Source organism: Hibiscus syriacus, unplaced genomic scaffold (assembly GCF_006381635.1).
Source record: "Hibiscus syriacus cultivar Baekdansim isolate YM2019G1 unplaced genomic scaffold, ASM638163v2 tig00000764_pilon, whole genome shotgun sequence".
NCBI classification, from domain to species: Eukaryota; Viridiplantae; Streptophyta; class Magnoliopsida; order Malvales; family Malvaceae; genus Hibiscus; species Hibiscus syriacus.
Window position 1 is genome coordinate 1,585,722 of NW_024061820.1, and position 72,089 is coordinate 1,657,810.

The 72,089-nt window shown below is 34.5% G+C and overlaps 2 protein-coding genes and 7 pseudogenes across 2 annotated transcripts; 6 read left to right on the forward strand and 3 right to left on the reverse strand.

Annotated features, from left to right (window-relative positions):
• The first annotated feature begins 10,426 nt into the window (after positions 1-10,426).
• Positions 10,427-14,616, forward strand: LOC120216252 (annotated as a pseudogene).
• A 6,698-nt stretch (positions 14,617-21,314) lies between these two features.
• On the forward strand, positions 21,315-25,274 carry LOC120216260 (annotated as a pseudogene).
• Positions 25,275-26,295: 1,021 nt separating this feature from the next.
• LOC120216285 lies at positions 26,296-29,279 on the reverse strand (annotated as a pseudogene).
• Positions 29,280-37,451: 8,172 nt separating this feature from the next.
• Positions 37,452-38,810, forward strand: LOC120216268 (TLC domain-containing protein 4-like). The gene is made up of 4 exons (XM_039213755.1): positions 37,452-37,914; positions 38,038-38,159; positions 38,251-38,326; positions 38,448-38,810. The coding sequence occupies exons 1-4, from the start codon at positions 37,873-37,875 to the stop codon at positions 38,634-38,636; spliced, it is 429 nt and encodes a 142-aa protein (XP_039069686.1). The 5' UTR covers positions 37,452-37,872; the 3' UTR covers positions 38,637-38,810.
• An 806-nt stretch (positions 38,811-39,616) lies between these two features.
• LOC120216277 lies at positions 39,617-42,912 on the reverse strand (annotated as a pseudogene).
• An 8,458-nt stretch (positions 42,913-51,370) lies between these two features.
• Positions 51,371-53,597, forward strand: LOC120215002 (annotated as a pseudogene).
• A 1,262-nt stretch (positions 53,598-54,859) lies between these two features.
• LOC120216241 lies at positions 54,860-56,584 on the forward strand (annotated as a pseudogene).
• A 164-nt stretch (positions 56,585-56,748) lies between these two features.
• Positions 56,749-57,192, reverse strand: LOC120215009 (AT-hook motif nuclear-localized protein 16-like). The gene is made up of 2 exons (XM_039212820.1): positions 57,187-57,192; positions 56,749-57,084 (listed from the first exon to the last, which is right to left on the reverse strand). Exons 1-2 carry the CDS (start codon positions 57,190-57,192, stop codon positions 56,749-56,751), a joined length of 342 nt encoding a protein of 113 aa, XP_039068751.1.
• A 43-nt stretch (positions 57,193-57,235) lies between these two features.
• Positions 57,236-62,181, forward strand: LOC120215019 (annotated as a pseudogene).
• The last annotated feature ends 9,908 nt before the right edge of the window (positions 62,182-72,089 follow it).

Sequence of the window (72,089 nt, forward strand, 5' to 3'; positions counted from 1 at the left end):
TAAGTATCAACATGACTCCTATTGTATGTACATATAAATTTTGAATGAAGGAAGAAAACCGCGTTACTTAAAATTACCGACACTTTTTTAAATGGTATCGACACATTTTTCTTCCAATCTGGACATAAAGTACCGACACAATATTATAAAGTGTCGATATAGGTTGTAGACCTATTCGCTCATAAAACCGGTATATTTATACCGGTTATATTACAAAATTATCTATTACATTATAAATCTGGGTTCCGATGTGTAAATGTCGATATTTTTTTAAATCGTATCGACACATTTTTCTTCCAATATGGACATAAAGTACCGACACAATATTAAAAAGTGTCGATATAGGTTGTAGACCTATTCGCGCATAAAACCGGTATATTTATACCGGTTATATTACAAAATTATCTATTACATTATAATTATGGGTTCCGATGTTAAATGTCGACACTTTTTAACAATGTATCGACACATTTTTCTTCCAATCTGGACATAAAGTACCGACACAAGATTAAAAAGTGTCGATATAGGTTGTAGACCTATTCGCGCAAAAAACCGTATATTTATAATATGTTGAAAGTGTCCATACTTTTTATAAAAAGGATCGATACTTTTTTTTAAAGATATGTAATTTATGTTTCAATTTTTTTTAAGTATGTTTCATGTTTTCCACCTACAATATTAATTTAATAATTTCATTTGCACAAAAAATTAGTTGATTGTTTTGATATTTTATAAAATAATATTAAGAATTTTTAATTTAATAATAATATATACTGTAACGTAAAAAAAAATCATTAGACGCCTATAATTACTAAATTAATATCTTAAAACTCACTCAAAAGATAACCTTAAATTAATGTTTTCCACAGTAGAAAAAGTATAGACACTTTTATAAAAAGGATAGATACTTTACAATATATTAAAAAAGTATAGACACTCAAATGTATATGTACACATAGAAGCAAATATGGAATAATTAATGAAAATATACACACAATATTTAGACCAAAATATAAATACACAAGAATGTTCAAATAATGTACCGACAAACAAAATTAATCCGATGAAAAAGGGTTGTTTCTAACGAAGTCCGGAACATTAGAGGCCTTCAACAAATTTTCCAAATACTCTCGTATGTTTCCGCCTTTTTCTGAGGACATACATAAATAATTTCAATTATCAAACTAATGAGGTGCAATTTTACTAACAATAAATTAAATTCGCATAAGCATGAATAAATTTGTGTCATACCTAGAGCTTTGTCGTTCGAATGGGAAGCAGCGTCAAAGGTATGTGGACATATGTAATTGTATTTCTATATAAACACATAAGTTGTTAAAATAATCAATGTCTGAACACCTGTTCAACTGGAAAAACATATTGCATAAATGCAACTTACCGGATTATAAATCATTTTTTCCGCTGAATCATCGACCAAAAGTGTATTTAGCTCGTTAAAATCTGGACACGCGTTCCAAACATCATTGAGATCTTTACAGTAGGTAACAGAATCGTATGTTTTGCATTTTTTTTGATCCTGTTCACAAACATCGACATAAATATGTATGAATCATAGACAACGAAAAGTCAGCAAACTGTAATGACATTCATCTTACCCACACGAATAGAAAATGCTCGGAAAATACAGGTAGTTTCTCAAGTACACGGTCGACATTATGCCTGAGATTGTAATCAAGTTTGAATGTTAACATTCAAATGTATATTAACGATTTTGACTACAGTAATTCAATTGCCTCAAACATGTTCTAACCTCATCTTTGAAGACCAAAGGGCAACAACAAAATTGTCGACACAAAATTGCATAAATTCAAATAATCCTCTTCTGAGGACAACATCTACAACATGAAGAAAAATTGCATAAAGTTCTATATGTTAAAATAATGGATACAAAAGAATAGAATTAAAACCTGCCGGCAGTCTTGGGATGTAGGCAAGGACACCATTGAGATCAAAAATTAAGAAGGCGGCGTTGCAGACACGATATACTTGTTTGGATCATCATCTTCATCATCATCATCATCGTCATCATCTTCATCGCCAGCTTCATCGTCATCATCATCGTCAGCTTTATCTTCTGCGACCGCTTGGTTGTCCACATCTGTTAAAAGAAAATAAAATAAAGTTCAGAACGTGTAAATGTTAAGAAACATAGATAATGAATTACCTAACTCGTTTGATGTCGTTGACGTAATTCGTTACGCAACATGGAGACTTCACGTTGCAATGATGAAATATCGGATCGCATTCCACTCACAAGGGAATCAATATGCTCCCGAAAATTGACCATGTATTCCATCACGGTCTTAATTGTGACATCCTGTGCAACTGGAGCTTCTTCCATCATTGCGTCTCCACTTGGTTGCTCTTCTTCATGGCCAACGGGGTCCATTTCCTCCCTCTCTTGATCTAATCCGACCTCCTTGACACGCTTCCAACCAAGTTTTTCAACAAAATCATATCCCGCTTTTTTAATAAATACCATGTCAATCTTACGGGTTAATCGAACAGGGGCGTCATGCGAAAAATCAACTTCCTTCTTCTTCAACAGATGGGTGATGACACATCCATATAGTAGTGTAGTTGAAATTGTTGCTCCCTTTGTGACCATATATACAATTGTATTAAATATGAGTTTTGCAATGTTTTGGAGCCGTTTTGGATTTATACTTTGCTATCCACCAATAATCGCTGTCTCGAAGCGTTGAATGTTTTCCCCCACTAGGCCGGATATACCATGTGAGCATTTTGTGAAACACTCTCGACTCTACATCGAGGTGAATTGGGCTATTTCTAGTAACCCGTTTAATTGTAGACCAATCTACACCATTTTCATCTGAATCCCCTGTATTCGCTACACCTAAACCCTCCGCAATAGTTTCTGGAGATATATATATTCCTTCCCCATGACATGTGTATTAATTCCTATTATATTAGTCTTATTAGGCTCGTGCTGTAAGGAAGCATTGTTGTAGAAGACTCTAACTAGGTTGGGATAATATCTTGGTTCTACACCAAGGAATTCAAGCCAACCCCAAGATGTAAATGTGGATTTAAAACTAAATGCATATTTATCATCAAACAAGAAACCCAGGTCAATGACACGTTCGGGACGAATCTTCCTTACTTTAAAACTCGTCTGCCATCTTTGTTTCTCCATGTCGGATCTAAAGTTCAGAGTTTCGAAGGACCTGATTTCCTCAGAAGAATCGTTTGTTACAGAAGGAGGTGGTTGAGAAGAACTGGGTTGAGAAGAGCTTTGAGAAAGATCTCGCTTCTGACGCTGCTTTTGGAGCCATTTTGGTTGGATGCTACCCCTATTACAATGGAACACAAACACATTCAGGATAAAAACTCCAATATAGAAATCAATCAAACCCATAAAATATCGATAAATTTACCTGAATATCTGATCGTCACTTATGATAACGGTAGAAGAAAGAGGAAGATCTGCCTGCTTGCCTTTATGTTTAGGGTTTCTCGATTAAGAGTACTATATATCGTAAACGGTGGAAAACACTTGATATTTAAATTAGTATCGTCACAAACTATATTAGTGTCGACACATTATTAGACATATTCTCTCATAAAACCGGTATACTTGTACCGGTTAGATTGAAAATTACATATTACATTATACTTTTGGGTTTGATAATTTTGGGATCGACACTTTTTATATATGGATCGACACTTTATGGGTGCACCCTGTTTCCATTCATTCTGGAAAAAAAATATCGACACAAACTATATTAGTGTCGACACATTATTTATACATATTATCTCATAAAACCGGTATAATTGTACCGGTTAGATTGAAAAATTACATATACATTATACTTTTGGGTTCGATGATTTTGGATCGACACTTTTTATATATGGATCGACACTTTATGGGTGCACCCTGTTTCCATTCATTCTGGAAAAAAAATATCGACACAAACTATATTAGTGTCGACACATTATTTATACATATTATCTCATAAAACCGGTATAATTGTACCGGTTAGATTGAAAAATTACATATTACATTATACTTTTGGGTTCGATAATTTTGGGATCGACACTTTTTATATATGGATCAACACTTTATGGGTGCACCCTGTTTTCCATTCATTCTGGAAAAAAAATATCGACACAAACTATATTAGTGTCGACACATTATTTATACATATTATCTCATAAAACCGGTATAATTGTACCGGTTAGATTGAAAAATTACATATTACATTATACTTTGGGTCGATGATTTTGGGATCGACACTTTTTATATATGGATCGACACTTTATGGGTGCACCCTGTTTCCATTCATTCTGGAAAAAAAATATCGACACAAACTATATTAGTGCGACACATTATTTAGACATATATCTCATAAAACCGGTATAATTGTACCGGTTAGATTGAAAAATTACATATTACATTATACTTTTGGGTTCGATGATTTTTGGATCGACACTTTTTATATATGGATCGACACTTTATGGGTGCACCCTGTTTTCCATTCATTCTGGAAAAAAAATATCGACACAAACTATATTAGTGTCGACACATTATTTAGACATATTCTCTCATAAAACCGGTAGACTTGTACCGGTTAGATTGAAAAATTACATATTACATTATACTTTTGGTTTTCGATGTTTTTGGGATTGACACTTTTTATATATGGATCAACACTTTATGGTAAATTTGCCTTTTACTTCAAAGTATCAACATGACCCTTAATGTGTATAAGAAACATGTACAACAACATACTGCTAACTTTTCTCATCTCATTCATAATTATATTCACATACAAAAATATAAATCTTATACAAAATTAACCCTACATTTACATCATTGCATCCTTTTGTTATTCTTATGTAATATTGCAGCTTTTGTTATCTCCTGTCTTCGTTCATTTTGATTGTGGCTTACGAGATCGTTTAATATTCGCGATCGATCCCAGTCTCCAACAACCTATATTCAAATTGTCATAACGTTAAGTATTGTCAACTACAGCATTCAATCTACGACTTTTAACAATTTTACCACAAACGATTTTTTCTATCCACTTACAAAATCACCAGTTGCCCCTGTAGAACCGATTGATTCCATCCACATCATCACATACATGCCGCAATCATATTTGTTACAAAATTTGAAAACCACACATGTCAATTATGATGGATACTGCATAAATTAAGCTTTCTATTTGTGATAACATCTCATACCCATTCAATTGCTTATTCTTCTTATGCTCCACAAATTTGAAATTTTTCAAGGGATACTTTCCTAGAGATCCACAGGACTCAACCCAAATGCGTTTCTTATTATAAGAATCTAATATTTTAATCTGCATTAAAATAGAAGAAGTTATGCACCAAAAAAATTATGCATTATAATTTACATAATGTCCTTTCATACATACATACATACCAATCTCTTAGCATCCTTCACTCTCTGTTTAGCTGCTTCAGTTGTAAACATACTATCATATATTGTTACAACACGATCTACCATATCCAACACCAACAGATACCAATGTGAATTATGGTAGTTTATTGTGATCATGATCTGCAACAAATTTCACACCCAATTTGACAAAATTCAACATTCTATATCCGAAAACATCATTTGCAATTGGTATGGTGTCTTACCTTCTCACAGTCGGTGAATTTCACATAGTTATCCAATATGACACCCCATAAGGTAGAAATACCCTCAACACTTTCTTTGTTGTTGGCATCCAACGCCTGTTGCTGTAATTACGCAACAAACATTATTAATTTACCGTCTATAACACTACTTTCAATATTTATTAATTTAACTCACCACTAAGAGGTATGGAAGGTAGCCAATCCTTCGGAGTGACTTTTGAGAATCGTAGCATATGGTCCAGGCGAGCAAATCGATAACCTAACAAAATTAATTACACAATCATAACATATTCAATAAGTTTTAACATTTTCTACTTTCTACTTACCACACCGCCAACCCATTCCGTAGGCTTCAACGTTGCAACGTCGTATACAGTAGCGAATTGATTTCCCATTGAGATTACAGAATATCTGTATGAATCATTAGGATTAATATGTTGTCATGAAATATTTAAATATCACTCACAAAACAATATATTTCACTTACCCCGATTCTAACTCGCTATTCCATAAATAATCACAAATTGCAGCTTCGATGTCATCAATTCCGCTTGGAATATCCGCTTTTTCAACCTACAATTTTGCATACAAATTTTGTCACACCAACATAATAAAAATCAAATTAAGTATTCTTTTATTAAACTTACCTTCTGCTTCTTCTTCTGGGGTGCAGGACATTCCGAATCCAAAACTGCTGCTATAACACTCTTCGGTGTAAATGACATCGACTTCCTTCCTCCTCATTTCTTCCATCTCTTTTCTTCCTCCTCCCTCTTTTTCTTCTCATATTTTTTCAGTTCATCGTACTTTTTTTCTACATAGCTCTTCATCTCTTTTATTTCACCCTTCAATTGAGCTCCTTCATCCGAGTATTTATCAACCACCCCCTTCACCCCCGTAAGTTCACTTCTCAAATCCACAACCTCCTTCACCACTCCCTCAAATTTTTCTCCCGTCACCATCTTAATATCACCCCTTAACACCCCAACTTCTTTCACCACTTCACCCCTCAACACCTCTACTTCTTTCACCACTCCATCTATTTTTCCTTCCACTACCCCCTTATGCCTCTCAAGTGTATCTTCGACTCTCTCGAGTTTCTCTACGACTCGATCAAGTTCTCTTCGACTCTTGATTGTCTTTGCATGATTTCAAATTGGATTTTTTTTGATATCAGCCAATTCAGACATCAAATGTCGAAGTTACTATGTTTTCCCTCACCGTCGTCCCACTCACCGTCATCCCCAATACAACCATCCCTCCTTTCTTCTCCTCTGCCTCCTCTACATCCTTGCCAATAACCTTCAAAATTAAATTACAATATTAAGACATTGATTATATTCTTAATATTATTTAATTACATTTATTACCATTTCTTGCTTCTTCCCTCTATCCAACTTCAACTTCACCATCACTCTAACCACCTCTTCCTTCCCCCATGCACGGATGCGTGCCACTCCGGTTCTTTCATAAGCCGGCACTGCCTCACAGCCCGACCAAAAATCGAACAGTGCAACCTGCATTTATAATAAAATTTATTTTTTATATAAAAAACAAAAAAGTGATTCAACTCATTTACCTCTAAGATTGCTATGCACCCTTTGAGGTATCTCTGGCTGCCCTTTTTAAAGGTGATTATTGATTCAATCAATCTCGAATGGATATATTCAGCCCAATTGAATTCACCCTTCAAGCCTTCATCGCAAATGAGCTTCATATATTCCTTGTTCGTTGACGTATCACCCGTTGGACAAAGAAATATCCCGACAAGGTACAATAGAACTCGGGCCTTCAGCTCATCCCCCAGTAAGATCCACTTTTGATATCCTCTTCAACTTCAGCATATGTCACCTTATGATTCAAACCATATTTGGAGGCAAGTGCTTTCCAGTTCTTACTTCTACAGACTTCTATAACACTTTTGCCTTTGTTTTGTACCCCCAAGACGGCTGCAGCAGTCGATACCCCCAGAGGGAATGAATAATCACCATACTTAGCCATACATTGACTGACGTCAAATTGTGCCATCAAGATCGACACAATTCCCTCCGAATAGGTCGATCCCTTACTCCGATCAACGATCCAAAACCTATTTCTCCCAGCACATTCAACTGACCCTTCTCCTTAAGGTGTTTAATTAATAAATTCACCCTTTTAATGCTGCATCTTGTCGACACTTCCTACATTTTTTAACAATATATAATGTTATAGTTCTTATATATTTTGTATCAACGTATTTACAAGTTTAATGAATACCTTATTTTCATGTGCTTTCATCCGTTCTTTGTATTCTTTACTATCATTCCTTGACTGTGTGATGTAAGGTTCCTTTTCAGCATCACTCATTGAATTCCATTTGGACCTCACATCTTTTTTCACCTAATATTAAACATAAACATTTCTTAATCAATACATTAACACTAAATACTAATACTACTCAATGTCAATTTCATTTTACATATCGAACCGCTCTGTGTGCCATCTCCCTTCATCCTTTTGCATTCGGCCATACTGTTAACATTTAAAATTTGTAATCAATTTAAAGTTTATCGATACTTTAATCCAATTACCATTTCAACAATAATAACAAAAGGACATTGATACTTACTAGAAGTACATATATCCACCCTTTGGTTGCTTTCGAGTCTCGGCCTCAATTTCAAAGTCATCTGCTCCACCAACAATTTTCCAACCCATTGACTCCATTTTTCCTTCATATATCAGTTTACGCAAATCAAATTATTTTGTTACATACACTTTATTCAATATACAAATATAGATAACTACTCTTGTGGTAAAACGGTTTTTCTTCAAAGAATTTGAATGGCCACACCAAAATGTGTCGGCACATTTATACAACCTATAATATCATTTTCTACCTATAATATTTAATAAAAGTATCGACATTTATATTTTTCCTTGAATATCTATTTCTACCTGCAATCGGTCCCAAATGCTTCCTTACTCCAAAACCCCAAACAACACATAAAAAACCCTATCACGATTACTGTAATAATAAAAATTAGGGTTTCGACAACATACTTTTCGATTCGACTGCAGCAACAAACAAACAAACTTCGCTTTAGAAACGCCTTCTGAAATGCAACAACAATTACGCTTCGATTTCAAAAACTCGTCCGTTCTATCTTTTTTCAGAGGATATTTAGCTATGGCCTTTATATTTCATCGGATATGTTATTTATATTTAATCGATACAAATACAAAAGTGTCGATACTTTTATGTCAGGTGTCGATACTTTCGAAAGGATAATTACCTATTTCTTTGAAAGTGTCGATAATTTATTACACGTACTTACGAAAGTATCGACACTTTCAATATATCCGGTATCATTTTACCGGTTTTATCATTTTGATATCGGTTTTATCATATTTTACCTGTTATATCGTTGTGGATCGATATATTTTTTAAAGTATCGACACATTATAGGCGCTATAACTGCTTCTCTTTTAAATTCACAAAGTGTCGATCCTTATATAAGTATCGACACTTTTAATATATCCGGTAACGTTTTACCGGTTTTATCATTTTGTTACCGGTTTTATCATATTTTTACCTGGTATATCGTTTGGATCGATACATTTTTAAAAGTATCGACACTTTATAGGATTTAAAACTGCTTCTCTTTTAAATTCACGAAGTGTCGATCCTTATATTAAAGTACCGACACTTTAAATGTATCTGGTAGCGCTTGACCGGTTTATCATTTCTATACCGGTTTTGTCATAGTTTTACCTGTTATATCGTTTTGGATCGACACATTTTTAATTTGGATCGACACGAACCGGTAGCACAATTTTTTAATATTTCTTCATGACTTAGACCTACTTTTATAAGTATGGACACTTTTATAAAAATGATATATACTTCTTTGAAAGTTATGTAATTTATGTTTCAATTTATTTAATAGTGTTTCATGTTTTCCACCTACAATATTAATTTAATAATTTAATTTACACAAATATTATTTGATTGTTTTGATTTTTATAAAATATTATTTAGAATTTAAATTTAACAATATTAACCAAATATAATAATAAATATGTTTCAACAGTGAAATAAGTATGGACACTTTTATAAAAATGATATATATTTTTTGAAAGTTATGTAATTTATGTTTCAATTTTTTTAATAGTGTTTCATGTTTTCCACCTACAATATTAATTTAATAATTTCATTTACACAAAAATTATTTGATTGTTTTGATATTTTATAAAATATTATTTAGATTTTAAATTTAACAATTAACTAAAGATAATAATAATATATTTTCACAGTGAAATAAGTATGGACACTTTTATAAAAGGATAGATAATTTACAATATAACAGGTAAAATATGACAAAACCAGATTCATTATGACAAACCGGTAAAATTTACTTGATATGTTAAAAGTATGGACACTTTTATAAAAAGGATAGATACTTACCGATAACCAAAGTTTACCCGTTACCAAATTTTTTAATAGTTTTTCATATTTTCTATCTAAAACATTATTAGTTGTCAACATAATAGGTACCGTTAAACCGAATTTATTAAATACATTTTAATGTATCCGATAATGCTGTATATTAACCGTATATTAACCCGCCTTTCCTGAGACATCCCCTCCCTAGACTCTCATGGATTTTCACACAAAATTATAAACAAAAATCACTTCTTTTTTTATTTTATTTTTCTTTCTTAATTTTAAAGGGAAAAGAAAGCTTTCGATTCTTCGATTTTAGATCCACTGCCCCTCCAGAAACAACTGCAATTGCAATTGTTCATCTGGTTCTCATTCTCTGTTAGGTAAAGTTGTTTTTTGTTTCGGTGTTACGTTTTATCAACAAACAACAACAAGATTGCCGCCCACCATTGAATCCGTCGCTTGTAGATTCTGGAACCGATTGAACTTCGATTAGATCGGATCAGATCTTGTGTTCATAGGCTTGATCCCGCGCTTCGTTTCTCTTTATCTACGCTGATGCTAGTGTATGATTCTTTTTTCCACCTTTTATGTTTCTTCTTTTTCGTATGGGTTGAACAATTGATGCTGCATTTATTGTCAATGTCTATCTACTGTAGCTCTGCTAAAGTTCTCTGCTGGATGTTGGCTTTTTCAGTTTTTCTTAGAGGGGAATCGAATTTCTAAACCATGGGAGATTGGGTCATTGGAGCATTCATCAACCTGTTTGGCAGTATTGCCATAAACTTTGGGACAAACCTTCTTAAATTAGGTCATAATGAGGTAACGGTAGTTGCTAAATTTATATTCCTGTTCAGTATCCCCAACTGATGTACTCCTAGACATGATTGTGTTGCTGCGTTAGCATTCAGCAACACTAGATTATTTCTGAGCATTGTAAAACTCTTGCTTTCATTTTTAGATTACGTCTGAATTCCATTGATCTGGTGGATTAGTCAATCTTTAGTCTTTACATCCAAATTAATAATTTTCTGCTTCTTTTTCCTAGCATACGGTGAAAGTTGAAACATCATCAAATTTGGAAATAAATGTCCTTTGGTTTCCATACCTCATTGTTGATTAATTTGTCCATTCCAAGTATAATGTAACAGCTTTGAGTTTCTATCTTAGTATTAATTTGCTTCTTCAATTGGGTCTTACTTAAATTTACAGAGAGAAAGATATTCCACAATGGATGGGGAAGGAATGGCCGGAAAGGTCCCATTGAAACCTATCATATACTTCTAAACATGGAGAGTTGGTACTGAATTTAATAAATGGGTTTTTATTTATGCTATGTGGAGTGAACTAATGTTAAAATGTAAATCTTCATTTTTAGGCATTCTAATTTTCATTCTTGGAAATTGCCTAAACTTCATTTCCTTTGGTTATGCTGCTCAGGTTAGTACCCCCAACCTTCTGGTCTGAATAGGCTCAATTTCAACTAAATTACATAGAAAGTTTCCTCCATAAGGAAGTTTTGAATATCTTTACCTTAAATATTGTGGGCTTGATGTAAAGTTTTATCCTTAACCGTTTGTTAGTTGTAAGTAGCTTTAGAAAGCTGGACAATCATTAATTGTTTACTTACTATTGTGAATAATTGATTGTTTGGGACACTGCAAAATAACATGGTCATTTGTTTGTTGGTAAAAGAGGCTTGGGTTTGACTTTTTTTTGTTATTACCATTGTACAAGGCTTTGTGTTGTTGTAATTCTGCTTGTTTCATTTTCTTTCTCACATTTTCCTTATTTCTTCCTCTGCAGTCACTTCTTGCAGCCTTGGGATCTGTTCAGTTTGTATCCAACATTGCATTTGCTTACTTCGTGCTAAACAAAATGGTTACTGTAAAGTATGTTTTACTCTGAGACAAGAGTTAAAGTTTGATAACTAGAAATGAGTCAATTTTATTTCCTGGAATATTGTTTCTAACTCTGTCCCATTGACATTGTTGTTACTTCCAGGGTACTAGCAGGCACAACATTTATAGTTCTTGGAAATTTTTTTCTTGTCGCCTTCGGCAACCATCAGTCTCCTGGTATCTGATCTCACTTGATTTTTAGACATGATTGGATTAGTTTTCGAATCCTGGTTGCATCCCTTTCTCCTGACCATCAGTCAGTTGATGACAAGGGGAAAAGGAAGGCATACAACAATACATGAATATAAATGTGTTGGGTCCCTCTATCTATCTACCTACCTACCTATATTACTTGTATGTTTATTTATAACCATTAAGAGAGAGAGAGAGAGAGAGAAAGAAGCTTGTCTACATGCAGGCATGGAGACTAAGCTTTGATTTCACTGGTTCTAAAACAAAATGCATGGACGGTTTCTGTTTCCTTTTCAGTTTATACTCCGGAACAATTGGCAGAGAAATACAGCAATATGACATTCCTTCTATACTGTCTGATTCTGATCTTAGTTGTTGCATTTCATCACTATATCTACAGGTGAGATTTGTGAGTCAGCTGTTTTAGTGATGTTAATGTTTTTATTGACATTTTTTTAAGTGATTAACATGCCTCAATATGCAAACATTCAGGAGGGGAGAAATTCTCCTTGCATTTTCTGGACACGAGCTTAGACCTTTTTGGAACATGCTGCTTCCTTTTTCATATGCTGTAGTTTCAGGAGCTGTAGGATCATGCTCAGTGTTATTTGCAAAATCTCTGTAAGTTGGCTGTTTAGACGTCATTTATCTTTTAAGTAAAAATTTGCATTGTGATATCTAATTCTGAATTTCATATTATCCAGCTCTAACCTTCTAAGGCTGGCAATGTCCGATGGTTATCAGTTGCACGGCTGGTTCACATACTCCATGATTCTTTTATTTCTGAGTACAGCTGGATTTTGGGTAAGAATCGTGGCAGAATTTATATTTTATGCTTCTGCCATGAAGAGTGGTTTTAGGAGATTTATACTAAGCTTTCTTACTATAGATGACAAGGCTGAACGAAGGGTTGTCTCTCTTTGATGCAATCCTTATAGTTCCCATGTTTCAAATTGCTTGGACTTTCTTCTCCATTTGTACAGGATTTATATATTTCCAGGAATACCAGGTTCTTCTTCTCTTCTCTCTCTCTCACTCACACCTTAAAATGTATATTAGGTCTAGATTCTTACTTCTTAGTTCAAATCACCTCCCTTCCTGTATTAATTAGTTTTCAGTGTAATATACATCCAGTGAGGTAACATCATTTTGCTGGACTTATTTATTTATTTTTAATGCAGTTTCTTTTTGCAGCTATTGTTTGCAGAACAACCTTATGTGATATTTGCTTTCAAATAAGTACTTGTCATTCAGTAAAAAGAGCTAAAGTGAAAATTGATGGCCTTTTCCATTTTTCATGTAGCTAGTCTGAACAAGCCAGTATTCTTCAACTCTACTTAGCCCGTACCTTCTGGATAATGAAATTAGATTACCTCAAATGTTTAGTTTTTCATGGAACAGGTGTTCGACACACTTAGAACAACTATGTTCATACTAGGAATGATCTCTGTGTTCATAGGCATTTCTTTATTGGCACCTGATGAGCCCTCTTTATATAGATTTAAAAGGTGTGAGCTTATTCTGACTTCTATTTTCCCCCTCTTAGGTGGTGAAGTAAAGGATAATTCACATCTGAATTCTGTTATGTCTTCCAGCGCTGAAACAGATAGGTAAAAGACATTTCTTGGTGTCAATAACTTATGTCGGTCATGGGTTGTAATAAACAAGAGCTGATGAAATGTTCGGCACAAATAAATTTTTTTTTTTGTTCACCATCATTGAAACTATAAGTGCCTTCCTGTACTTGCATGGTTGTTTAACTATACTTGACCGGCTGTTCTCATTTTTCCTCGCAGGTTTATCTTGGCATCCGAAGATTGGGAAAATAAAGAGATGAAATCACTTTCGCAAAGAACGATGATGAAGGTCACAGATATTCTTGCCAAGGCAAAGGTACAGCAAATCGGATTCGGAGAATTGTAATTCAACGAAACCATTGTAACACTAAATTACTGCGGACATTGATATCGGTAAATCCATTTTTGCAGACATGTGCACTCTCACTAGGCTTCGGAGAAGATTCCATCAATGCATCTGCGGTTCTTGTAATGCCTATGATGTCATCAAAGATAACAGGGTTTAGGGGAAGCGGGATCGATCAAAGTAGGATATTCTCCATGAGAAATTCAAGTTGGAGTCGGGATGTGGTGGACGAATAAAGATGTTAAATGTAGACGGGGTGCTCCCTCAAAGCCCCTGAGAGGGGATAGCAATGAGCATTGATCATTGATTCTTTGTTCTTTACATCATCGGTTGTTTAGTAACACTTTAGCCTAAGATTGATTTGTATAGCCTTGCGTACGTTATTGAAAGGAAAGGAAAGGAGATAGGAGTATGTAATGTAAATTAAGAAAAGAAAATGCATACTGCTGGCTGGACTGGACTGGACTACTCTCCCTAAACAATTGTATTCAAGTGTATGGAAAATAATTTTTGCCACCAGGTTAGATTTTCAGGTCAATTATTCTTTTTCTCCATTACAATAAATAAAGGTCAAAGGTTTTGATCCCTATACTTTACTGAAATTCAGAACTTAGTTCATGTACTCTAATTTAGTACAATATCAAAGGTCCTTGTCAGTTGTCACCAAAAAGAATAAAGATGGAGAAAAAATATCAAATTTAAAATTGACCATGGACAGAGGAAATAAAAAATCAAGTTGAAAAAAATGATCAAATTTATAAACTAAAGTTACTCTTTTCTATATCAAAATATTTGTTATCATTTCGAGTTCTTGTAGGATGGAATTCGGCTTAATTCTAGGACGGACCTTGTTGGAAAATAAATTTGTGAGATAAACAACAGAGAACAGAAGTTTGAAGGGGCTAAAGACGGTAACAAGCAAACAGCCTTCATCAAAAGCAGCATGCAGTAGTTCAAGCTGAAGACTTCAAGCAAATTGGAACACACATTCGTCTCCTTGATCAAGAAATGCAGCACCCTGAAGTCTCTGAAAACCCTTCATGCCTCCGTCCTCAGAACCGTCATCCACCTCGATCTCCACCGCTTCACGCTTCACTCGGCTCAATCTCCTTCGCCTACACGTTCTTTTCCCACCGCGACGCCGCCTTCTTTAGCGACGCCTTCCTTTGGAATATCATGCTGCGCGGCCTCGTCGACAATGCCTACAACCATCGCTCGTTACTTCTTTATACCCGTATGCAATATCTTCCCATCGCGCCTGATAACTTCACCTTCCCTTTTCTTCTCAAAGCCTGCACTTCCCTCCGCAATCTCGATTCGGGTTCTCAGCTTCACGCGCATGCGTTTGTTTACGGCTATTCCTCTGAGGTCTTCGTTGCTAATTCTCTTTTTTCCTTTATGCTAAATGCTGCCTTTTTGGTTTTTCCAAATGTGTGTTAGATAAAATGCCTCAGAGAAGTATGGTGTCGTGGAGCGCGATGATTGGTGCGTGCTCGCAATGCGGATTTCATGACCAAGGGTTGTTGCTGTTTACCAGGATGCTGGATTTGGGAATCAAACTCAACAGAGCTTCCGTTTTAAATGCTACGGCATGTTTTCGGAGCGAGGAAGTGGCTCGTCGTATGATTGAGTCATTGTGGATAATGAACTTGATAACGATCACTCCGTGCGAAATGCCTCCATGCTCATGTTTGGTAGATGTGGAAGAATTGACCTTGCTAGAACCTTGTTTGATGGGTTTGCATACAAGGATTTGGTTTGCTGGGCATTGATGATCGATGCATACGCTCGGCTGACTGCCTCTTGATGCTTTGCATCTCTTCAATGAAATGAGATTGCAGTGTATCTTTCCCAATTCTGTCGTCGTTCTTGCAGTGATTCAATCTTGTTTGATACTAGCTTCTTCGCACCGTGCACGAGCCCTTCGTGTTGTTATTATTCGTTGTCTCCCGGAAAGTCGGTTAGCGCTAGATACTACGGTCCTTGACCTTTACATGAATCACTTGGATATCAGGGTATGGTGTGCACGTCTACGGTCCTTGACCTTCGTGCACTAGCTTAGCGTATGCTAGAAAAGCTTTTGATAAGATGAAAGAAAGAAATATCATCTCTTGGAGCACTATGATATCAGGGTATGGTGTGCACGTCTACGGTAGGGAAGCACTTCGTCTCTTTGATCAGATGATGGCCTTAGTGAACCAGACCATATTGCATTCGTATCGATATTGTTGGCGTGTAGCCATGCCGGTTTAATCACAGAAAGATGGGAGTGCTTTAATTCAATGGAAAGAGATTTTGGGGTAAAACCAAAATCCGAACACTATGCATGTATGATTGATCTTTTGGGCAGAGCTGGGCAGTTGAACCAAGCCTTGGAGTTCATCGAAAGGATGCCTGTGAAACCAGATGCCGGTGTCTGGGGTGCACTGCTTGGAGCTTGTAGAATTCATTCAAATGTAGAACTGGCGGAAGTCGCAGCCGGATAATTACTCGATTTGGATGCTGAAAAATCCAGGAAGATATGTTCTCTTGTCCAACATATATGCATCATTGGGAAAAAGAAAAGAAGCTTATAAGATTAGAAACTTAATGAAAAGCAGAGGTGTGAAGAAAATAGTTGGTCGGACTAGTATAGAGATTAAGGGCTATATCTATACGTTCGTGTCTGAGGATCGATTGAACCCCGAAACGGAACTAATGTATTTGGAGTTGGGCAAACTTATGGAGAGGATTAGACAAGGGTATGTACCGGATTTAAGCTTTGCATTGCATGATGTGAAGGAGACAAGGGAGATGATGTTGTATGCACACAGTGAGAAGCTGGCCATCGTTTTCGGGTTGATAAAGTCGGGGCACGAGAGCTCAATTCGAAAAACAAAGAACTTGAGAGTGTGGGGATTGTCACACTGCTACAAAGTTCATTTCCAAGGTTACAGGAAGGGAAATTGTGGTGAGAGATTCCATCATTTTGTGAATGGAACTTATTCTTGTGCTGATTATTGGTGACTTGTGTTCTGCCTTAGTTATGAGCATTGCTAATGCAGATCGAGTTATAAACCCAGCTCTTTCAAAACTCAGGTCCTTCACTACTATGGTACGTTTGGTTCACGGAATGTAAGATTACCAGTGGAAATGTAAGATTACCAGGGAATAAGATTACTGAGAATGTTGTATTTTGTATTTAGTTGGTTTAACAGAAATGTAAGATTACCGTATTTGGTTAAAAGAATAAAAGATTATTGGAATGTATATTTGACCAAATTGTCTTTATTATATATTTGTTTTTTTTAACAAGTTGGAAAATATTTATATATTTTCTTTAAAAAATTTAAATTCATAAAATATTTATATATATATTTTTTAAAAATTAAAAATATAAAAAGATTTAATGAAAGAGTAAAATTTTATTTTAACTCCTGAACTTCATATAAAATTTTAATTATAAATTTTTTTTGTAAATCTAAAATAGTTTAAGGATAAATTTATAATTTAACCTTCATAGAATTTTTATTATTCAATGACAAAAGAAATATATATATTTTTTTTTTAAAAATTAAGGGCATTTTAGTCCAAAACGCCAATAATCCAACAATACCTAAGGAAATAGAGGTAATGACATTCCCGGTAATATACCCAAAAAAATATACTATTGGTAATAAAACATTATCGGGAATGAGATTCTCGGCCAACCAAACATGGGAATGTGAATTTCATTCTTATGGGAATCCCACATTCCTTGATCCAAACACCCCTAAGAGTATTTTTTTTGGCCTAATTACATGAAAGAAAGGAAGAGTTATAAATATGAGTTTTGTAGGTTAGGAGTAGGGATGGCAATTTAACTCGAAATCGATTGATTTCGATCTAACTCGATTCGATAAGGTCATATTTAAAAAAAAAAATGGAGTTCGGGTATTATTGGATCGGATTTTTTAAGAGAGTGAGGTGAGGTCGGGTTGGGTTGGGTATGGGTGGAGGGCAAAAAACTCCAAATGGACCTGATTAAGGATAATAATATAATTTACTTAAAAAATATTATTTTCTTTAATTAAGTATTTTTTTTATATCGGATTGGTTAGGATCGGGTCAGATTAGATTTATACTTCAAAAATACTTTAACAATTTAAGCCGATCAGAGTCGGGTAGAAAATATATATTTTCGAGTTGGGTTGAGTTCAGAGGAAGGATATATATTTTTCGAATTAAGTTGATTGATCAAAAATCCAATCCAATCCAAACCATTCCATTACCATCTCCTATTAAGGGAGTGATGTGAGCTAATATAGATATAAAAAATTTAAGATAAAAGAAATATTATATTTATACTTTTCAATATTTTTATTTTATAATAAATTATTAATTTTCTTATTCGTAACGACAGATAAAATTAAATCATATTAAAATTGGTTGCCTATGTGTGATATTCTCTTCATTAATTTTGTTTTTATTAATTCTATACTTATAAATTCATAGCACACATCTATAATAAATTCATCACATATTTATTCCACAAATTTAACAATTTTTTAACTCACCTAATTAGTTAAGGGTAAAGTACACAAATGGTTCATCGATTATGAGATATTATTTATTAAGTCCTCGACCATTAAAAGTTACATATGATTTTATAACCATATAGTGTTATTTTGTTGAGTATTTGACTATTAAAAGCTATAAAATAGTCACATGACCATTAATTATATTCCAAATTCTTTTTTTTCGTTAAAAAATTGACGATATTATGAGCTGAATGATAATATGTTGATTGTGATATGATAAAATCTAATCTTGAAATCTTAAACGACTATTATATCTCAGTCATCATGTAACGTCCGGTATAAACAACCGTCAATTTTTAATGAAAAATGACGACTTTAGAACATAATGAATAATCGAATAATCATTTTATAACTTTTAATAGTCGAATACTTAATAAAATAACATTTTATATTTAAAATATCATTTTATAACTTTTTAATAATTAAAATACTTAATAAAACAATATCAATAATTTCTATATTAGTTAAAAGTCAACCATTGTTTTGAAAACTGGGCTGGACCGGCCGGTTCAACCGGGAACCGTTGCCTAGTCCGGTTCAAACTAAACCGGTTGAACCGCTATTAGTGAACCGACCAGAACCGTTTGAACCGGACCGGTTGAAAACCGGAAAAAAACTGGGAAAAACCGTCAATTTTGTTTTTTTTTTTTTAATTAAACCAAACGACGTCGTTTGTTAAACGAGCCAAGTCGAACTCAAGTATTGCTGAGCTCGACTCAAACTTTAAAAGTAAGCTCAACTCGACTCAAACTCACGAATTAAAAATTATCAAGTTCAACTCGAACTCGAAATATAATATTGAAACTTGAACTCGAAAAGGCTTGAACTCAAAAAAAAAAATTAGAAGCTCGATTGAAGCCTAAAATTTGAGCTTGATTGAAGTGAAAGGATAGTTCACTCTATGCTCACCAAAAGGCTCCATGATTTTGAATGTCAAATTACCTCAATTATTTATAGAAGTTAGTTGGGATGTTCTTCTATGTTTGTTAGCCATGTGAGATTGTTTTGTTTTCATATTTTTAATCTTTAGACTTTTGAGATTTTCTTCTATGTTTCTTAGCCATGTGAGATTGTTTTTTTTTTAAATTAAATTAAACAATATCATTTTGTTATGATTTTTTAGCCCCAAATTTATTGTTTAATTATAGTTATATAATTATATTTATTATTTAATATATTTTATCTTAAATATTATATTGTAGTTAATTTGAATCATTTTGTTTCACTTGATTTTATGGTTTTTAACACATATATGTTATGACTAGCTTTGAATATTGACATGTGATATACAAAATTATTTTTTAATAATATTTTTAGTATTTTTATTTAATTTTTTAAATAATTATGATGTCTTCTGGTTCTTTCGACCGATTCAATCGGTTGAACCAATAAACTAATAGCATGACCGGTTCACTATCGATCCGGTTCTGAAAACCATGAGTCAACCAAACGGATAAAAGAAATCTTAGACTGGGTTTGGGCTGAGTATGATGAAAGTGAAACCTTGCGTCGTTTATGAGGATTTGTCATATAACGAAAAGAACAGAAATTTATCCCAACAGTGGCCGAGACAAATGTCTAAGGAAGCAGAAGAGAAAATAAGGAAGAAGCAATTGATAATAGCAATGAAAGGGCATCCAGGCACCGGCAAATCCACTTTAGCCCATGCCTTAGCCTCCGCCCCTCAAATTCCCCCTCATCGACAAAGACGACATCCGCGACTCCACTTTCCCTCTCCACCAACACCAGAAACCGGCGGCGGGACTCAACGACCTCTCCTACGAAGCTATCTGGCGAGTCGCCACGACTCAGCTCCGCCTCGGCCTCAGCGTCATCATCGACTCTCCTCTCTCTCGCAGAGCCCATCTCGACCGTCTGCTTGACTTGACTGCGACGGTCGGTGCTCGACTCGTGATCGTGGAGTGCCGGCCATCGGACGAGGCCATGTGGAGGGAGAGGCTTGAAGGGAGGGAAAAGAACTGGCACAAGCCTGCCTCTTGGGGGGAGCTTCAGGAGCTGATTAAAGCGTACGACGGATGCTCGGAATACGACGTCGTAAATGTGCCAAGGATGGTGGTTGACACGACGGCGCCGAATATTGGGGTGGAGGAGTTGGTTTCCAGTGTGGTGCAGTTCATTGCTTCTGCTTGGTGTCCGATCCCACCTACGATGTAATTATGACATCACGGTAATACCGTGCTAACAAAAGAAAATGCTGCTATAATTTAATATATTTTAAAATTTATTTATTATTAATTTTATAATTTTATTTGTTAAAAAATGTATAATTTTACACGTGTATATAAATAAATTATTAAAATTTAATTGTATTCTAGTTTGACACTTATAAGGGACCTAAATATAATATAAACCAATAATTAGACTTAATTTCTTAAATTGAAAATAAAAGACTAAATCATTAAAATAAAATTGAATAAACATCCAATAATTTATTTATAGTCCTCATAAAATCCTTAAAAATATAAGAAAAATGAAAAATAATTGGGAAATAGACCCCAGGCCTTATCTTCGAAGGAAAAGTTTGTCTTCACGAAACCAAAGGTGATTGCCCCAAAATGACAAAAACGAACAGACCAAGCCACAAATCATTTTAATATTATGATAAAGGAAGGAAATCAAGCAAGGAATCTAGCAGTCTATTTCGTACTCTTTCTCGGGTAACTAAATCCCGATATTTCCCGCAATTCCCGCTGATTTGTTGTGTTTGATTCCGGTACTCCTCTCCTTCGTTTTGATTGTTAAATTGTTTGGTTTGGAAACTCTTTTTTTGGCTTTTAATTTGTTTTTAGTTGTTCATTTGATGTTATAATTTGCTATCTCTCTGCTTTGATGTTCATGTTGAATGCATTTCTCTTGTTTCCTCTTTTCTGGCTTGCTGGATGATTGAATCAGCTGCCTTAGATCAGTGGTAATGTTTTGTTTGCTTGTTTACTTTTTAAGTAGCTTAAAAGATTATTTGATGGAGGAGGATGACGGTTGGCACGGAGGTGCTGAGAGGAAAAAGGCCGATGGTGGAGGTTTAAGCGTTTGAAAGGTGTTTTTTTTTTCCTTTTCTCGCAGAGTTTTAGTATCGAGAAGGTGTCTTGACTAAGTTTGACTGCTGGCTTGCACAGCCGGCCGTCATCCATAATCGGCTCTTATTACCTCCGTGCGAATCACCATCTTCCTCCGTCACCTCAATCTCGTATCAGCTTGTAGAATAAATTAAAAATTCTTCAGTTTGCTGATGCTTTAGTGGAGTAATCGTATCTTACGGCTGCAAAAAGATCAATGGGAAAGTTTGGTCCTTTGGCTCTGTTTTTTTCCGCTCTTCTGAATCATATATATAAACTAGCATTGCTGGGGATGAAACATGCATTCTTTGTTGATATGAATTAATTGTATATGGTACTTGAATTTGATGTCTTGGTGCTTAATACTTTAATATGCCCTGGGCTTTGAAGTAATTCCTTGTTGCAAAATTTTCTTGCGTGCACTCAAGATTGCTTTTACTTCAATGCAGCCCTTAACTTAGATTACTGTTGCTTGATTGGTGAACTTGAAGATATGCCCATCGTAAATTAGTTTCCAAACTGCTAACTCTCTTCTGAGTACATGGTGTCCACATTTTCACATCATAGCCATCATGCCCTTGTCCTTATCTCTCATCGTCTTTTATTGATATGGGAAAAAGAAAAGTTAGAAAGTCATTTGAGATAGTAATATGTTTCTTTGATTGTCTTTAATACATCTTAGAGGAGAATGCAAAGTGGTGCATACTGTATTTGAAATGTCAAGTGCATTATTGTTCAAATTAAAGCAAATTATATATTATATTTTTCCTTTTTTATTTCTTTTATGATATTCATTTTTTCTTAATATTGTTTTAGATCTTAATCATCACGGAGGATAAGAATACAGAATAGAAGACATAACAGAAAGTTCATCTTTTTAGAGTGATTGATTGAGGAATTTGCTTCTATATTTGCTTCTGAAAGGAATCTATGGAGATAAAATCTTACCAGGATCAGGCTGAGCTGTTCGTAAAGGAATATTTACTATCTGATTCCATCATCCCATATACATCAGTTATTTGTGGGATTTGTGCTTGCATGATGGTATTTTCTTAATCGATCTTATGATTGATTTAATCAGTTTGAAAACAATTCAGTTGAGAATGATTATTCTATATGACTATAGCTTTATTATACTTTTTCATTTACTTGTGGTTATTTTTCATATAGCTCTTCTTTCTTTTTAGTTCTTATTGATATTTCTCTCATTTCTTCTTTCCATTCTTTTTTATTTCTTTTAGTATCATTCCCTTTTTCTTTCTCCGAAATTTTGATCATTACCCTTTTCCAGGTCTATGATCTTACACAATTGTTTGCAATGTTTACTTTAAGAGCTACCCCAGTCTATCAAAATCAGCAGATTGAGTGGAGCAACCGGTGAGTTATATCCTCTAGTTAACATGGATGTGTTCTTACCATTTACTCTTATTGATACAGAATTAATATCTAGATGCTTATGCAGATCCATATCGACCTTTCATGCCATTTTCATAGCAAGTATGTCCTTATACTTTGTGTTTTGGTCAGATCTCTATTCTGACTACCAATATGCTGACCTGGTTACTTTCCAAAGTTCTGCACTGTCTACATTCACATTGGGGGTGAGGATACCCTTTGGTTTTTACGCTTGGACGAAACTTTTGGATTGAGATTATTTTTTATCTTCTATGTTCTTTTATGCTTGTTAGTGTATTTGATATTACTAAGAAGTCGTTCTGCCTCACCTTTAGTAACATGCCTTCACGATTTACCTTCAGTGTGAAGATTTATCATCAGAATGAGTATCACCATTACATGCTCGTGGCCATGTATCCATTATACTGTCTGATAGTTGATATCTGGTGCAGGGTTAGGTCAAGAAGAACTGTCTCACTAGAAGCCTGATCAGTAGTTTGTCTATGATGTGTCTTAAAGTGCCTTGCAGTCAGTGTTAAGGAGCAAATAGTCCAGGTCATTATGCTTGGAGCATTTCTAGTTGAAACAATCAAACCTGGGGAGCATTTCTAGTTGAAACAATCAAACCTGAGGAGCATATCTACCAATTAAGTCTTTTGGCCTAGTATCTTGATTGTCATTATTAGGTTAACTAAATCCCATGAAAACTTGGGTGATAGCTCTTACTCACGTTTTCCAGTACTTTCTGTCAGGACTAGGATAACCTAATCCCATAAAAACTTGGGTGTAGCTCTTTCTCATCCATATATCTAGAAGAGGATGCAATATCTAGAACGTGCTTCTTTTAGGACTTGGTTGGAGTAAGCATTTTCTTTACTTCATTTCAATAGGCAAAAATGTTAAAATATGTCTCAAATCTCTCATTAACCCTTTATAGATATTCCACCCAATTGAGCTCTTAGCCGGGAAATAAACAAGGATAGGGACTTACATAAGAAACTTGGAAAGAAGTTGATATTTTCTAGTATTTACCCTCTTTTTATTGCAGAGTGATTAAATATCAATGAATGAACACATAAACATGCAAAAAACCATGAAATTGCATACCAATGTTAGACAAATTTATTTAATATGTCAATCAAAGTCAGTTTTTGACATCACCTGAAGCTAATTGTTGCCTATATACTTACAAGAGGGAGTGATATTGCAGTAAGTTCATTTTGCTGAAACTTCTCCTTTTTCTGACAGGTATCTGTTGGCTACTTTCTGGTTGACCTTGGGATGATCATTTGGTTTTACCCTTTTCTGGGTGGAGTGGAGTATGTAAGCTTTTTATTGTTTGATTATCATCTTTACCTACTCTCTTCTTCTATAGAGGCCTTGGTGAGTGTTGATCTATCTTATCGTGATGTAAATCAACCTAAAATCTTTTATTTCAGGTCCTTCACCATCTTCTGTCGGTAGCAGCTGTAGCATACTCTACAGGGGAGGTCAGCTTTATACGTTCATGGTACTCATTTCCGAGACTAACCCCTGGGATCAACTTGAGATGGTAAAGACTTAACGTATATTATTCCTCCTCATTCATAAATGCAATTTAGTTCATATTGAGGACACCTGGGTTCGTATAGGTATCTTGACACAGCTGGAATGAAGAGATCCAAAGCTTACTTGATTAATGGAGTCGTAATATTTGTAACTTGGCTGGTGAGTGAAGTTGGTTTACTGCTTTTTGACCCAAACCATTTCGGAGTTTGGCTGCAAGGGTTTGAACCTGAGCTTTAATGCCATACCTCACAGTGCTGTTGAACTTTGATGTTTTTGGCAGGTTGCAAGAATAATCCTGTTTGTGCATCTATTTTACCACATCTACTTGCACTACGATCAGGTTAAGCAGATGAACACCTACGGACGAGTATTAATCATCATTGTGCCGGTGGTCCTATCAGTTATGAACCTAATGTGGTTCGGAAAGATATACAAGGGAATGAGGAAGACATTAGCAAAGAGGCAGTGAAATGTGTATGCCGGAACCGACACTGGTAAGTGATATTCGACAAAGAAATCCTTCCTTTATAGGTGTAATTATTGTCATGTGCATCCCCTGTTCCACTTTGTTTATGTGTAAATGGTGCAAATAGTGGAGGTAAAAGCTTGGAACTGTAATGGCTTCTGGTTTCAATGTAAAAAAGATCCATCTGACTAAATCTGTAAAATGATTGATCTGATATGAAATCCGGGCCATTCTTTGAGTTTTTCTATGATGCAATACCTAATACTTTTTATAAAATTCTAGATTTAGTTGGTATTTAAATAATTATTCACAATTAGTTTAAGTTTTGCATTGTGACTTGTCACTCACATAATTCTACGTGTAGATTTTCTCAAGTCGTATTGCCTCTGTAACACCTCTCTGAGAGATCATACAGATGTTATATTGATGAGTTCATTTTGGAAACCCAATACGGAAATACTAAGGTTGAGTTCATTTTAATGATGAGTTAATTGTACAAGTCCCCAACCCAAAACGTAACGACTAAATCAATCATGATATTTTCACATTTTATGCAACTTCCGTCAACAAAAAGTTATTGTATTTAAACCATAACAGAAATTTAGATGGTGTATATTTAGATGATGTCTTGTTTGCTTATCCTTGACCAAATGATATGGTACTCGAGGAGTTGTTATGTATGTTCAATAGAACGAGCATGTTCTACTGAACTTTGTAGCATTATTTGTCGTCCTTCAGTGACTATATTTCAGCAAAAGCTTTAGCTTAGATGCATCATGTTTACATGAGAAATCTGTTAAGACGGAGAAAACAAGCATCCTTGTATGCACCAAGCCTTGTGATAAAAAAAGGCTGATACTGCCTAATGTTCAATCCTGAAGTGTTTATCTTTCACTAGCATAAAGATGAATATCTCATGAACTAAAACCGGAAACAAAAAGGGATTGACGAAAATGATATCAACATATTTCGCGCTCTAATGCAAGATTTCTAGGCCATCTAGCGCTCGAGCTCGAGCACTAAAGACAGTCTTTTAAGGTATGGGTATGGGCATGGGCATGGCATGTTCACTAAAATTTCAGAGAATGGTTTCCCTGTACCTCATCAAATGAAGCCCCAAGTGGGGGGGACTCCCATGAATATTCAAAATTAGATTCTCTCAAGGTGGAGGGAGTTTTGAGATCTCTACAAATAGTTTCTGCAAGGCTTGAGGCTTTGAGAAAAATGGCGAGTGGTCAGCCCCTTTTAGACGGAATACTTTTTCTGGTGGGCTTGAGTTAATCATGCTCTCTTGAAGCACCGTTGGTATGGCATTATCTTCGGTGGTTTCTATGTAAAAACGCCTCACGGATCCATTTCATGTCAGAAAGTGAAAGCTTCTCCAAAACTGGTGCAAAAGGGATTGGCCTCATTGACACAGATGCTAATGCTACATCCTGGTCCAGAAAAAAGGAATAAAATCAGCAATTGCGATGGCACACGATTACAGACACAAGAGAAAGTCTAATCTGAACAATAAGAGTCAGAAGACAAAATTAATCGATTAAAAGATTTTGACAGTCTTAGAAAGAGATGTCAAGCTACTAATTGCATAATGCGTGCGCATTGCAATTTACATATGAAATCGTTAATCCCGAGTTCAGCTGTACCTTGGAAGGACTTTGGTTGAATAACAAATCCCGCAATAAAGACTTGTCTAGATCTATAGCAGTTGGAGGATGGTCATTTCCATTAGCATACACAAATACTGAGCCTGTCGCATTAGATCATTGGAACCTGCCTGCAACAGTTTAAGCACTAGTTACATAAAGTCATAAAGTTGTGATTGTTAGATTAATTGTTCATGGAAAGTACTAACAAGCTATACAGATATATGTTCAACCCAGGTACGTTCAGTTTTTAATTTTTTTTAACTATATTTTAAGGGCCATATCCCCATGCTTATGTATAAAATGCATCAGACATGGATGTCAGATACGGGTATTTAAAGAAAAATGAAAAGTTAAGAGCAACATAGTTAACAAGTACTATATAGGAATATGGATGTCTTAATATATTCAATGTTCCTGCCGTTCTCACACTTGTTTGAGAGGTAAGGTTAGCTTCACTTCCTTCACAAGATTACAGTTTAAAGACTCAGGGCAGACGCGTATTGGGAAACAAGATGTTGATGCCAAAGATTCGGGCAAATCAATAATTTCCGGCAAAAGTGAAACTACAGAACTTAAAACAGATCAATGGAAATGAACATTTCAAGTCCAACATCATTAGCACACGTCAATTTTCGGAAACTAAAATAATGATTCAACCAATGCAAACCTGAAAGCAAACATATCAAGAGTACTTTGTCCATCTATCAGCATTGCAGCAGCCATAAAAACCTTTGCAATTTAAAAGGAAACAGCTCCATTGCATGCGATATGCTGCACCACCAAAATCGTGCCCGACCAAGATCACCTGCATAGTTTTCAAGGCTATCAACAATGAGGCTTTTTTACCACACTCTTAACTATATCAAACTTCCAGTAACAGCGAGGATGAAAAATTGTAAAAAATGTTTTGCAAAGCTTGATTAGCAGAGATACAAGTGCCGTTATAAAGTAAAATTTAATATACCCCATAAAGGGTTATATTAACTATTTTATATGCTTCCAGGGTATCGAGCAGGACTACGTTGAATTGATTAACAAGATTGAAATCTAATGTCCATCCATCTCCATTAGAAAAAGTTTCTTCCAACCAGAAGAAGCAAGCTGAAAGGAGCATATGTACTGGAACTAAACAAGGAAAGAAAAAAAGAGAAGAACCTTCTCGCCTTCACAAAGATTTTCAAGAAAATCAGTTAGTGGCTTCGCATATTGTGAGAGACTGGTGATGCCATTAGTGTCGAACGAATGAATGCCGGAACCCGTTAGATCAACTGCAGTAGCTTTGAAACCACCTTCCACTAAGAGTGCAATCGTTTTATACCAACACCAAGCACCGAAGCCTCCCCCATGGACAAGGACAAAATGATTTGTTTCCAAATTATCGAGCTTGTCCTGTGAAAAAGAAAGAAAGATCATAATCGACATTGGGAAGGATTAAAGTACACCTAACAAGCAAAGTTACTTATGATAGAATTTACAAATTGACATGAAATGGTAACAAAGAACAGAAAATTAAACAAGACCTGTAAACATGCAGCCTTATAGACAAACCATTAACAGATTGATAGAATTTCTAGTAGGCCATAAAGAATTTGGCCAGAAATTTGACATATCTTTATCTTATCCAGCTAAATTCCATAATTAAATCAACTTCTTAAATAGCAAATTCATTTCCCAGCAGGAATTCAAATCGCGGTTGCATTTTTGATCATGTCTCGTTTACCGTGATTGCGGATATATCGGAAGGCAGCGTTACCGCTATTTTGCAGCGCTATCAAGGTCGGGAAGGCTATTTAAAACCCTGTTTCCCAGAACTCCAATATCCAACATTTAGCGTCAAAATTAACACCCAGATTGCAAAGAATAAAAAACCACAAGTAACCAATAAAAATTTTGATTCATTATCTTCATTTCTCTCGTGATTCCAAAATTTAAAGTCATACAACATCAAAATTAATATAGTAACCCACAAAATAAAGTTAGATGATTAAAACCCAACGCCCACAATAATGACCTGCGCCAACCAAAAAAGCACTCGACCCAATAAATTGCAGAATTGAAAAAGTTAACACTAATGACTAACCTGATTAACAAGCTGATGAGGTTGCAAAAGCGGGTCAGTAAGGGACCTCGCTCTAGAACTGGAGCTCCGAGGCAACTGACCCGCTTTCTTAGACCCGGCACCAGAATTCAGGTACCTTAACGAAGCCGCCCTATCGAACGGCAATGAAGCTCCGCCGTTTTGCTGCCTGAACAAGATCGCAGCTGCCAAAGCCTGCTCTTGAACCACAGCGTCATCGAGCTTGTCCTTCCTCGACGATCGGACCCTGGCCCACCGGTTGCTGGAATTGGCTCCGTTTTGCTGGTGCTGCAACCGTTTCGCGACGGGCCGTTTCGCTACCGTTTTACGAGCAAAGCAGGTGCAAAGGTTTCCCATTTTGTAGGCTGCATGAAGAGTAAAGAAGAGAAAAACAAAAGGCTAAGGAAAGAGAAAGAGAGGTAGGTGTTTTATACATAAGTTTTGCATATGTGTATTTTGTACGTATATTATCATTGAAAAATGTCATGTTAGTAGTTCTGTTAATTTTTTAACCGCACGTGATAGAAATAAAATCAAAACATAATATTAAGTATGATTTTGAAAAAAAATATATAGTTTGATGATCGAAACAATAGTCCTCAAATAATTAGATGACTAACTATGTTGTTTATGTACAAAGATACCCACTTGTTGGGAACTTTTTTTTCTGGGCCATTGAACGACTTTTCCGTCCTTCCAAACAGGAAGTGACACCAATCTCTTTCCACCCATAGAATTAAATAAATAAATTGGAAGTTCCACTAAAATATGTTAGGAAGATTCCTATAACTATAAGTGATCATCTTTTTTTAATTAAAAAGTATAATAATACTTTTTTTTATAAATTTCAATGCAATCATAATAAACATAATGGTTTTATTTATTTTCTTTATTTTTGAACAATAGTGTGACATATTATTATTAGTATATGGCGTTGCAATCTCTGTTTTATCCACATGAGCTACGAAGATAAAAGATTTTTGGAAAGAACTACGGGTAAAAGAAGAAAAGTCTCATGGTACAAATTGATATGGTTTCCTCTACACGTCCCCAAACATAGCATGATTACATAGATGTTACTTCTGGATAGACTCCCAACTATGGAGAGGCTCCAAAGAATGGGAATTGTTACCATTGGTTCATGCATAATCTACAATGAAACTACGGAGACTAGGGACCATCTGTTTAGTGAGTGTTATCTAACAGTTTCCTTATGGAAGGTTATTTCCGAATCTCTCTGGCTTAAGCACTCATATTTTACTATGGGTGAGCATGATAGATTGGGCCAATGGTACTTGGAAAGATAAGTCCTTACTCACTACTACCTTGAAACTTGCGTGGTGCGCTTTAATCTATTCCCTAAGGGAGGAAAGAAATAGAAGATTATACCGAGGAAGTACAAGAAGTGAGAAAGAAATTCTGAGTTTAATTAAGGAGATTGTAGGTATTCAATTAAGAGGAAAGAATATAAATAGATTAGTCAGTCTCAATATTTACATTTGTAATCGTTGGGGTGTTGACCATTAAATTTTGTTGTAAGTAGATTGTCCATTATCCCATTGATGAGTTTTTTATATAGCGGAATTATGTACCTTAGGTAATAAAATTAAAATTATCCATAAAAATTGAAATAATAATAAACATAATGATTTTATTTATTTATTTTCTTTATTTTTGAACAATAATGTGACATATTATTATTAGTAGATACCAATTGAAATAATAATAAACGTAATGGTTTTATTTATTTATTTATTTTCTTTATTTTTGAACAATAATGTGACATTATCATTATCAAATTTATTTTTGCCTCATGCAGTGCATATGTTACTTGTACTTGGTAGAGCAAACTTCCCACTTGCTTCCTCATTCCTTAAGCTTTCTTTAATGGATTGACTTTTTTGATACCCAATTCCTTGATTTAACGCCCATATATGTCATAATGGACGGTAGCGTGCAGGTTGGATATGGGTTTTGGTCGACTAGATCCGAAATATATATCTTTCATCTTAGCTGGAATCTAGTTTGAAAATTATATGTTCTTCATATGATCCGAAAATATATATCATCTACCTGAATCTGACTCCGACTCAATTTTTTAAGATATAAAATTGACCCGACCTTTATAAAATAAAGAAGTAGTTAAAAATAATAATAATTTTAAAAAAATACATTATTATCTTTGGGTCATGTCGGTTCGGAGAGTTTTTCACCCTCCAACCGACCCGATCTCACTCTCTTAAAAAATCTGACCCGACTTGAATTCAATTTTTTTTTAAAAAAATCCAACCTTTTCGGATAAAATCAATTCATAATCTATGCAATTACCCGGTTATCAAAAGTTTATTTTAATTTCAGTAATTCATTAAATTTTATCGTATTTATGTATTTTTATGTATCATAATTACATCTGAAATGTTTTATAATTATATATTTAATAAATTATTAACATATTCATGTATCTGCGTCATATAATAAGACTTTTAAATCTTTGATCTCAAAATATATATTTATAGAAAATATAATGGATGCTATAGTAAATACTAAATTCAACGACAACTAAAATTATTTCTGATAAAATTGTTGCAAGTCGTCAACTTTTTTAAAATCAAGTTGAAAAAAAATAAAATGGTATCCTAATTATAAGATATTATTTTATTGAGTCCTCTAACTATCGACCGTTAAAAAATGATCTCCTAACTACAAAATGTTATTTTGTTGAGTCCCTTAACTATTATGTTCCAAATTTGTTATTTTCTGTTAAAAATTTGATAACCGTCTGAGCTGGATGTTAATATACTGTCCGAGCTATGTTGATCTAAGAATCTCAAACGATTATTATATCTCATATAGTAGATTAATATCTAGCTCAAACTGTCATCAATCTTTTAATGTATAAAAGATAAGTTTAGAACATAATGAATAGTAAGGTGACAATTTGAAAACTTTTAATAATCGATAGATTCAATTAAATAATATTCTATAGTTAATAGATCATTTTATAATTTTTGATAATCAGAGAACTCAATTGTTTCCATTTTCATAGCAAGAGAATATATTTTGTGTGACGCTGAGGGGCAAAAGTGAGGAATAATTTATTGAATGAGATGGGAAGAAAGCAAGGGTTTGAATTAGGGGTGTATTCGGTTTGGTTTGGTTCGGTTCGATTTTTTATTAAAAATTGAATCGAACCGAAATAAACGGTTTTTTAAAATTTAAACCAAAACCATAATCGAATGGTTAAAAAACCGAAAAAACCGAAACCGGTTTTTTCGGTTCGGTTTGGTTTTTCGGTTTTTCAATGAAAAAATTACTTGAAATTATAATTTTTTTAAAAAAAATTGCCTATTCGATTCAATATGGAACAAATGGGTTCTATATAGAAAACTCAAACCGAATCAAAATAATTAAGACTTTAAACCAAACTGTATTATGTCAAACCGAACCAAATCGAATCAAACCGTTTTACTCGATTCATATTAATTTTTTAATTTTCTTAATTTCGTGGTTCATCTCTAGTTTAAATAATCATGGCTAACATGATGGCACATGATCCCAGTAAACTCACCTGCACAACCAATTAAACACCTGCTAATTGGCTCGCTTAACCCTTTATCCCCCTTAATTTTTTATTTAAAATTATATCTAAAATTGAGTCAATGATTTGAATGTGGAAACATATTAAACAAATTCATTTTGTGACGCAATTAGTATTAGATTTAACGTAAATAAAAAAGTTTTTTTTTTATTTAGTGGAATGAGGTATTAGGTACCTTAAGTAAAGTTAGGGGTTCGAATATTGACATTTGCGAATGGAGCAAACTGGACTGAGAGGGTCGCTCTTGTCTCTACAGTATCCGATCTGGATTAGTCGGTCAATAGATCGATACCAATTATTAATTTAAAAAAAATATTTTGATCCAAAGGTTATTAAGGGATCACAAAGTAACAAGATCAGCTGTCATTAACCAATTTGAGCCGTTCGATTTTGTAGTCCAAATTATTGTACTTCACTTGATGCGGGTGTCATGATCATTTGTGACACCTGACAGCTCTTATATGTTGACCTTTTTTTTATCATAAAGTCTCAGTCTTATTATTATTGGTTAATATTATTGATAACAATGATTAAACGATTATAGAACATTAAGAAGAAAATCTAAAATACACAAATTTATATAAAAAATATTTGAAAATTTACATATAAATAAGGAAAATTTTACATTGACAAAAAATACAAAAAGATTTTACATCAAATTCTAAAAATCTAACTATATGTATTTATATAAATACTAATTTTAATTGAATAAAATTATACCATATCACGAGAGGTCTCGTTTAACGTGACTTTTTAAATGTACTTTTAGTTAAAAAATTCGTTTTAACTGTAAAATAATACTAAATGGATAAAAATGAAAAAAAAATACGGTAGAAACGGTCGGTGGTTTAAATCTAACTGCAAAAGCTATAATTTGTATTTTTTTTTATTTTCAACTTTGTGTTTGGAAGAAAATTATAATTTTACCCTTATTAATGCATGAACTCCACTCAATTATGTATTTACATTTTATTTTAATAATTTAATATTAACACATGTTAAAAATATTTTGATGTTTCGATATAACAAATAAAGTTTAAATGAATTTTAAGATTTTATATTCGATTTCAAATTTATATATTTGATTAAATTATTCGAATATCAAAAATATTACTCAAAGTTTTCAAATGTCAATTTTAATCCTTAAGTGTAAAATTGTGTTTTAATCTTAAAATATTTTTGAAACAATTTTTACAAAGTATTTCGAACCATAATCGGGCCAAAAATGATTTTTACAAAGGGAGATACTGATACACTATTGGATGTATCGATGCACCCTCAACTTCGAATTTAATTTGGGTATTGATACACAACTGATGTACCAATACACTTCTGGCTCCGAGAAACATCGAATGTAATTTGGGTACCGATACACTCTTGAGTGTATTGATACACCAGGTCAAACAACGGTCGAAATATTTCAATTTTACATTGAGTGTATCGATACACTTTGATAGTGTATCGATACACCTACGCTCCCAACTAATTTTTTAAATAGTATTAACACCACAATGGCTCTATTGACTTCACCAATTATCCCCAACGTTCAAAAGTGATACAAGGTGTATTTAAACAAGCTCAGGAGCCATTGATCAATTACAAAAACAAGAATTGAGAGAGAATCAAAGAGAAAGCATTAAACATCAAGTTTGAACATTTTAAGCCTATTTTTCATTCAATATTCATTTTGCTTTTAATAACACATTTTGTACTCAATTGTATTCATTATTGAGTGTTATTTCTTTGTTCTATAATTGTGCAAACATCTTGTCTTGTGAGGTTTTTCTGTAAGTTTACGAAATTTTTATTGTTCTATTTGGGAGAGAGTATTCTCAAGAATCTGGGGAATAATTATCGATGGAGTTGTAAGGTTACTCTTTGTCCTCAAAAGAAAGTCAAATTAGTGAATTTATGGAAAATCCTTAGTGTGGATAGCTAAGGTAGTGGACGTAGACTTTGGTTGAGAAAGTTTAACCATTCTAAATCGTTGTGCAAATATTTTCTATTTTCTGCAAAAGCTTCCACCAAATTTTTAATTGTCAATTCACCCCCTCTTGGCTATTTCGTCGATCGATTAACTCAACAACATTCTTAAAAAATAATTTATTACTTAATAAATTATTTTAATTATTTAAAAGTAAATAAAATTAATGGTTAATATATTGAAATATTAATAAAATATTTTATATCCACGTGTTAAAAAGTATTGATAATATATATTTTTTAATAAAATTTTTAATTTATAAAAATATTATTAATAAATTATTTTAAAATATCTTTTATTTTTATTATAGTTTAAGTGATATATTTTATATATCATAGTATTAATAAGTATAAATATAATTTAAATTCTATATTTTAAATTTATAATATAATGTCTATAATGAACATTTTATCTTTTTAAACTTACTTTTTAACAACAATCCCTAACATTTAAATTTTAAATTATATTTTTAAACAATACTTTTAAAAGTTTTTTTTCTATCCTACTTTTTTAAATTTACTTTTTAAAGGTGATGCCAAATTGGCCCTTAATAAATTCAATGATGAATTACAATTATAGAGACTATAGACACGTAAACATCTACCGTAATCTTTATATTGTATATTTATTTTTTGGTAAACTATATGTTTAGTACATAAACTATTAATTTTGATCATTTTAAGTACTTAAATTTTTGTTTTTTCAAAACAATATCTAATGTTTAGTTTATGTTTCATTTTAGTATCCTGCCGCTAAAAACTTAACAGACGAACTCGTCGATTGCAGTGTCTACAGTCATCAGTCGTTACATGCATCGACCAATGAAGCCCAAAATTTTTAACTCATACCATTTCAACTCCATTAACGTGATTTTGACCTCCGTTTCACCAAAAAACATCTCAATCTCCCTAAATCAACGATGAAATCTCAATTTTTTCATCCTATAAAAAGCCAGGTCCATCGTACCAAGTCCATCGTACGATGGACCTCTCATGGTCCATCATTTGAATTGGTCGTCTGTCCACCACTGTGCGTTAAATTTTTAACAACATATACTAAAATGAAATAAAAACTAAATGTTAGGTATGATTTTTTAAAAATAAAAGTTTAGATACTAAATAGACTAAGAGTAATAGTGTAAGTGCTGAGCATATAATTTATCCTTTAATTTTACTAGACTGGATATATCATTTTTGTCTGTTCTTTCCCAGCTTTGTGGCAGAAGATATTGTCTGCCATTGTTATGCGAAGCCCAAGGAAGAAAACGTTTTATCCTATTGCAAAGATATATAATTTACATGTATAATATATACGTGTGTATATATATATATATTAAGCCCCTTGAATGGAAGTTCAAATGGTTTCTGCCAATGCACGTAACATGTTCGACCTTTGGTCAAGTTGAAGCCAGAAAGTGAAGATGTCTGCAAAGTTGATGAATTCAGATGGAAACCCAGATTTGCAGAAGTAATTTGGGTGCATTAATGGACTGTTTCACCATTTTCTTTGCAGCCCACGTTGCCACTTCGAACCACAAAGGCTTTCTACCGGGTAATTTAGCTCTCTGCAATTACTTGCCATTTTGTTCTGAAAACAAGTTTTGGCTTTGCTTATAACATTGTAGAATGTAGACTAAACCATCTTTGATTGTTTGAATTCTTGTATAATTTAATTTTTTTAATATATATATATATATATATATATATTTTTTGTTGATAATTTATTTCCATCCCGAAGTTTTATAAATTCACCTATTAAATTTTTTTTAAGTTTGTCCTTTAACATAAATCTTACATCCTCCCTGATTTCAATAGTTTATTTCTATTTGCTATACTTTTTTACGTAAAATTGTAAATTTCATCCCAAACGTGGAAAAGTTTGTCCAATTAATATGTAGAGAATTAGTAAACATTAGCAGTTTAGTCATTTATATGCAACAGATTAGTGAAAGTTAATTGTTTGAGTTCATGAGTTTGTTTTAATTTCGTAATTTTATTATATTACGAGGGTTAAATTCTGTCAAATTAGAGGACTAACTCGTCGGTTTTGGTAAGTGAGGGGATGAAATTCATCATTAGACTTATTTTTTCCATGGCTGACATTCATTGTTCGTCTAGGTTCAAATGGGAAGCATGGAAATAATCTCAAAACAGTTGTGAAAGAGAAACAAATGTTGTCCTTCAAATCACCCCGAACTTCCTTTTCGTCGTCCACTTGTTCGTCAAATTACTCATCTGCTGACTGCACCAAACCATCTCGAGCTGATCGACATCGATCACCGGATTTCGTGAAATCCCGGAGCAAGTATGTCCTTATACTTTGTGTTTTGGTCAGATCTCTATTCTGACTACCAATATGCTGACCTGGTTACTTTCCAAAGTTCTTCACTGTCTACATTCACATTGGGGGGTGAGGATACCCTTTGGTTTTTACGCTTGGACGAAAACTTTTGGATTGATATTATTTTTTATCTTCTATGTTCTTTTATGCTTGGTTTAGCGTATTTGATATTACTAAGAAGTCGTTCTGCCTCACCTTTTGTAACATGCCTTCACAATAATTTACCTTCAGTGTGAAGATTTATCATCAGAATGAGTATCACCATTAAATGCTCGTGGCCTTGTATCCATTATATCTGTCTGATAATTGATATCTGGTGCAGGGTTAGGTCAATGAAGAACTGTCTCACTAGAAGCCTGATCAGTAGTTTATCTATGATGTGTCTTAAACTGCCTTGCAGTCAGTGTTAAGGAGTAAATAGTCCAGGTCATTATGCTTGGAGCATTTCTAGTTGAAACAATCAAACCTGGGGAGCATATCTACCAAATTAAGTTTTTTGGCCTAGTATCTTGATTGTCATTATTAGGATAACTAAATCCCATGAAAACTTGGGTGATAGCTCTTACTCACGTTTGCCAGTACTTTCTGTCAGAACTAGGATAACCTAATCCCATAAAAACTTGGGTGATAGCTCTTTTAGGACTTGGTTGAAGTAAGCATTTTCTTTACTTCATTTCAATAGGCATAAAATGTTAAAATATGTCTCAAATCTCTCATTAACCCTTTATAGATATTCCACCCAATTGAGCTCTTAGCCGGGAAATAAACAAGGATAGGGACTTATATAAGAAACTTGGAAAGAAGTTGATATATTTTCAAGTATTTTACCCTCTTTTTATTGCAGAGTGATTAAATATCAAATGAATGAACACATAAACATGCAAAAAGCCATGAAATTGCATACCAACGTTAGACAAATTTATTTAATCTGTCAATCGAAGTCAGTTTTTGACGTCACCGGAACCTAATTGTTGCCTATTATACTTACAAGAGGGAGTGATATTGCAGTAAGTTCATCTTGCTGAAACTTCTCCTTTTTCTGACAGGTATCTGTTGGCTACTTTCTGGTTGACCTTGGGATGATCATTTGGTTTTACCCTTTTCTGGGTGGAGTGGAGTATGTAAGCGTTTTTATTGTTTGATTATCATCTTTACCTACTGTCTCTTCTTTCTATAGAGGCCTAGTTGGTGAGTGTTGATCTATCTTATCGTGATGTAAATCAACCTAAAATCTTTTATTTCAGGTCCTTCACCATCTTCTGTCGGTAGCAGCTGTAGCATACTCTATGTTGACAGGGGAAGGTCAGCTTTATACGTTCATGGTACTCATCTCCGAGACTACAACCCCTGGGATCAACTTGAGATGGTAAAGACTTAACTGTATATTAGTTGATTCCTCCTGTCATTCATAAAATGCAATTTAGTTTCATATGTTGAGGACACCTGGGTTCGTATAGGTATCTCGACACAGCTGGAATGAAGAGATCCAAAGCTTACTTGATTAATGGAGTCGTAATTTTTGTAACTTGGCTGGTGAGTGAAGTTGGTTTACTGCTTTTTGACCCAAACCATTTCGGAGTTTGGCTGCAAGGGTTTGAACCTAAGCTTTAATGCCATGCCTCACAGGGCTGTTGAACTTTGATGTTTTTGGCAGGTTGCAAGAATAATCCTGTTTGTGCATCTATTTTACCACATCTACTTGCACTACGATCAGGTTAAGCAGATGAACACCTACGGACGAGTATTAATCATCATTGTGCCGGTGGTCCTATCAGTTATGAACCTAATGTGGTTCGGAAAGATATACAAGGGAATGAGGAAGACATTAGCAAAGAGGCAGTGAAATGTGTATGCCGGAACCGACACTGGTAAGTGATATTCGACAAAGAAATCCTTCCTTTATAGGTGTAATTATTGTCATGTGCATCCCCTGTTCCACTTTGTTTATGTGTAAATGGTGCAAATAGTGGAGGTAAAAAGCTTGGAACTGTAATGGCTTCTGGTTTCAATGTAAAAAAGATCCATCTGACTAAATCTGTAAAATGATTGATCTGATATGAAATCCGGGCCATTCTTTGGGTTTTTCTATGATGCAGTACCTAATACTTTTTATAAAATTCTAGATTTAGTTGGTATTTAAATAATTATTCACAATTAGTTTACGTTTTGCATTGTGACTTGTCACTCACATAATTCTACGTGTAGATTTTCTCAAGTCGTATTGTCTCTGTAAAACCTCTCTGGGAGATCATACAAGAGCTGTTATATTGATGAGTTCATTTTAGAAACCCAATACGTAAATACCAAGGTTGAGTTCATTTTAATGATGAGTTAATTGTAACACAAGTCCCCAACCCAAAACGTAACGACTAAATCAATCATGATATTTTCACATTTTATGCAACTTCCGTCAACAAAAAGTTATTGTATTTAAACCATAACAGAAATTTAGATGGTGTATAATTAGATGATGTCTTGTTTGCTTATCCTTGACCAAATGACATGGTACTCGAGGAGTTGTTATGTATGTTCAAAATAGAACGAGCATGTTCTACTGAACTTTGTAGACATTATTTATCGTCCTTCGGTGACTATATTTCAGCAAAGGCTTAAGCTTAGATGCATCATGTTTACATGAGAAATCCGTTAAGACGGAGAAAACAAGCATCCTTGTATGCACCAAGCCTTGTGATAAAAAAAAGGCTGATACTGCCTAATGTTCAATCCTGAAGTGTTTATCTTTCACTAGCATAAAGATGAATATCTAATGAGACTAAAACCGGAAACAAAAAAGGATTGGCGAAAACGATATCAACATATTTCGCGCTCTAATGCAAGATTTCTAGGCCATCTAGCGCTCGAGCTCGAGCACTAAAGACAGTCTTTTAAGGTATGGGTATGGGCATGGGCATGGGCATGGCATGTTCACTAAAATTTCAGAGAATGGTTTCCCTGTACCTCATCAAATGAAGCCCCAAGTGGGGGGGACTCCCATGAATATTCAAAAATTAGATTCTCTCAAGGTGGAGGGAGTTTTGAGATCTCTACAAATAGTTTCTGCAAGGCTTGAGGCTTTGAGAAAAAAGGAGAGTGGTCAGCCCCTTTTAGACGGAATACTTTTTCTGGTGGGCTTGAGTTAATCATGCTCTCTTGAAGCACCGTTGGTATGGCATTATCTTCGGTGGTTTCTATGTAAAAACGCCTCACGGATCCATATTTCATGTCAGAAAGTGAAAGCTTCTCCAAAACTGGTGCAAAAGGGATTGGCCTCATTGACACAGATGCTAATGCTACATCCTGGTCCAGAAAAAAGTGGAATAAAATCAGCAATTGCGATGGCACACGATTACAGACACAAGAGAAAGTCTAATCTGAACAATAAAGAGTCAGAAGACAAAATTAATCGATTAAAAGATTTTGACAGTCAAGTTAGAAAGAGATGTCAAGTTACTAATTGCATAATGCGTGCGCATTGCAATTTACATATGAAATCGTTAATCCCGAGTTCAACTGTACCTTGGAAGGACTTTGGTTGAATAACAAATCCCGCCATAAAGACTTGTCTAGATCTATAGCAGTTGGAGGATGGTCATTTCCATTAGCATACACAAATATCTGGGCCTGTCGCATTAGATCATTGGAACCTGCCTGCAACAGTTTAAGCACTAGTTACATAAAGTCATAAAGTTGTGATTGTTAGATTAATTGTTCATGGAAAGTACTAACAAGCTATGCTTACTCAAACTCGGGTGTAGGTGTCGGATACAGATATATGTTCAACCCAGGTACGTTCAGTTTTTTAATTTTTTTTAACTATATTTTAAGGGCCATATCCCCATGCTTATGTATAAAAATGCATCATGGATGTCAGATACGGGTATTTAAGAAAAATGAAAAGTTAAGAGCAACATAGTTAACAAGTACTATATAGGAATATGGATGTCTTATATATTCAATGTTCCTGCCGTTCTCACACTTGTTTGAGAGGTAAGGTTAGCTTCACTTCCTTCACAAGATTACAGTTTAAAGACTCAGGGCAGACGCGTATTGGGAAACAAGATGTTGATGCCAAAGATTCGGGTAAATCAATAATTTCCGGCAAAAGTGAAACTACAGAACTTAAAACAGACGATCAATGGAAATGAACATTTCAAGTCCAACATCATTAGCACACGTCAATTTTCGGAAACTAAAATAATGATTCAACCAATGCAAACCTGTAAAGCAAACATATCAAGAGTACTTTGTCCATCTATCAGCATTGCAGCAGCCACAAAAACAGCCTTTGCAATTTTAAAAGGAAACAGCTCCATTGCATGCGATAGCATGCACCACCAAAATCGTGCCCGACCAAGATCACCTGCATAGTTTCAAGGCTATCAACAATGAGGCTTTTTTACCACTCTCTTAACTATATCAAACTTTCCAGTAACAGCGAGGATGAAAAATTGTAAAAAAATGTTTTGCAAAGCTTGATTAGCAGAGATATACAAGTGCCGTTATAAAGTAAAATTTAATATACCCCATAAAGGGTTATATTAACTATTTTATATGCTTCCAGGGTATCGAGCAGGACATACGTTGAATTGATTAACAAGATCGAAATCTAATGTCCATCCATCTCCATTAGAAAAAGTTTCTTCCAACCAAGAAGAAGCAAGCTGAAAAGGGAGCATATGTACTGGAACTAAACAAGGAAAGAAATAAAAAGAGAAGAACCTTCTCGCCTTCACAAAGTTTTTCAAGAAAATCAGTTAGTGGCTTCGCATATTGTGAGAGACTGGTGATGCCATTAGTGTCGAACGAATGAATGCCGGAACCCGTTAGATCAACTGCAGTAGCTTTGAAGCCAGCTTCCTCTAAGAGTGCAATCGTTTTATACCAACACCAAGCACCGAAGCCTCCCCCATGGACAAGGACAAAATGATTTGTTTCCAAATTATCTAGCTTGTCCTGTCAAAAAGAAAAGAAAGAAAGATCATAATCGACATTGGGAAGGATTAAAGTACACCTGACAAGCAAAGTTACTTATGATAGAATTTACAAATTGACATGAAATGGTAACAAAGAACAGCAAATTAAACAAGACCTGTAAACATGCAGCCTTATAGACAAACCATTAACAGATTGATAGAATTTCTAGTAGGCCATAAAGAATTTGGCCAGAAATTTGATGAGCATATCTTTATCTTATTCAGCTAAATTCCATAATTAAATCAACTTCTTAAATAGCAAATTCATTTCCCAGCAAGGATTCAAATCACGGTTGCATTTGTGGTAGCGTTTTCGGTCATGTCTCGTTTACCGTGATTGCGGATATGGCGGTATATTGGAAGGCAGGCTATTTAAAACCCTGTTTCCCAGAACTCCAATATCCAACATTTAGCATCAAAATTAACACCCAGATTGCAAAGAATAAAAAACCACAAGTAACTAATAAATTTTTTGATTCATTATCTTCATTTCTCTCGTGATTCCAATAATTTAAAGTCATACAATCATCAAAAATTAATATAGTAACCCACAAAATAAAGTTAGATGATTAAAACCCAACGCCCGACAATAATGACCTGCGCCAACCAAAAAAGCACTCGACCCAATAAATTGCAGAATTGAAAAAAGTTAACACTAATGACTAACCTGATAAACAAGCTGATGAGGTTGCAAAAGCGGGTCAGTAAGGGACCTCGCTCTAGAACTGGAGCTCCGAGGCAACTGACCCGCTTTCTTAGACCCGGCACCAGAATTCAGGTACCTTAACGAAGCCGCCCTATCGAACGGCAATGAAGCTCCGCCGTTTTGCTGCCTGAACAAGATCGCAGCTGCCAAAGCCTGCTCTTGAACCACAGCGTCATCGAGCTTGTCCTTCCTCGACGATCGGACCCTGGCCCACCGGTTGCTGGAATTGGCTCCGTTTTGCTGGTGCTGCAACCGTTTCGCGACGGGCCGTTTCGCTACCGTTTTACGAGCAAAGCAGGTGCAAAGGTTTCCCATTTTGTAGGCTGCATGAAGAGTAAAGAAGAGAAAAACAAAAGGCTAAGGAAAGAGAAAGAGAGGTAGGTGTTTTATACATAAGTTTTGCATATGTGTATTTTGTACGTATAAATATACGCCGTTTATCTACGTAGAAGGAGCGGTGTTGGTGGCTGACGGCGGTTGGATGGTGAGAGCTGGACAGTCTATAAAACCTTTTTCTTTTTCACTTCCTTTCGCAATGGTAAACCCTACCCTTAAAAGTGTAAATTGCCTAACGTTACACGGATATCTATATATATTTATTATCTAACAATTAAATTTATACCATCTTTAAATCTTTATCTTTTTCCCAATTAAGATATTATGCATGCATGTATATTGAGAAAGTCACCATGTGATCCATATATCTTCTTAAAATCGTCGGGTGATCCATGTGTCTTCTAAACATTGTCAGATAATTCTAACGTCTTCAATAAAGTACTATGACAATGGCCTTATATGGTAAAACGGTTTTCTCAACACATTATATGAGACATTTTTCCAAAACATTATTGAGGTGATTTTGCCATTGAAATTTCAATGAATAATATTTGTCATTAAATATTATAATTTATCATTCTTGTTACATAAATTTGGATAAAATACGTATTTAATCGCCTAATTTTTTGTTTGGTTATATTTCGGTCACCCAAATATTTTTTTAAATCATAACTAAAGTCACATTTTGGTTTCATTTTGTTCGTTTATCGTTAAGAATTAATAGTAATACAAATGGGTCACCATAAGATGGTGTCATATCATCATTGAAAAATTTCATGTTAGCAGTTCTGTTAATTTTTTAACCGCACGTGATAGAAATAAAATCAAAACATAATATTAAGTATGATTTTGAAAAAAAATATATAGTTTGATGATCGAAACAATAGTCCTCAAATAATTAGATGACTAACTATGTTGTTTATGTACAAAGATACCCACTTGTTGGGAACTTTTTTTTCTGGGCCATTGAGCAACTTTTCCGTCCTTCCAAACAGGAAGTGACACCAATCTCTTTCCACCCATAGAATTAAATAAATAAATTGGAAGTTCCACTAAAATATGTTAGGAAGATTCCTATAACTATAAGTGATCATCTTTTTTTAATTACAAAGTATAATAATACTTTTTTTTATAAATTTCAATGCAATAATAATAAACATAATGGTTTTATTTATTTTCTTTATTTTTGAACAATAATGTGACATATTATTATTAGTATATGGCAGTTGCAATCTCTGTTTTATCCACATGAGCTACGAAGATAAAAGATTTTTGGAAAGAACTACGGGTAAAAGAAGAAAAGTCTCATGACACAAATTGATATGGTTTCCTCTACACGTCCCCAAACATAGCATGATTACATAGATGTCACTTCTGGATAGACTCCCAACTATGGAGAGGCTCCAAAGAATGGGAATTGTTACCATTGGTTCATGCATAATCTACAATGAAACTACGGAGACTAGGGACCATCTGTTTAGTGAGTGCTATCTAGCAGTTTCCTTATGGAAGGTTATTCCGAATCTCTCTGGCTTAAGCACTCATATTTTACTATAGGGTAAAAGAAGAAAAGTCTCATGGCACAATTTGATATGGTTTCCTCTACACGTCCCCAAATATAACATGATTACATAGATGTCACTTCTGGATAGACTCCCAATTAGGGAGAGGCTCCAAAGAATGGGAATTGTTACCATTGGTTCATGCATAATCTACAATGAAACTACGGAGACTAGGGAGCATCTGTTTAGTGAGTGCTATCTAGCAGTTTCCTTATGGAAGGTTATTCCGAATCTCTCTGGCTTAAGCACTCATATTTTACTATGGGTGAGCATGATAGATTGGGCCAATGGTACTTGGAAAGATAAGTCCTTACTCACTACTACCTTGAAACTTGCGTGGTGCGCTTTAATCTATTCCCTAAGGGAGGAAAGAAATAGAAGATTATACCGAGGAAGTACAAGAAGTGAGAAATAAATTATGAGTTTAATTAAGGAGATTATAGGTATTCAATTAAGAGGAAATAATATAAATAGATTAGTCAGTCTCAATATTTACCTTTGTAATCGTTGGGGTGTTGACCATTAAATTTTTTTTTAAGTGTCCATTATCCCATTGATGAGTTTTTATGTAGCAGAATTAGTACCTAGGTAATAAAATTAAAATTATCCATAAAAAAATTGAAATAATAATAAACATAATGATTTTATTTATTTATTTTCTTTATTTTTGAACAATAATGTTATGATATTAGTAGATACCAATTGAAATAATAATAAACGTAATGGTTTTATTTATTATTATTTTCTTTATTTTGAACAATAATGTGACATTATCATTATCAAATCTATTTTTGCCTCATGCAGTGCATATGTTACTTGTACTTGGTAGAGCAAACTTCCCACTTGCTTCCTCATTCCTTAAGCTTTCTTTAATGGATTGACTTTTTTGATACCCAATTCCTTGATTTAACGCCCATATATGTCATAATGGACGGTAACGTGCAGGTTGGATATGGTTTTTGGTCGACTAGATCCGAAATATATATCTTTTATCTTAGTTGGAATCTTGTTTGAAAATTATGTTCTTCACATGATCCGAAATATATCATCTACCTGAATCTGACTCAATTTTTTAGGATATAAAATTGACCCGACCTTTATAAATAAAGAAGTAATTAAAAATAATAATAATTTAAAAAAAATACATTATATCTTGGGTCATGTCGGTTCGGAGTTTTTCACCCTCCAACCGACCCGATCTCACTCTCTTAAAAGCTTTCTTTAATGGATTGACTTTTTTGATACCCAATTCCTTGATTTAACGCCCATATATGTCATAATGGACGGTAACGTGCAGGTTGGATATGGTTTTTGGTCGACTAGATCCGAAATATATATCTTTTATCTTAGTTGGAATCTTGTTTGAAAATTATATGTTCTTCACATGATCCGAAAATATATATCATCTACCTGAATCTGACTCAATTTTTTAGGATATAAAATTGACCCGACCTTTATAAAATAAAGAAGTAATTAAAAATAATAATAATTTAAAAAAAATACATTATTATCTTTGGGTCATGTCGGTTCGGAGTTTTTCACCCTCCAACCGACCCGATCTCACTCTCTTAAAAAAATCTGACCCGACTTGAATTCAATTCTTTTTTTTTAAAAATCCAACCTTTTCAGATAAAATCAATTCATAATCTATTAACTTTAGATTAAATTATCATCACTAATGCAATTACCCGGTTATCAAAAGTTTATTTTAATTTCAGTAATTCATTAAATTTTATCGTATTTATGTATTTTTATGTATCATAATTACATCTGAAATGTTTTATAATTATATATTTAATAAAATTATTAACATATTCATGTATCTGCGTCATATATAATAAGACTTTTAAATCTTTGATCTCAAAATATATATTTATAGAAAATATAATGAATGCTATAGTAAATACTAAATTCAACGACAACTAAATTTATTTCTGATAAAATTGTTACAAGTCATCAACTTTTTTAAAATCAAGTTGAAAAAAAATAAAATGGTATCCTAATTATAGGGTATTATTTTATTGAGTCCTCTAACTATCGACCGTTACAAAATGATCTCCTAACTACAAAATGTTGTTTTGTTGAGTCTCTTAACTATTATGTTCCAAATTTGTTATTTTCTGTTAAAAATTTGATAACCGTCTGAGCTGGATGTTAATATACTGTCCGAGCTATGTTGATCTAAGAATCTCAAACGATTATCATATCTCATATAGTAGATTAATATCTAGCTCAAACTGTCATCAATCTTTTAATGTATAAAAGATAAGTTTAGAACATAATGAATAGTCAGGTGACAATTTGAAAACTTTTAATAGTCGATAGATTCAATTAAGTAATATTCTATAGTTGATAGATCATTTTATAATTTTTGATAATTAGAGAACTCAATTGTTTCCATTTTCATAGCAAGAGAATATATTTTGTGTGACGCTGAGGGGGCAAAAGTGAGGAATAATTTATTGAATGAGATGGGAAGAAAGCAAGGGTTTGAATTAGGGGTGTATTCGGTTTGGTTTCGTTCGGTTCGATTTTTTATTAAAAATTGAATCGAACCGAAATAAACGGTTTTTTAAAATTTAAACCAAAACCATAATCGAATGGTTAAAAAACCGAAAAAACTGAAACCGGTTTTTTCGGTTCGGTTTGGTTTTTCGGTTTTTCAATGAAAAAATCACTTGAAATTATAAATTTTTTTTAAAAAATTGCCTATTCGATTCGATATGGAACAAATGGGTTCTATATAGAAAACTCAAACCGAATCAAAATAATTAAGACTTTAAACCAAACTGTATTATGTCAAACCGAACCAAATCAAATCGAATCGTTTTACTCGATTCATATCAATTTTTCGATTTTCTTAATTTCGTTGTTCATCTATAGTTTAAATAATCATGGCTAACATGATGTGCACATGATCCCAGTAAACTCACCTGCACAACCAATTAAACACCTGCTAATTGGCTCGCTTAACCCTTTATCCCCCTTAATTTTTTATTTAAAATTATATCTAAAATTGAGTCAATGATTTGAATGTGAAAACATATTAAACAAATTCATTTTGTGACGCAATTAGTATTAGATTTAACGTAAATAAAAAAGGTTTTTTTATTTAGTGAAATGAGGTATTAGGTACCTTAAGTAAAGTTAGGGGTTCGAATATTGACATTTGCGAATGGAGCAAACTGGACTAAGAGGGTCGCCCTTGTCTCTACAGTACCCGATCTGGATTAGTCGGTCAATAGATCGATACCAATTATTAATTTAAAAAAAATATTTTGATCCAAAGGTTATTAAGGGATCACAAAGTAACAAGATCAGCTGTCATTAACCAATTTGAGCCGTTCGATTTTGTAGTCCAAATTATTGTACTTCACTTGATGCGGGTGTCATGATCATTTGTGACACCTGACAGCTCTTATATGTTGACCTTTTTTTTATCATAAAGTCTCAGTCTTATTATTATTGGTTAATATTATTGATAACAATGATTAAACGATTATAGAACATTAAGAAGAAAATCTAAAATACACAAATTTATATAAAAAATATTTGAAAATTTACATATAAATAAGGAAAATTTTACATTGACAAAAAATACAAAAAGATTTTACATCAAATTCTAAAAATCTAACTATATGTATTTATATAAATACTAATTTTAATTGAATAAAATTATACCATATCACGAGAGGTCTCGTTTAGCGTGACTTTTTAAATGTACTTTTAGTTAAAAAGTTCGTTTTAACTGTAAAATAATACTAAATGGATAAAAATGAAAAAAAAAATACGGTAGAAACGGTCGGTGGTTTAAATCTAACTGCAAAAGCTATAATTTGTATTTTTTTTTATTTTCAACTTTGTGTTTGGAAGAAAATTATAATTTTACCCTTATTAATGCATGAACTCCACTCAATTATGTATTTACATTTTATTTTAATAATTTAATATTAACACATGTTAAAAATATTTTGATGTTTCGATATAACAAATAAAGTTTAAATGAATTTTAAGATTTTATATTCGATTTCAAATTTATATATTTGATTAAATTATTCGAATATCAAAAATATTACTCAAAGTTTTCAAATGTCAATTTTAATCCTTAAGTGTAAAATTGTGTTTTAATCTTAAAATATTTTTGAAACAATTTTTACAAAGTATTTCGAACCATAATCGGGCCAAAAATGATTTTTACAAAGGGAGATACTGATACACTATTGGATGTATCGATGCACCCTCAACTTCGAATTTAATTTGGGTATTGATACACAACTGATGTACCAATACACTTCTGGCTCCGAGAGAACATCGAATGTAATTGGGTACCGATACACTCTTGAGTGTATTGATACCCAGGTCAAACAACGTCGAATATTTAAATTTTACATTGAGTGTATCGATACACCTTGATAGTGTATCGATACACCTACGCTCCCAACAATTTTTAAATAGTATTAACACCACAATGGCTCTATTGACTTCACCAATTATCTCCAACGTTCAAAAGTGATACAAGGTGTATTTAAACAAGCTCAGGAGCCATTGATCAATTACAAAAACAAGAATTGAGAGAGAACCAAAGAGAAAACCTTAAACATCAAGTTAGAACATTTTAAGCCTATTTTTCATTCAATATTCATTTTGCTTTCAATAACACCTTTTGTACTCAATTGTATTCATTATTGAGTGTTCTTTCTTTGTTCTATAATTGTGCAAACATCTTGTCTTGTGAGGTTTTTCTGTAAGTTTACGAAATTTTTATTGTTCTCTTTGGGAGAGAGTATTCTCAAGAATCTGGGGAATAATTCTTGATAGAGTTGTAAGGTTACTCTTTGTCCTCAAAAGAAAGTCAAATTAGTGAATTTATGAAAAATCCTTAGTGTGGATAACTAAGGTAGTGGACGTAGACTTTGATTGAGAAAGTTTAACCATTCTAAATCGTTGTGCAAATATTTTCTATTTTCTGCAAAAGCTTCCACCAAATTTTTAATTGTCAATTCACCCCCTTGGCTATTTCGTCGATCGATTAACTCAACAATCCTTAAAAAATATTTATTACTTAATAATTTATTTAATTATTTAAAAGTAAATAAAATTAATGGTTAATATATTGAAATATAATAAAATATTTTATATTTAAAAAGTATTGATAATATATTTTTTAATAAAATTTTTAATTTATAAAATATTATTAATAAATTATTTAAAATATCTTTTATATTTTTATTATAGTTTAAGTTATAGATTTTATATATCATAGTATTAAGTATAAATATAATTTAAATTCTATATTTTAAATTTATAATATAATAATGAAATTTTATCTTTTAAATTTACTTTTAACAACAATCCCGAACATTAAATTTAAACTATATTTTTAAACAAAACTTTTAAAAGTTCTTTTTCTATCCTACTTTTTTAAATTTACTTTTAAAGGTGATGCCAAATTGGCCCTTAATAATTCAATGATGATTACAATAATAAGGACTATAGACACGTAAACATCTACCGTAATCTTTATATTGTATATTTATTTTTTTGTAAACTATATGTTTAGTACATAATTATAATTTTGATCCTTTTAAGTACCTAAATTTCGTTTTTTCAATAATATCTAATGTTTAGTTTTATGTTTCATTTTAGTATCCTATCGCTAAAAACTTAACAGACGGACTCGTCGATTGCAGTGTCTACAGTCTCAGTCGTTACATGCATAGGCCAATGAAGCCCAAAATTTTAACTCATACCATTTCAACTCCATTAACATGATTTTGACCTCTGTTTCACCAAGAAACGTCTCAATCTCCCTAAATGAACGATGAAATCTCAATTTTTCATCTATAAAAAGCCAGGTCCATCGTACCAAGTCCATCGTACGATGGACTCTCATGGTCCATCATTTGAATTGGTCGTTGTCCACCACTGTGCGTTAAATTTTTAACAACAATACTAAAATGAAATAAAAACTAAATGTAGGTATGATTTTTTAAAAATAAAAGTTTAGATACTAAATAGACTAAGAGTAATAGTGTAAGTGCTGAGCATATAATTTATCCTTTAATTTTACTAGACTGGATATATCATTTTTGTCTGTTCTTTCCCAGCTTTGTGGCAGAAGATATTGTCTGCCATTGTTCTGCGAAGCCCAAGCAAGAAAACGTTTTATCCTATTGCAAAGATATATAATTTACATGTATAATATATACGTGTGTATATATATATATATATTAAGCCCCTTGAATGGAAGTTCAAATGGTTTCTGCCAATGCACGTAACATGTTCGACCTTTGGTCAAGTTGAAGCCAGAAAGTGAAGATGTCTGCAAAGTTGATGAATTCAGATGGAAACCCAGATTTGCAGAAGTAATTTGGGTGCATTAATGGACTGTTTCACCATTTTCTTTGCAGCCCACGCGTTGCCACTTCGAACCACAAAGGCTTTCTACCGGGTAATTTAGCTCTCTGCAATTACTTGCCATTTGTTCTGAAAACAAGTTTGGCTTTGCTTAAACATTGTAGAATGTAGACTAAACCAGCTTTGATTGTTTGAATTCTTGTATAATTTAATTTTTTTAATATATATATATATATATATATATATATATATATATATTGTTGATAATTTATTTCCATCCCGAAGTTTTATAAATTCGTCACCTATTAATTTTTTTTTAAGTTTGTCCTTTAACATAATTCTTACATCCTCCCTGATTTCAATAGTTTATTTCTATTTGCTATACTTTTTCTACGTAAAATTTTTAAATTTCATCCCAAACGTGGAAAAGTTGTCCAATTAATATGTAGAGAATTAGTAAACACTAGCAGTTTAGTCATTTATATGCAACAGATTAGTGAAAGTTAATTGTTTGAGTTCATGAGTTTGTTTTAATTTCGTAATTTTATTATATTACGAGGGTTAAATTCTGTCAAATTAGAGGACTAACTCGTCGGTTTTGGTAAGTGAGGGGATGAAATTCATCATTAGACTTATTTTTTCCATGGCTGACATTCATTGTTCGTCTAGGTTCAAATGGAAGCATGGAAATAATCTCAAAACAGTTGTGAAAGAGAAACAAATGTTGTCCTTCAAATCACCCCGAAACTTCCTTTTCGTCCACTTGTTGTTCGTCAAATTACTCATCTGCTAACTGCACCAAACCATCTCGGGCTGATCGACATCGATCACCGGATTCCGTGAAATCCCGGAGCAGGGGATATCCAATGATCAATCACTGGTTTCTTTTCAGCCAAGCAAACATTCAGTTGAGCTTAGAAATGTGGTTAAAGACTGCATCTCGAGAATCCGCGGCTTATTGGTTAAAACTACGAAAGAGGATGCAGGCAGCACCAGATTAGGTACATAGATTCACCGAGGCCCTTGCAGTCACTAAAGCTGCAAGGCAAGGAACATCAGTCTCAATAAATTAAGTCATGATTTTACATCAGTCTCAATAAATTAAGTCATGATTTTTCCAAGCTTCGAGAAGTGCATAGAACGGCCGATGGATGCAAGGATGGTTCACTTGCTTTCATGCCAAGGGATGCTCATCGGTTCTCTTACGATGAGAGGATCACACAACGGGTTAAAGTTAAGCTCAAGGATCAGCCAAGGTTGTCACTCGATAGTAGGCAAATTTCCATCAAAGTTTCAACCAACGATGCGAAGTCGAAGTTTCTTCTAGGAGAGCTGAACACAAGAAGCCAACAACAAGAACCTGGAAGCCGCAAAGGACCATCTAGTGTTGTAACCAAGTTGATCGGGTTGAAAACATTGCCAGACCCTATGCAAATCCATGGGTCAACGTTTTCGGATCAAGACTAGTCAGTATCCAATGATGATCCCGCTTCACTCTCATCGAGATTCGATGAGAATAAGAGAAATCAAGTTTCTTGTTCTCCAAGAAATTCAAAGAAGGAATCCATCTCGCCTCATTCGATAAATGCAGACTCAAAGAAACCTGTTGCAACTATATGTCCCAATGAACCGGACCCTTGGAAGCATATAGATGGAAGCAGAGATCAAACATCGACTTTGAAGTGCAGTCGAGAAACTCCACGTATAACCCAAAACGCCTCTCTAACTGTTTATGGTGAAATCGAGAAAAGGTTGCCGAACTTGAGTTCCAAAAGTCAGGAAAGGATCTCTGAGCACTTAAGCAAATACTTGAAGCAATGCAGAAGTCCAAACAGATGATAGAGACTAGAAAAGACGATCCCTTCAAATTTGCATCTCACACAAACAGCTCCTTGGTCGGAGCTCAGAAGCACCAAATTTGAGAGAGGTACAACACAGCAATACAACTTCTGCATAGTTAAGGGAACTAGTTCTCCAACACACCTTAATCCCCAGTAAAGGTTATAAAACCAGCAAAATGCATGGGATAATGCCAGCAATTCTAGTTCATTAGCAGTTGGAGCAGGTAGTTTAAGCAGAATTCGTACCGGTAGTAGCCCTGCAAATGCCGGAAATGAAAAGGTTGACTAGTGTCCTTGTAAGGAATTAACTCTAAGACCTAATTCTCCCAAGGATCCTTCCAGCCGCCTCCAATCGAGGGATAAGATGACTTCCAGAACTTCAAGATTCAACCAAACTTCAAAAGAGCTTCCACCTATTGCTCAGCAAAACCCAAGTTGGCAACGAGCTCGGAGACTGCATGCCTAGAACTGCAGAAGAAGAAACTTGAATCAGAAATCAACCTCATCGCACTTGTCCAACATCAGATCAGAGCATTAACAGAAGGCAATCAAGCAGACTACAAACAGAACCAGGCTTGACACACTGGAAGTCCAGGCACAAACCCCACAATTTGCAAGGATATGCTAATACGAGTGCTGCCACTTATGACATTGAAGCCACAAGAACGGATAGATCTTATAAGATGGGACACCAGTCTCCCAAAAACAGGAAAAGAATCATAAAGTAAGCGTTCTTCCTTCCTTCCATTCATAAGTTTGATCATCTTTTAATCAGCTTACATTTCTATGAACTCAGATTGAAACAACAGAACCTCCAAGTACAGTCATGGAACAACCTAGTCCTGTCTCCGTTCTAGATGCCACATTCAATGGAGACGAATCTCCGTCTCCCGTGAAGAAAAAATCAAATGCCTTTAAAGGTGACCACTCTTATATCCTTCATACACGTACTTGTATTTGACACCCTCGAGTCTGTCAAACACAGCGCTTGGACAGTTTATAGATTGAATTCTTTTCATTCTGTCATCACAGATTATGGGGGTCTTATTGCTGATGAATCAGATCTGAATAACAACAGCTTATCTTGAAGGCAGTTAACGAAATTCTTACAAGAATGAACGAAAACTCGTGCAAACCATGGGTCTCCCCAAGTATGCAGGAGGAAAGAAAATCAAAGAGACTGCAGGCGGTGGGCGATATATGTTCGGAAACAGATAAACGAAACTCCTTCAATTATAAGCTTGGATGATACAGCTGACAGTCTGCAAAGCATCATATTGAGATATTTGACGATTGGATCGATGAGCTGGACCAATTGCAAGAGAGAAATTCCAGGGGTTATATTAGATGTGGAGCGGCTGATCTTCAAGGACTTGATAGGTGAAGTTATCAGGGGTGAAGCAGAACATCCTCAAGGGTAGCACTGTTTGTGAAGTATGATATCTTATAATATCTCAATAAAGAGGGTTGTATCCTTCTTTATTTCCCTCTTTAACTTCTTTAGGGTTATAGTTTCAAATGAAGCTTGGATGAAGCTTCCCTTGATCATACCATGTAAAGTAAAAAGCTTGTGAAATACATGTAAATTGCAATCTTATGCATACGTTATATGTGTACAACTAAATATCGTTGAATAACAAAACTTATGAACTGGACAAATAAATATATGATACAAGTAGGGTTGTAAATGAACCAAGCATGAAAGAACAAAGCTGTATTTGTGTTCATTTGTTTATTTTTAAAGGTGTACATGTTCGATTGGTATTTATTTAAATTTCAGTATTATGTTCATGTTCATTTATTTATTTTTGGAGGTGTTCGTGTTCGTTCGTTTAGCGTTCGCGAATATATTCATTTAACGTTCACAAACATATTTATTTAACTCACTTTTAATATTTGGCAATCAGTAGAGAAAAATGATGAAACTATGTTACTAATCCTTAGTTTCCTTAGACTTTATGCTTAGAACTCTAAAGTTCACCTTATGTTCAATTTAATCCCTATATCATCAATATTTAAAATATAAAATAAAAGAAAAAAGAAAACCGAATAAACGAGCTTATAATCGAGTCGATAAATAAATTTATAAACGAATCAATAAATGAGTTTATAAAAAGTTACAAATGAACTAATAAACGACTCAGTTATAAACGTAAATAAATCAATCACACTTCTATTCATTTTTATTTATTTATAAATGAACGTAAACCAACGGTTTCCAAATACTTCATCGAGAACTGTTCATTTTTTCATTAGATTGGGCTGATTTTTAAACTCTGAGCTGCGGATAACGTGAGAGGGGAAGAAACCAGAAAAAGAAGCAGAGAGAAACCAATGCTCCAAAGCTTTAGCTGCGTAAAACCCTCTCCAAACCCCATAACCAAATTCATATCTGATCACCCGTATCTTTCTCTACTCGAAACAAAATGCACCAACATGAAAGACCTCAAAAAAATCCATGCCCAACTCATCAAAACCGGCCTTGTAAAAGACATCATAGCAGCTAGCCGTGTCCTGGCCTTCTCAGCTTCTCCCGCAGGAGACATCAACTACGCTTCTTCTTTCTTCGCTCGAATCGAACACCCAAATCTCTTTGCTTGGAACACCGTCATTAGAGCCTTCTCTCGAAGCTCAAACCCAGAAATCGCCATCTCTCTTTTCATTCACATGTTGGTTCATTCGTCTGTTGAACCGGAAAGGCTAACGTATCCTTCGGTGTTCAAGGCTTACGCTCAACTTGGCCTAGCCTGTTACGGGAGACAGCTTCATGGGAGAGTTATAAAACAGGGTCTCAACCGTGACCGGTTTATCCAAAACACAATTATTACATGTATGCGAATTGTGGGTTTTTGAGTGAAGCTTGGTTGATGTTTGACGAAGAGATGGAACTCGACGTTGTTGCGTGGAATTCAATGGTTATAGGGCTAGCCAAATGTGGAGAGATCGATGAGGCCCGGAAACTGTTCGATAAAATGCCGACGAGGAACACGGTGTCGTGGAATTCGATGATTAGCGGTTACGTTAGGAACGGTAATTTTCGGAAGCGTTGGAGTTTTCGAGAGATGCAGGGCGAGAAGATTCGGCCTAGCAGTTTACAATGGTTAGCTTGTTGAATGCGTCTGCTTGCTTGGGAGCAATAACACAAGGGAAATGGATTCATGATTATATACTAAACCAGAACTTCGAGTTGAACCCGATTCTCGTTACTGCAATTATAGACATGTATTGCAAGTGCGGCGATGTTGAAATGGCTGTACGAGTCTTTCAAACGTCTCCCGAAGGCGGATTGTCGTGCTGGAATGCCATGATCTTAGGCCTAGCTACCAACGGATGTGAACGAGAAGCAATTCTATTGTTTTCGGAGCTAGGGTCTTCGAGTCTCGAACCCGACTATGTCAGCTTCATCGGTGTTCTAATGGCTTGTAATCATGCAGGAATGGTGGATAAAGCAAGACAATACTTCTCATCGATGACGGAGAAATACAAAATCGAACCTTCCATTAAGCACTATAGTTGTATGGTTGATGTATTAGGTAACGCTGGGTTCCTCGAAGAGGCGGAACAACTGATAACAAGTATGCCTATTGATGGAGACGTTATTATATGGGGGTCATTGCTCTCGGCTTGTCGGAAGCATGGGAATGTCGAGATGGCGAAAAGGGCAGCAAAGCATGTTACTGAACTTGATCGGACGAAAGCTCCGGATATGTACTTATGTCTAATGTATATGCTGCAAATAGGCAATTCGAGGAAGCCAATGAGCAGAGGCTTTTGATAAAAGAGAAGCAATTAGAGAAAGAACCGGGGTGTAGTCTGATTGAAGTTAATGGTGAAGTTCATGAGTTTGTTTCTGGTGGAAGGCTTCACCCTCAAGCAAAGGAGATTTACTCTGTTTTGAATGAGTTGAAACTCGTTTTAAAATACGATGGATCACGGTAACATGTTCGGCATATATCGAGTCCTACATGGATATGATTGCGGTTGTTTTTAATTTTTTTCATATATTTAAAAGATCCGACTTAGTTTGAATACATTGTTCGAAGTCCGAACATGAAGAGCCGAGGGTAACATACTATACCGTATGAGGCTGTGAAGATACTGCAATAAGAGAATGAGGATTATTTGGACATAGTTCGTCCCGGTGCCCAAGAGTACATATCAGGTGTAGTGCCACTGGTGATCAAGTTTGTGGCATCCCATACAAATCAGAAATGTCAAGCTGATGGTGCGGACCATTGTGATGGTATCGGTTCTGCATTGCGGCTGCTACTTCATCTTCATCCAGTGGTAGACGATCAAAGGTGGCCTTCATGAAGGATGCGGCCATGATGAGAACGGACCGGAAGCAATGATTGCACCAACTACTACTACACCAGCAACCTGTCCCTGAGTACCGGCCAGGTAAATTGTTAGCCCCGTAATCCCGGGTGGGGCTGGAGGTGGCAGGATCGATCCAAGCAAGGAGAGGATCATACTGGCCGTGCAGGGTAACAATCACGCCCGATGAAGCGGTTGTCTAAGTGTAACATTGGTCACACACCCGCTAAGCACACAAATGCACGCTGCTTTTTCCTTGCAAAGTTAGCTAGACTCTCTTCACATCACAACCCAAGCTCACCTCCATCGCATGAGCTCTTATCGCATTAGCATTGTCACGAGTGACGAAAATGGGCGGTTTCGGTTTGTTTTTGGAGCCCGCTGGTCTCCCCCGAGGCCGCTTAATGTTCTTACCACCAGCTGCAGTACTGATCGGTTTCACACCTTGGCATTCTCTGAGCCATTAGTATTTCATCAATGGCCGGTACACGGAAATTCCCCTTGTCTTGTTCTTGATTATGATCCATGAGCACTCTTGAATCAGCGGCTTCTCCTGGTCAAGCACACACGGAATTCGGAATCGAATAGCAATTTTGCAGAAGCTGGTTCGGCACGTCGGTTTTAGTATTTGTTTCAATCATTAATTTTATCATTTGTTAGGAGATGGTTAAGTGATACCACCTTGTATCCATGTACATGTACTTTTATCCTACTGCCAACCTGCAACTGACCCTTCCATCATGTAACTGCCTTTCTCGACAACTACTGCTTTTCTTCTCTCTCTTCTTTCAGTTCAAATTCTTTGAAAAAATCAATCTCCTCAAATTCAATTAAATCTTAATCGAAATTAAATATTAAAATCTTTTTACTCCATCACTGACCAGCTTAAATCAAATTAGATTAATTTTTTGGCCAAATGATCCTTATTATTGTTAAGATCAATCGGCGATCGCTTTGTTCGTTAGAAATAATACCAAATGAATGCAAATTTAGAATATTAGAATAATTTTAAAATAAATTTTAACGTTTCATGTGAGTATTTCTTAATAGTAGCTAATAATAATGACCATAGTAAAAGGAAGTTAAAAATTTAATGATTGTAATGTAAGATTTAAAACTATGGTAATGAAAGTGAAAGAGGGTTAAAAGTTTAGTGACGTTTTGTAATTTATCCTTCATTTCGTTCATCGGAAATATAGTAAGAACTCAAAATAAAAGTAAAAATCCAGGCGGCTACTGCTGACGGAGTTGACCGCCAGCGAAAATTCATCTCTCCTTGCGAAGATTTCGAAGCTGCTCTCCCATAACAAATCTCCTTATTAGATATTTCATTGTTCCTCGTCTGCTAATATTAGTCTATTCTAATTATTACGCTTTGGATACTCCAATTCCAGCAAATCCATTTCGATTTCTTTTTATGCTTCTAACGAACCCTAATTATTCGTTTCCGTTTCAATTTGTCTTAGTTTAGAATACCGACGATTGATTTAAATGTTTTAATGTTATTTGAACAGGAAAAATGAAAGAAAGAAAGATGGGCTTGGAGCAAGCTATTAAAAGTCTGGATGCATTTCCTCGTACGGAGGAACATTTGTTGCAGAAGACGCAATCGGGAGCGCTAGGTGAATTTTCAATTTTTAGTTTATATTCAACTAAAAAAATGATGTATTTATTCATTTGAACCGCTACTAATTGGTTTTTGTTTCAATGGTAAAATTCATTGTTATAGTTTCCATCGTGGTTAGTGATAATGGCCACGCTGTTCTTCATGAGCTTACCTATTATCTTCCAACGAATACTGTTCATCAGGTTTGCATTCTTTTTGTAGTTTTAATTTTGAATGCTACCTATGTTTATGTTTTTAATTTGTTTGGATGGAGTAATGGCGTTGCTCTTTTGTGAATTTCTTAGAATGTTGTTGAACCAACTTGGATTCAATGTTACATTTGATTTTGTGGTTGTTAGCTATTTATTTCCAAAGTTTTCATAGAGGGTGATCGCACTGAGAACAAGTTTGAACAAACTTTATCCACTGCCTTAAACATGCTTGTATGGTATTGTGTCCAATTCTTTTGGCAGTTTATTGGGTAGTCTGTTGTCTAGGTTTCTAATTCAACACCAAGAATGCTTTAATCCTTTGCTTTTGTTTTTATGCAATAATCTTCTGCAATCGCATCTATATGTTCCCCTAAACTACTTAATTTACTGACCTGCCAGATATGAGTCAAGCTAAGGTCAATTTACAACAATTCCATCTTTTGCATACAATTATCATGTATAAAGATTAACTAATACTTTTAACTCAGCAACCCTTATTTGAATGTTATTTAAAAACCGAATCCTTTGATGTTCTACAACGTTAATTCTCCAAGCCTAACTTACCTCAAGTGCCATTAAGGCAGCATTTCTGGGAACTTTTACTATAAGCACCAAGCTCTGTAACAAAGTTATTTACCCTTGGATCTTTCTGTCTGATTTGTAACCCATTGAGGAATTTTGTAACCGATATGATGCCATTAGTAGTTTGAGATCATTTAAGGTTAGGGTGAATTGATCTAATGCTCAGGTATTTGGCAGAAGGTGGATCTTGATACTAACATATGGAAAGTAACAATTTTTGTTTAAGACTTTATTGTTTTATCAATCATGTACTACGAATGAGACATTCTCTTAAGAGGTCCTCCTTTTTATCGTTTAGAAATGGATGTGGGATTTATGGTAAGATTTCCATGTTTTTATATGGCTAACAAGGTTAAATCTTCTGCAGCTTCGCCAATCATGGCCATATCATTGGCACTGAATATTTGTCTGACCTTGTGGAAAGGAGCATGCTGCTCACAAGCATGGTTTGTGCTCTACCTCAGGGTTTAATTTTTCTTTTGGGAGATTTTCCATGTTCACATGTGTGGTATGTTATCTGGACATTATATTTATCAAGGACACAACATCATTTGCACAATGCACAATGTTGCTGATGGTCAATTACTTTGCCTTTTCTCTCTTTCCCATATTTAGGGTGGTGGGGTGAGTAAGCAAAAAACAGTAGAACTCTCATAAAGATTACATGAATGCTAAAATACCCCACTTTTCTCCTTCGAAAAAAGATACGAGTCACTTTGAAAATGAGTTATAAGCATTGTACTTTAACTACTTCCCGAGTTCTAGATTATTTATCATTAACTTTTTTTTTTAAAATGACCAAATTGTTCACGGATTTTATTTAGATAAATCTGAGAGTTTACTTGTTTCTTCTGGGATGCATTAAGCAGAAATATGTTTATATTAGTTTTTTACAACTTTGTTTAGGTCATTATGGTTCATGTGAGGTATAGTAGAGATGAAAATGGTTGTAATCTGATATTTTAAGGCTTAAATAATTAATTTCTTGTAGCAAATATGATCAGGTGATGAGAAGGAACATCATGATGATGCTGAGAAAAGCTTCATGCACTTGGCTTTGATCAAGATGCTGAAAATATGATCAAGAAGGTGCAAGCATTGGACAATGGGAAGGCTGCCGGGTATTTATCCATATTTACTTTTGGGGCCCCAAAGGTCGAAAATGGAAGATTATAAAATCTACTGATCTATAAATGTTACATTTGTGCAGGTTTATGGGGTATTAGATGTCCAAAGGGTGGCAGGAAACTTTCACATTCAATCATGGGTTAAACATTTATGTGCTCAAATGGTTATTAACCTCTTAACAATCTAACCCTCAAACTTTCATGGTCAATGCATGACTGTCAATCAAAACCTCAAAACTCTTTGTTTATTCAAAATTTGTTTCTACTGTAGGTTGATCTCAAGTATTGGTTTTTCCAACCATTGTCTTCGTATTATTAGGCAATATAAGTGCTTTTGGTATTCAGCTAGCATTTTATTTTATTTTATTCCTTCAGTTTATAAGTTCTGCTTGTGTGAATTAGAATTTGCTTGTGATTTCTGATATGCTCATGTGCCAACTTCATCGGTTAACTTTAATAAAAATTCCAGTAGCGGAAGGAAAAGAACGTGAATGACTTTAATTAGAAATTTTGATATCATTTTCAAATTAAGTACCTCATTCTGATCTTAAGACCTGTCGGAGCTTGAAGAGAAAGCCTAGGTCTTCGATTTAGCCTAGATTTGAAACTTTGTCTAGAGTGAAGAATTTAAAATTCTGAAACTAGTTTGCAAGAATGTGCCAGGTTGTATATACATATTTTCTCTATAGTTGCTTGGCACTTTCAGTGTTGAGGATATCTAGAATATTATCATTTTCAGTCTTTTCGAAATGGCTTTTCCTTTATCTACAAATTAAGTTGAAGTCTGTTCTTCTCTCTGCTCACAGATCTTTGGAGGAGCAACGCATGTCAATGTAAGTCATGTGATTCATGATTTATCATTTGGGCCAAAATATCCAGGACTTCACAATCTTGATGGTACGGTGCGGATGTGCACGACACAAGTGGAACATTCAAGTATTACATAAAGGTTTCTACTCCTAAATGCTCTCCTCTATAAACTATGGCATTAGTTTAGACTGCTCCGGTCCTGTAAAATAGCAGCACATCTCTATTCATTCAAGTGCCGTCTTCACCGTGTTGCAGATTGTCCCAACTGAGTACAGATATATCTCAAAGGAAGTTCTGCCCGACAAATCAGTTTTCCGTCTCCGAATACTTTCCCCTATGAAGGCGTTTGATAGGACTTGGCCTGGTAGTTGGATGTGTGGCTTTGTAAACATCACTACTTGTTTTGCACCTTCTGCTAGTAGTTGCTAATTACTTTTCATTCTGTTCAGCCGTTTACTTTTTGTATGATCTGTCACCAATCACCGTGACAATAAAAAGAGCGCCGAAGCTTTCTCCATTTCATCACTCGACTTTGTGCAGTTGGGAGGGCATTCGCTTTAACAGGTTTGCGACCTACAGCCACTATTAAATGATCTAAATTTACTTATATAATTTGAAAGGTTTTGAGTTTCAAGAAGCAAAATTTCCGATTCACACCTTTACTGGTTAGAATTTTCTTGCCATTTTGCATTCACTTTCGGACGATAAACCGACTCTTTTATGCGCCAACCAAAACAGGAATGCTAGCGTGGATGTATAGGCTTCTCGAAGAAGTGACTAAAGCAAGCGGAGGCCGTGCTTCTCAGTAGAAGAGTTGGTTTCGGTTGGTTCGGAGTGCAAGAACAGCATCAACTTGCATCAAATGTGGACTTGAATTCTCAATTTATAAAGAAAGAAAAAACAGTTGCAACTCTATGGCTGTTGCTATGGTTTTTTCCTTAATTATTATATGCTGTGGTGGGTCGTAGAAGAGTTGGGTTTCGGTTTGGTTCGGAGTGCAAGAACAGCATCAACTTGCATCAAATGTGGACTTGAATTCTCAATTTATAAAGAAAGAAAAAACAGTTGCAACTCTATGGCTGTTGCTATGGTTTTTTCCTTAATTTTATATGCTGTGGTGGGTCGATACTTTGAGCATTAATATTTCCCAAGTTGTATAATTTTTTGTAATGCTATTACTTTTCTCTTTATTAAAGAAGAAAAATCGAATGGCTTGAACAACTTAATTCTATTACAACATGTATGCAGTTGCAGCTTACATATATAGTGCCTTAAGGCTGCATTATATGTGACTAGATCTAAGGTAGATAGACCGATCCGTTTGATTATCACTCACTCACTCGCCCAACGACTACTAATGATCCTCCAAGTACTAGTCGTAGTCCTACAAGTTTGAGCAATCTAAAAAGACAAAAACTAAGAGTGAGCTATAGAGTCCAATGTGTCCTCTAAAATATAATAAATGTAGCATAATAACAATACAATACAATTAAGATGCAAAACAATTCTGATGTATTAATTCAGAATACAATGTTAATCCGTACAACATTCCATCCGAAGAGTCACTCATGCATAATTAGAATGGGGAACATAGTCTCATACAAAATCAGGACGGGAAACGAAGTCTCATGCAGAAATAGGACGGAGAATGAGGTCCTATGCAGAATAAGAATGCATCAATGACCAGATCATGAATGATGACATGTTGTACAGAAATTAAAAATTTGTCACAGACAAATAGAACCAAATTGCGAACATGCATCAAGACAATAACAAATGACATAAAGGCACAATACATCAAAAGGGTATCGAACAGGCCTGAAAAACACACCTATAGAAAATAACCATAGTTACAGAAATCGCTCAACAGCCCACGATCTACGTACCGTACGATGCGATCCAAAAACGTGATACGAAAGTGTTTCAGTCGTTTCAATCGAGCTTTGGGTTCGGTCGATTTAAGGCTGAAGAAGATAATGAATTAGGCGAAACTAACCTTGGCGTACGGTGGCGGTTGTCGATGACGCGGCGGAAAACCCTCTGGAATCTGGGCGCCGGTTGTATCTCCCTCTCTCTCTCTCTCTCTCTCTCTCTCTCAAAATTGAGAAATGAAACAAAATGAAAATAAGCCCGTTTTAGCTTATATGCTTCATCGGTCGGCGGTTGGAAGTCTCGTGAGGGTTGAAGAAGAAGATAGGAGGATGAAGAGGGAGACTTGGAGAGAGGCGACTGAGTTTGGGTATTTTAAATTAGGTTTTAACCTTTAGTTAGGTTTTATCTTAAAAGTTTTCGATTAAATTAAGATTTAGTCACAGTATTCTTAGGAATAAATTAGGTTTAGGCCCTCGTAATTTAGTGAATTTTTATAAAACGGTCCCTAATTCGTCCCAATTTTCTTATTTTGTTTCAAATGTTTATGTATCATTTATGTTATTTTACATATTATTTTAGCTTAAACCAAAATTGATAAATTATATATAAGACCCTGTAACTTATGCTCATTTTGTACTTAGGTCACTGATTTATTTCTAATTTTACATGTTTAATTTTATATTTGTTTCTGGTTAAGGGTAAATATCTGTTTAAATCCCTGTTTTTTTATGTGTTATTTCAGTTATTAAGGAAGTTTAAATTTCTTTTATTTTATTCATACTATTTATAGTTACTTAAAAAATTTGATGTAGAAAAATAACAACCTATAAAATTGATACATCGTACCAATTTATATGGTACATCGTACCAGAACAATCCGAAATAAGTCTACCCCTCGTATCAAATTTTAAAGACCTAACGAATTGTAATCCCGTTTAACGTTCTCGTACCAGAGCATACCGCGATCCATGTGACTGAAAATAACTGATATCAGTTAAGTCTTATACTTCCCACGATCATAAGTACTAGGTCCAACGAAACAAGAACCTAAAATAATAACATTATGTAACAGAGATTCCAAATAACAAAAAAGAAACACATTCTAAAGTCAGATGACCGGTTCAGCCGGTTCGATCCAAAGGTGATCGGTTCAGCCGATTTGATCCAAGGGTGACTGGTTCAGTCGGTTTAAAACCGTCAAAACATTCCCACACGCGCACTGTAACGTGTGCCGTTCGGCGGTGATTTTCGTACCGAAATTTCCAGAAAATTAATTCAAAGGGAACGATTTACGAAAACAACATCGAAAAATGGGTTTTTTTTTAACGAAACCCAAAATTATTTCCTCCCAGATAATGCCAACGCCGGTTGCAAATGAAAAACACTGACCACTAGACGAACGGGCACAACACGACAAACAACGGGGCACCGGAGGTGTAACCCAAAGCCAACGGAATCGATGAACAAAATGAATTAAAGCCAAAAGCGATGCTTATGTTTTTGCTTCGAAACAGAGAGAGAAAGAGACTAAGATCGGGTTGTTCAGGAGGAAAAGTAGAGAAAATGGGAAGGGAGTTAGGTTTTAAACCCACCTATGGGCATATTATGCCTTAAGCCCCCTAACTGACAAGAAATAACAAATAACTGAAATATTTTTGAAAGATTTCAATTAGGCCTAAAAAAGATGTTACAAACTCGGTACATATAGTATAGTTCAAGGGAAAATATCTAAAAAATTGTTATGATATGCATGAATTAAATTATTTTAATGGTTTAAAGATTGTTGCTATTTTTTTAGATCAGTGTATTTTAAACCAAACTTGGGATGAAAATATCTATCAGGTCCCTCTATTATAGGGGATATATCAATTTAATCATATTATTAAATAGGTCAAATAAATCCCTTTGATGTAATCTTCTACCCTTAAACAAATCAATTTAGTCAACATATTAGTTTTTATGATTCTACAAATGATACTTTTTATATGTGGTAGAACTATAAATAAAAAATTATTATTTAATGATATTTTAAAATAATAAATGTTAAATATGTAAAAACTTGATCTTATTTGATTCTTTTATTAATACGTAATTAAGTTGATCTATTTAATAGTAGAAGGGTTAATTTGAACTAGCCTCGATAATATGGGACTAAATTATCCATTTAATAGTAGAGGAACTAAATTAATACATTCCCTATAATAGAGAGATCCAGTAGTATTTTCTCCCAAACTGGGAGAGACAAAAATTTGGAATATACCATGAAGGTCCGCAACTGAGTGGAAAGTTCTCTGCTGGTTTGCCTGCTGGTAGCCAAACTGAGTATGAAATCGTCGATGATGGAGAAAGGAAAAGAGCCCATTGCAACCGACGAGGAAGCGGAAGTTGGTGAGATCGAGGAGACTGCCGAACCTTTAGAAACGTTCTCTTTCAGTTTTCTGAATGCTATGTTTATTTGGTCAGTTTCCCCTTTCCCTCTCTTTACTCTCTACTCTGTATGTATTATACGAATCTCGATCTGCTGCATGTCGAATCAGAATCTCTACTGTTTTGTTGTTGAGGTTTTCCTTGGATCACACAAAATCATTCAATTTTAGCTGATTTGTATCTAGTTTGGTAGTCGATCAAGATTGGGATTATATATATGCTTGTTAAGAATGGTTAGATCGCCAGTTATATCCTTTTAAAATGGAATTCAATTACCTAACGAGTTACGTAAGGGCTTCTATGTTGTTGAATATTCTATACTCAATTTTGATGTAAATTCAGATGGATATTTTAGGTTTGGAACATAGTTTTTATATAAAGTAATATGCTGATTCAACGGTTGCATCTTCAAATCCATAATGTCTGTTAAATGGCTTATAATTGTGCCAGAAATCAGAAACCAGTGAAATAGTCGTATTTACAATAATTTCTGAAGTTGTTTGCCTTGAGCAGAAAGCTTTGATAGTAACCAAATGGATTTTATAAACCTTTTCTATCGAGTTTGGTATGGTAGGGATCCAACTAATTCTTCTGCAGTCTTCTCATTTTCTTAATCAATTTGTGTAATAGGTATTCATCTTTTTTGGTTATTATTTTTTATGATTTAAACAAAACTGTCTGAAGCTGATAAATTTACCTTGCTTGAGTTTATGATGCCGAGTTTAAATCCTATACCAAACTGATAATGTCATGAGCTCTGATTGGGTGTTTGACATGATAAGGTGAGTTTATTCCCTGGTTGAAAAGGCTGAGAATGGCGCGAATCCCTCTTCCTGAAATGGCACCTTGGTAGAATATAAAGAGAGATTTTGAACTTGATTCTAGGTTAAAAAGGATAAGTCCTAGCATTAGGAGTTAACAAACCCTCCAATTTAGGGATCTAATTTCAGTTTACCACCCATGAGAGATTGGACTACACTTCACCACTCAAACCTAGAAGAACTGACTAGATATATATACAGAGTTAAAGGAAGATAGTTTCATCTCAAAACAATTTTTAATCCATAATTCTCCAGGTTTGGTTAATTGTTGAAATAAAAGTATTGTAACAACAATCAGTGCAAGTCTGAACAAACTGTTAAGTACAACTTATTCTGGGAATAGAGAATGTGAACAATGCATAGGAAACTGATATATGCCAGCCATTTAGGAATACCTTTAGGTCAAACAGCCTAAATTCACTCTAGGAAGACCCAATTCCTGAACAACTTCAATCATCAAAACTCGACTTAACTAGCATTCCTACCATATGGTCTGTGCCTTTTGACCTTCAGATTAACATCTTCTCCGTGTTCAATGCAACCAGCCTTGATACTTCTAAATAAACCTAGGTTGAAGTATAAGAATTACTTCACCTTTCCCCTTTCCCTCAAAATTTCAAATCAGAATACGGCTGCAAATGCTGATCACCTAGGTGTCCCACTTTAGTGAAATCCAACCTTGTGTATTTCTCACTTTTGTTCTCTTTTGTTGTGCCTGCCATGCTATCTAGCTAATTCGGCGCATTACTTCTGCAGATACTTCCAAGGAAACTGCAGGATCCTACAGGTAGTTGTCCAACTTAATAAATGATACCCAGTATGCAAGAATAATAACAGTAATAATAAATAACTAAATAAAAATCATCGGGCATATCCTTTTTATCAGGTTTTACTGTGGGCTCTTCGCAATGATGATGTTGAACCTTACCTATCATTCTTTTTTTATTTGTGTGGCCACAATTCTCTGTTATGTTTGTCATCAGGTTAGGGGAACCTTTGTTCATTTCGTGTTAATTTGCATGAAAACAGTTGAATTACTGAAGGGAACAATTCATTATGCAATAAACAGACAGTGAAATATTTTATGCATAACGTTTTCCCAAAAGTTTGAAACTAATTTTCTCCGTGAAAATAATTGTTTTTAATAGCTAAGAATTTATTGGATAATAGAAAAGACTTTCACTGCCCAAACCCGATGAATATTTCTCCTTACATTGGGGAGTGTGTATAAGATCTGATCAAGAACAGCACTATGGCATATGAAATAGTAATACTTCAACAATTAGGTTATGCGCCGAGTTTATTGTGGCATGATCTTCCTGATAGATTAGTTACCAATGGTTAAAATGGTTTTCTTTTTTCTTGCTGGAGGAGATATGCATACTCGTTCTGAAATTTATTTCAGCGCTGATGAATGGAATGTCAATAAATGGGCATGGGAGGGAATTTTGAAAGTCATTAGCAAGGGAGAAGAGTGCATTATCAGGCTTGAAGACAAGAATACAGGTAAACTTAGTTTTGTGCTTTGTAGGGTAATTTGTATTTGTGCTTATCTTTATTCATTAGATGGTTGATTGTTGCTAGAACTCACTCTTCTTCATAGGGAAATGTACGCGCGAGATTTCTGAGAAATGGAGAGCCTCATCCAGTGGAATCTGTTATTGATAGCAGTAGGTGTGTACAAATAAGTAATCCTAAGAATTAGATGTGTTTGCAGTGCTATATTGCTTTTAATTTTGATGCAACCCATTATTTCAAGTGTTTGTGTTCTGCAGATATTTTGTTCTTCGAATTGAGGAGAATATTGGTGAGTAATTTTTGCTCTTTCAAATTCATTTAAAATTTTTCCCTTTTCTTTTCAACGTATTTTTGCAATTGTTTTATGGCATCAGATATGAATTCTTGTCACTCTTACTTTCTTTTTGTGAGCATATTTCTCATGAGGATTATCATGTAGACTGTAGTTATTTGCGTTGTTTGTGACAAGCTACTGGACGTGCATATATTCCTTGATTATGTTCATAGTCCATAGATTTAACACTTCATTTTCATTCATTTGTATGGTCATGTGCGCAGCACACTAAAATTTCCGGCAATTGGAAAACATCTTCGACCATGGAGAAAGTGTGATGAGTAATATTTCGTGTTCCGGTAAGATGTGGTGAAGATTTGAAATCACTTGCTTCAACCTAACGTAAGAAGGATCAAATCACAAAGTCCCGCGTTAAAACATTAGGGTAAACTATATCTTTAGTACCTAAGTTATTAAAGTTATCAAAACTGAACACACCGACGATTTCGAGCATCAAAACATGAAGGAGAGAAACTTGAAGAAGAATCAAAATGGCCAACGGAGAAAGTGATCTCCCCTTAACAGCAATTCCATCCGGCACACATATGCGATAACTAATGAATCGTTTTGTACAAACGAATAGAGGAACCGAGCATCGGGAAAGTAACCAACCATGTATTCAATGAAAAACAAAAGACCAATAAGAAGACTAATAAAAAAAATCTGCACCGAGAGTCTAAAACACCAGTAACTGTAATATACTTTATTAGAAAAAAAAGGTCAAAAAAACTATTATTGATAATGCGATAAAAAAGAAATAAAAATGACAGGGTGATGGCCGGAGAAGACCATCACCACTTCTATGAAACAAAGAAATTTTAAAAACTATCCATAAAAAAAAGAATTTATCGGACTATTAAGTTTTAAGAGAATAAGATGTGGCTGCAATCCTCCTTGGAAGAGAGCATTTCTATTGAGAATAAGATGTTGCGGAGTAACCGTTGCGGCCAAAAATTCTATAGCGGAAAACAAAAAACTCGAGCTAAATGAGAAACAAGGAAGACGTAAAGGGGCGTCTGTGTTTCTAACACTAAACCAAGAAATGATGAGTGATTGGCAAAAAAAGTTTACCTTCTTTGCCAGACTTAGCAAATCTTACAGCATCCATGGTAGTGATATGCTCCATCACAATCTTTAGTCTAGGAAGCCTTTGAATTAAAGGTTGCAAAATAGTGTCAATGAACACTTATAAAAAATGTCAACATTAGAATCTGTGACCTCTCCATGAACCTGTAAATTGATCGGATTGATATTATACAAGTTGAAAGCAATGTCTTGAAATATTGACAATGTTATGTTGGCTGCACTTGCCTGTCATATGTTATCTAAGAAATCACATCACATTGCCAGTGTACAAGAACCTTGTAGACTTTTAGTTAAGCAACAAATAATAGTGAACCTAGTATGGTTGAAATTAGTACCAGCAATAGCATGTTTGCCTCAACCATCTCTTCAAGAACTGGTAGGCATTTCTCAAACAGATCTGTAACACCGCTTTGAGAATTTGTGGTTGGGTACAACTTAACAGCAAAGACAACTCCACTCTTTCCTGTCAACACATTAGAACCAATCATAAGAATAACTGCAAGACTCGAGTCAGAACAAATGGGGCCAAATAACAAATAGGAGCTACTTGTTTTAAGTGCAGTTCCTCTACAATTCTAAATGAAAGGACTAAATCAAAAGTGGCTGTGAATGCAAGAGCCCGGAACAGAAACGAAAGAGACAGGAGTTTGGTAGAGGTTTTCCACGTGAATAGCAAAGATATTCATTTTTTTTCATTTAAATATTATTTATATTATTATTATAATTATTATTATAATTATTTTATTATTAATAAATATTATTACAGGCCCAAATTACAAACCAGACCGGAGGCCCAATTACAACCCATACTGCTCCAAGCCCAGTTAAACCAAAACCCTAAACTGATTAGGGTTTCATCATTTTCAGCCGCCATCATCAATTTTAGTCGTTGGATCTGTTTTGATCCAACGGTCCACAGTTTGCCAGAGGAAACCCTAGGGTATACCCTAGGGACACGTCCCAGCAGCCGCCGTAGCTTCCAGAAGACCACGCGGCGTTGCTTCAGCTTCTAGCCGCCCTACGTCGACACTGCTGTTGCCACGACACCAGCCTCGCCGCCACTCCAGCCGCACACATGTCGTCCCAACGTTGAGTCACCACTGGAAGTCCGGTGACTCACCAGACTCCATTCTTTTACCCGGTCCGATGGCCACACCGGTGATGGCTATAAAGCCATTGACAACCTGTGAAAGAAAAAAACCAGCAAAAAACAGAGAAAAAAAAAGAAGGAAGAACGGAGAACAAAAAAAAGAAAACCCCACAACACAGCAAGGAAAGGAAGTAGAGAGACTCACCGTGAAAGCCACCGCCTTGATCGGAATCACCACCGGCCTCCAAACATCACCAAAAACCTTCGAAAACCGAAGGTATATTTCTTAGATTTGCTCCGATCGGGAGCCATTTAAAAGAAAAGACCATCGGAACCGTCATTAGGACGGTTCGATCTATATTTTAGGACCAAAAAAAATTATTCCGGCCACCGAAGGCAGTGGCCGGCGGCGGAAGAACGCCGGCGGACGGCTGCCGGCCGGCTAGCTTATCTCTGTTTTAGAGAGAAGCGAGAGAATTTTCTCTCTCTCAGAGAAGAGAGAGAGAGGGAAGAAATGAGAAATGAAGATGGCCCTTCGGGCCAGCTGATTTTGGCTTTAAATAGCCCTTCCCGAACGACGTCGTTTCGGGGAGGGCTATTTGTGTATTTTTTTTAATTGTTAAAACCCGTCCGCCATCCCTCAAATTTGTAAACTTTACATTTTAGTCACTAAATCAATTTATAATCCTTTTAATTCGGTTCTTTAATTTAATTTTATTTATTTTAGTCCTTTATATTAAAAATTATATAGGGTAAATAACATATTTAATCCCTTAATTTTAATAATTAATTTTTAATCCCGAGTTTATATTTTTAATTTATTTTAATCTGATATTTGAATTTTAGATAAGTTTATTTTAGTCACTAAATTAATAAATAAGAAAATAGCCTGTTTAATCCCTATAATTTTGATTAATTATGAATTAGATATTTAATTTCAATTTTACTATAATTTAGTAACTAATTTCAAATATTTTCATTTATTTTACTGCTTTTAAATATATAGTTCTAATTGTATTTTTATTGTTTTAATTTTACTTGATTATATATTTAAATATTTTTATTATTATTATTATGTAGTCATAAATATATATATAATAAATAATAATTTATATTTTTTTAATAAATTATTTTAATATTTATTTGTCAATATCGAAGAAAAAGGGCAGTCTTAATACAACTGGATGTCCTATTCTGGTATTTTAAAATTAAATATTATAAAAAAATTATTATTTAATTTTATTCAAATTAATATTTATTAATATCAAAGAAAAGAGCTGTCTTAAGGCACCTAGAAGTCCTTTTCCGATATTTTTAAATAAATAAATATTTTATATAATTTTGAAATAATAGGATTATAAATTAAATATATTTTGAATTTTTAAATTTTTAATAATAGAGACAATTTATAATTAAAAAGTACCAATTTTGGGCGTTGTAGGGGTGCTAATCTTTCCCTAAACGTAACCGACCATGAATCCCTTTTTATTATTAAAAAGAACGAATTTTTGGTTATAAACGCAGATCAATTCATTTTTTAATTGATGTTTTCTTAAAACTCTTTTAAAAAAATTTTTAGGTATTCGACCTACCTGACCCAAAGGCCGATGGCGACTCCCAAATTATTTTCAAAACCATTTATTCACATCAATTTTCCCGCCAAATAAATATTTCGTGCCCGGACGAAAACCGGTTACGACAGCTTGGCGACTCCGCTGA

Bases quoted from the DNA above. Each gene is read 5' to 3' on its own strand.
- LOC120216268 (XM_039213755.1), top strand. From the start codon at position 37,873: ATGATCATTTGGTTTTACCCTTTTCTGGGTGGAGTGGAGTAT. The intron at 37,915-38,037 runs GTAAGCGTTTTT...CTTTTATTTCAG, and splicing joins TTCTGGGTGGAGTGGAGTAT to GTCCTTCACCATCTTCTGTC. The intron at 38,160-38,250 runs GTAAAGACTTAA...GGGTTCGTATAG, and splicing joins CCTGGGATCAACTTGAGATG to GTATCTCGACACAGCTGGAA.